This window comes from Gossypium hirsutum, chromosome D03 (genome assembly GCF_007990345.1).
Source record: "Gossypium hirsutum isolate 1008001.06 chromosome D03, Gossypium_hirsutum_v2.1, whole genome shotgun sequence".
Taxonomy (NCBI): Eukaryota; Viridiplantae; Streptophyta; class Magnoliopsida; order Malvales; family Malvaceae; genus Gossypium; species Gossypium hirsutum.
In genome coordinates this window covers 43282417-43354505 of record NC_053439.1, presented here as the reverse complement: position 1 = coordinate 43354505, position 72089 = coordinate 43282417, and the positions used below count along the sequence as shown (strand labels likewise).

The window sequence follows — 72089 nt, the reverse complement described above, 5'->3', positions numbered from 1 at the left end:
ATAGATAGCTTTAATTGCTAAAAGATTACGATTTGATCATCGACTATCATCCCAGAAAAACTAATGTTGTTGCTGATGCTTTAGCTAGAAAATCCTTGTTTGCTTTGTGAGCTTTGAACACACTATTAACATTGGTTGATGGTGGTTCTATTGTAGCTGAATTAAAAGCTAGACTGACATTTCTGCAACATATTTGCAAAGCTCAGAAAGATGACTCCGAGTTGAATGCCAAACAGAAACAAATTGAGTCGGCACCTGATTCAAAATTCCAAATTATTTCAGATGGTAGTTAGTGTTTTTGCAACAGAATTTGTGTTCCGAGAAATTCAAATGTCATTTAAAAGATTTTACAGGAAGCTCATAGCAGTAGCTTATCGGTACACCCTGATAGCAATAAAATGTACAATGATTTGAAACAGATATACTAGTGGCCAGGTAAGAAACGAGAGATTTCAGAGTTCGTATCGAAAGGTTTAATCTGTCAACAAATTAAAGCCGAGCATCAGGTACCATCTAGTTTATTACAGCCTATGATGATTCCTAGGGGTGAGCAAAACTCGATTTGACTCGAAAAAATTGAAAAAAAATTAGAATTTCGAGTTAAACGAATCAAGTTATTCGAGTTAATTGAGTTAATCGAATCAACTTGAATTTTTTTCGAATTTCGAGTTCAAATCGAGTTGAGTTTTCGAATTCGAATAACTCGAATAATTCAAATAATTTGAATATCAAACTATAATATTTTACATTTTTACCCCCAACTCCCAAACCATTTTACTTTTCCCTCAAAATTTTTACTCTTCACTTTCCCCCCAAAACTTTTATTCCCCTCCCCTCCCAACCCCCCAATCTACCTAAAATCCATTTCCCACCAAAATTTTACTCTCCCATTTATTTTTTCTCAAAATTTTACTCCCAAAAACCCTCACAACCTTTTATTTTCTCCCAAAATTTTTACTCCCTCCCACTTTTCCCTTAAAACTTTTATTCCCTTCCCATCCCACCTCTCATCTATCCCAAACCCTCCCCCTCCAATTTTTTTTAATATTTTCTCTCCAAAATTTTACTCCCCCTATTTACTTTCCCTCAAACTTTTATTCCCAAAAATTTTTATTTTTCCCCTAAACTTTTTCTTCTCACCCATTACTCTCAAATAAAAAATCAAAATTATCCAAAAAAAATCACTAAACATAAATAGTAATAATTTTATTTATATCTACTATTTATATTATTAAATTAAATTTTACATTTTATATTATTTATATTATTGAATTGTTTAGCCATATTGAATATTTATATTAAAATTGAATTATTAATTATGCCATAAAATATTCGTGTTAAAATTTTATATTGGTATCAATTTCACATTTTATTTTTAAAATAACTTTTATTAAAAATTTATATTTTTACATTTAATATATTTTTAATTCTAAAATAAATAGTGACAAGAATCTGAAGATAATTGAAACAACTAAGCAAGCAAAGAAGCTAATCAATATATAAAAAATTAATAAATAAATTATGAAGTGATGAAAGTTAATGAAAAATTTCATTAATGTGGACAAATTTTATTACAATGGGTGACAATGGTTACAAGCACCCAAAATTATTTTTTAAAATTTAACTCGAACAAATATATTCGATTCGATTCGAATTCCATTTCACTCGACTCGATTCGAGAAAACTTCAAATAAAGTTAGGATGATAAAATGAGATTCGAAAACTCGATTAACTCGAAAATTTTCAATTCGATTCGATCGAATGCTCACCCCTAATGATTCCAGAGTGGAAATGCGAATGATTTATGATGGATTTTGTATAAGGATTGTCTCTATCTCCATGAAAGAAAGATATTGTTTGGGTCATTGTGGAGCGGTTGACTAAATCCGCGCATTCATTCCAGTATGTACGGATTACTCACTTGAGAATTTGGTAGAATTGTACGTTTCTAAGATTGTTAGACTGCACGGTGTACCAATATCTATTATCTTTGATAGGGATCCACGGTTTACTTCTTGATTCTGGAGTAAATCACACGAAGCTCTAGGTACTTGACAGCATTTCAATATAGCGTTTCATCCACAGACCGATGGTCAGTCTGAGTGAGTGATTCAGGTACTCGAGGATATGCTCCGATGTTGTATTTTAGAGTTCTAAGGTAGCTGGGAGAAATTTCTACCGTTGGTTGAATTTGCTTACAATAACAGTTATCAGACGAGCAATTAAATGGCACCATACGAAGCTTTATATGGCCGGAAGTGTTGAACTCCGTTATATTTGACTTAGTTGAGCGAGAAAAAGATATTTGGTGTTGACTTGATTCGAGAAATCGAAGAAAAGGTCAAAGTAATACGTGACAGTTTGAAAGCTACTTCTGATCGTAAGAAATCTTATGCGGATTTGAAAAGAAAAGATATTGAATTTCAAGTCGGCGATAGAGTATTTTTGAAAGTATCACCTTGGAGAAAATTTATCCATTTTGGTCGAAAAAAGAAGCTTAGTCCACGATTTATTGGGCCATATAAGATCATCGAAAGAATTGGATCAGCGGCTTATCGTTTGGCTTTACTATCAAAGTTAGAGAAAATCCATGATGTGTTTCATGTATCGATGTTACAGCGATATTGATCAGACCATTCTCATGTGATTTCACTTGTAGATGTTGAGATTCAGCCAGATATGTCATATAGTGAAGAACCGATCAAAATTTTAGCTCGAGAAGTTAAAGAGTTAAGAAATAAACAAATAGCTCTAGTTAAAGTTCTCTGGAAATGCCACGGATTAGAAGAAGCTACCTGGGAACCGAAGAAGCTATGAAAGTGCAACAGCCGAATCTATTTTTTGGTAAGATTTTCGGGGACGAAAATTCCTTTGTGGGGGGAGAATTATAACAGTCCGTTTTTAGTGGTGTCAAAAATAGTGGTTTCAAGACCACAATTTTGATGAGTAAATTATTATTTTAATATTTATTTAATTTCTACGGGATTATATTAAGTTCGTATTGAAATTTCGTTAAGAAATTTTGATGTTTAAATGGTTAATTAGGTGAAAAGAACTAAATCATAAAAAGTGTAAAAGTTGAGTTCTATTAGTTAAAGAGGCCCAACGGCTATGAAATCATAAAATAAAGAAATTTAATGCTAAATATACCATTTAAAGAGATATCAGATGTCCATGGTTAAGGTTTTATTGAAATTTTGATAGATTTTAAAGGTTAAAATGGTAATTGAATAATTAAAACCTAAATCAAATAAAACGAAACTTGCTTCATCTTCTTCATTTGGACTCTCCCACCGAAAATCACCATTAGAGAAAAAGGTTAGATTCAGACAAGATCTTTTTGGTGCATATCAAGATAAACCACATTCGAACTTAAATCAAGGATAAGCCAAAGCTTCGAATTAGCTCGACTTTACTTCTATGACTTTAGTTATCGAGGTAAGTTCGTATGAATTGTAATCATTTTAATGTTATCTAAATTGAATGTTTACTAAGTTTTTTTAACGTAAATGAATCAATATATGAATGTATTCATGCTATGATGAATTGACAAATATTGAGTCCTGGTTGAATCTTTAGAATTCTTAGGATACAAATGACATGCCATTAGGGACTTCATGTTTTGGGTGCTTGTCTTGAATGTCCTACCGATGGCTGAGGTCCTGGATTTTTTACAGATTCTTCACAGCTCGAGTAAGAAACATCGTGTAGCTTACATTTTGACCCACAACTCGTGTAAGCAGACCCATTTCACAGCTCATGTGAGCATTGATGTAAAGGAAAGGTTACGGTTATACATAAATGAACACTATGTGTTAGCTTTCCTGAGTATCCGGTGTAATTCTAGATGGTCCAACGGGTAAGAAAAGGGAACTAAATGGTAAGTATGCAAATGGATTGAATCATGATATTATGAAAAAATTTGTGATGCACACAGCCTGGTGACACAGTCGTGTGTCATTTGAGAGTTTCTTAATGTTTCAAGTTAGTGAGTTACATGGCCTAGCACACGACATAGCACACGGGCATGTGTGGCAACTCAGAGAGTTACACGGCCTGACACACGGGCATGTGGGGCAACTCAGTGAGTTACATGGGTGAGGACACGGGCTGGGACACGGCCGTGTGTCCCTTGTTCGAATGTTACACGGCCTGGGGTGATGTCACACGACCGTGTAACCACCGTTTTCTAAATTTTGCAACTTTTTTTTAAAACTTCTATTTTTTTTTCAAATTAGTCCCGAATTGTTTCAAAGCTATTTTTAGGGCCTCAAGGGCTCTATTGGGGGACAAAATGCATGAGATTTAATGGATTAGAACATGTTTAACTTATTTAACTGTTAAGATGTCAAATTTTTTTGGTTGTACGGCAATGCTCCATAACCTTAATCCAACGATGAAGACGGGTTAGGGGTGTTACAACATACATCACTATATATTAAGCCCAATAAATCACTAGCTCATTCACTTTTACTATTAAAATGAGTTTTAGTCATTTTACCCAACAAGCAAGACTCAAATATATTAATTGTTTAAAAACAAAAGAATCCAAAATCTCATATTTATGGAACTTTGATATGCGTTTCTCACTTTTATGGCCCAAGCGACAATGCCAAAGATAAGTTTGATTAGAGTCATTTATTTTTTATCTTCTAGTATTTATTTTATAAATGGGTCTATCTTGATCTAAAATGTAGAGGTCATTTACTAATTGTGTCGAACCATAGAAAACATTATTAAGATAAAATGATCGACAATTATTCTTAATAATTATCTTTAAACCGATTTTTTCTAAACAAGAAATTAAAATAATGCTTCTAGTCAAACTGGGCACAAAATAACAATCCTCCAAAATTAACTCAAGTCCACTATGCAATGATAAAATATGTGTTCCTACAGCAAATGCAACAACTCTTTCTCCATTCCTGATAACTCTTAAAAAGAGTTATAATTCATACTTTTAGACTTAATTAATTGTTTGTACTTAAGTAAAATTAGCTCCAGTTTAAGTAATTTCTTCTATTCTAAATTGATATTTTGGAATATTGATAATATGAAAACAACTTGAATTTGTGTAGCCCAGCTATGAGCTAACTTAATATGGTTGGGAGTTGTTTTGGATGATGTTTTAACTTTGATTAATATTTATGGATTAATATGGTTCATATTACTGCTTTACCCAATGGTTGTTTTTATTAAAATTCTTAAAAGAGTGTTAATGAATGCTTAATAATTCTTAATGTAGCTTGACACCGACAAGATTAGGTTAACTGGACTGAAGTTGGGTAATATAAGAGAGTCTTGAATGAAATACTCGTGTAAACTCTAGACATAGAGCCTTATCTTATACGATTCAGAGGGTTGAGCTTTAGTAGTAGTTTCTAATCCTGAGCCTATAGACATATAGTGTCTTAGGGGTGAGTAACCCTAGGTCTTACTTTCAATAGAGGTAAACCACATTAGTACCCAATCAAATAGTAAGCCCACCATAGTTTTGCCAAAGCATTGTTCATGAGTTAGAACAGATCCATCAGTAATCCCAGCCTTCACGACCAATATTCCAACCTTGCTAAAGTCCTTAGTACTCTTGTTGATTTGTTACAATGGTAATCTCTACTAGTATACTTCATTACTCTCACTTCTAATATGTTAATCCCATTTTAATTTCATTAAACATCATTCGATACATTTGTCTTTTATGTTCAATTGTGATAAATTAGACAAAGAGCACTCATCCAATCCTCATGGGAACTATACTCACCCATCATTTTATTAATTGATTCAACGTGTACATTTGCACAATTCGCACATCATATTCACACCCGAAAATTCGCAACTCACAGGTTCACATCTCATTTAGCCAGATTCCTACTCCTTTGCAATCCCTGTACAGAGGCACAAATATGATAACTACATCTGGTATCTAATACCCAAGAAGTAGATGTTGATAAATTAATATCAATAACATAAATACCTGAAGTGGATGCTCCATTTTCCTTTGTCTTCTTGACCTCTTCAAGATAGGCAAGGTAGTTCCTCTTCTAGTGTCTGGTCTTACCACAATGGAAACATTTTCCTTCCTTAAAAATTCCCCTTTTAGGTTTTAATACAGCTTTTCCTTTGTTGGGCTTGGCCTTGCCATTGTCCTTAGGCTTTGCCTTACCCTTTCTTTGCCCTTGTCCTTGCAGACCATCAGAATGGGCTTAGGCCTAGCCTTTTTCATGTTACTTTCAGTAGTTCGTAACATGCTGAGCAATTGTAGCACAGTCTTATAAATTTCATTCATGTTGAAATTAAGGACAAATTGGCTAAAATTATTCAGCAATGATAGCAGGATAACATCAGTAGCCAATTCATCACCTATAGTGAATCCTACTTTTTCAAGGCTTTTAATATAGCCTATCATTTTGAGAATGTGAGTTCCCACAGGAGTTCCTCCACCATTTTGCATTGAAACAAACCTTTAAAGGTCTTGTACCTCTCTTGACATGCTTGCCCCTCATATAATTCCTTGAGGTGCTGAATTATATCATAGGCAACCATATCATCATGTTGCTTTTGAAGCTCAGAAGTCATGGTGGCAAGCATTAGACATCCTATGTATAACATATCATCAAGATGCTTCTTATAAGCATCCTTGTCAGCTCTAGAGGCATTAATTGTTGGTTCATTAGGAATAGGTTCTTCAATGACATATAATTTTCGTTCTTGTTTAAGGACAACCATCAAGTTACTGAACCAGTCAAGGAAGTTCAAGCCATTCAACTTGTCCTTCTCAAGGACCGATCGCAATGATAAAGAACTTGTGTTTTTGCCATAATTAATCTACAATAATAAAATATGCTCATGAGTACATTTAACAAGTTTATTATAATCATTAAAAGGACTTTAATAAATGATGCTCCCACTATTTTATTAAAAATTAACAACCTTCATATTTTAATTTCGGAAAAACTTTCTCTAAATTTTTCTAGTGGGTAAGGTTTCAAATTTCACCTCTTCTTAAGTCAGCTTTGGTTTTACTCTCAAGATTATGGTTGTTTAGGTAAGCAAAACTTGTTAATTACATCACATGTAACTCCTTTATTTGGAGAACAACTCTTGTTCCAATCAACTCATGGTTTATCTAATTCTCTTGCCTTTAGGTATCTAATGCTATTAGAGTAACCTAGTTAAGTTATTAACCAATATCATAACCGGTCAATATCACTTACTTATTCTTTGCGTTTAACCAAGATAGATACATGTACTTTAACTTTAGCAGAACCCACATTGTATCGATCGATTCTTTAACGAGCGTAAATATTGGAAGGCAACTTTAACTTCATATTTTATTGAGGGGTTTTTAAATTAAATTAATCTCACCATTACAGTCAACACTTTTCCATTTAATCATTTAATTGATCTTATCAATATCCTATAACATGCATGCTAACATATCATTAATTGTATCATATATAAGAAAAATATAAAGTAGTAAATAAATACAATGGTTGTAGCTTATAAAACTAAGGTGGTTCCTCCTAAGCTAATGGGAGAACCGTAAGGAATCCTAAGGGTTTATGCCGATTCTCAAGGTTCTTTTCCATTTTAGGTGGCCCAACCTTGTTTTCCTCTAATCCGTATCAACTTGTACAATTTACAATTATAGAAACTCGTTTCACATACGAAGGAGTAAGATGACAAGAGAAATATAGAAAGGCATGACACGCAAGTCGTATTTATAAATTACAACATTTGCAAATAATAAATTAAATGGACTATCGAGCTATAACTATGTATTTCCAAACACCGTGCATATAAAACATAGTATACAACATGTATCTCATAGAATCGAATCAACCAATAATTTTAATCGCAAATCTCTATAATACAAATGGCTTTGATACCACTATTGGATCATCAGTATGCCCCGTGGCGTAGTAGAAAAATTATTCTAACGATCATTAACCACGGATCCATATATGAGGAACGAATCGGGTTGAAAAAAGGTTGAAAATGTACCTTCTTTACTAAAAACGTTGAAAGGATGCTACCGATTCAATGTCGATTCCAAGCCACAAAAAAAATGTCTCGGGCTCTATATAGTCCACCCCGTCAAAAACGATCAACCACTTTCTCTTAAACTTTTCAGAGAAAATTAAAAATGGTTGCTAGACCTTTTAAATTATTAAGTTAGTAACCTTAAGACACTAAAAGATTATCATCATTTTATCCTCTTTGATATCACATATTAAAAGGGAAAATCAGGATTATTCCCTTATTAATAGAGAAGGCAAATGAAAAGTTAGAAAAAAAAAGAATTATATTTTTTCCAAAAGAATATAGGATTATTCCCTTATTAATAGAGAAGGCAAATGGAAAGTTAGAAAAAAATGAAATATATTCTTTCCAAAATAATATTAATTTCTATGTCTTTTATATTTTGACCAAAATTAATTAATATAACTATTTATAGAAATAAAATTAATATTTAGTATGAATCAAATTCATATATTAATTATATTAATTAATATAACTGTTTATATTAATAAATTTGGTAAAATATATACAATTAATATTTTGTATGAATCAAATTCATATATTAATTTTATCTATATTCTCTATTTGTGTACAATAAGTTTGTACATATAATGTGTTTAATATCTAACTATCAAATTAAATTAATTCAACAATTAATTTAATTCATGTGATAACTAAATACGATACAAAATGTATTTGGATTCTGTTTGTTTAAACTATAGGGTATGACTCTGTAGGCTCTTGTAATGTTGGTAGTAATACTAAAACATTTCTAATATTGCAAGTAATGAGTGACATCTAGCAATGCATCATTGCCACCCAAGTTAGAAGAAGTCGTGATTCGACATAAACTTTCAGTGATAATCTTTTCATGTATTATATCTTTTTATCCTTAATATCTAGATTGGCTACAAGTCATGGAATAGTCACACTTGTATAGTGCAATCTCATATTTCGTGAGTTTTTTAGCAGACTACAATAAACAAATAAGTGTGATATCTCATATCAACTTATTCGAGCATGACCATGCATTTCTAGTCTCACTCCATCAAGAGGCCTAAGATATTACTCCCATCATGTAGGAGGGATAAATCCTATCTTGATCAACCATATTCCACTACATGGATTGTGGTATATCCAACATCAATCTTTATAGTACAACCTATTATGGTAGACGTTTTGACTATATCAAAATATATGACTCGCGATGTTGGAACAATGATGACCTCAAGTCTGAGGATCATATACCTAGTTATCACTATGAGTAATATTGTGACTATTACATAATAATCCAAGAAACATACTCAAATCGGGTCAGTCCAATATGTTGGTCTCTAACACATACTCATGTATTGATTTTGGCATCCTTATGTCAATGACAACTCTTTGTCATTAATCAACTACACATTATTCTGAATGCATTATTGTTGTCCAAGCCCACAATAATACTTTACTAAGGACCTTTTAATAATATTCATATTTTCTTAGGACTTTATTACAATTCAGTTTATTTATATACACAGAAAAAGAAACTGAAATAATAATGGCAATATCTTATATTAATAAACAAGGTAAAATGAGTATGTGATTACAATCATCGTATGATTGGTCTTTAGGCATACTCTAATACCATCATCATCGGGAAACCCGGGATGATCATTTATTGACATGTGTTTTTGTGTGTCGAACGATACTCAAAGGCGGATAGGATGGACGGGTGGGAATTTAAAATTCATAATTGCAGTGCATCGTGAACATAATCTGTGCATACATTGATTTACTGAATGTTCCTTACATTATGTTTAATTATTATGTTGCTATAAATTGAATGTTTTACTGTTTGAACAATTATACATAAAATGGTTCAAAAATTAGACTCACATTGAGTTGTCATAAGCTCAAGGGTGTTACATCCGCTTTGGTCAGAAGAATCCGATTGTTATTGGCTAAAATGGTGCATTGGTCGATTCATCATGTTTCCAGAGAACTCAACAAAGATGTTGATAGGCTAGCGAAAATGATAGTTGGTTATAACAGTGACCTTCAATTTTTTGAAATGCCTCCAAAGAGGCTTGGGTATATATATCTAAATAGTTCTTTGTAATGTTTTTTCTTTCACCAAAAAGAAAAGCATACTTGTAATTATGATTAAATACGTTTCTTTTAGAATATTTATAATATATATAAAAGTATGCATTTGTAAAAAAAAATTCACTTATTGGGAATTATATTACTAAATTGACATTAGAATAATAATTTATTAATATTATTATATTGATAATGATAAAAATAATATTAATTAATATGACAGTATATTAATGTGAAATTAATTAATTTCGTCATATCTTTTAAAACATCCTCTTAAAAAAATAACATAATATATTATTAATTAATGAAATTAAAAATCTAAAAAATCGTTGAAATAATTGGATAAATTTAAAATAGAAAAAATCCAAGTTTTTTAATTAATTATATATATTTATATATAAATATGATAATAATTAATAATGTTAAAATTATTTTTATAATTAATAAAAAATAAATATGTAAGATTAACATTAAATATATAAAAAGGTAATATCAATATATTGGTAATCTAATATATAATGTGTAAATTTATTTATTTATTGATAATGTAATAGATTTTTTTTTTGAAATAATCAATGTAATAGTTATTATCACTTAATTAGACTTTGGATCCATATTAAAGTAAACTTATTATTTTAGATTAATTCTCACTTAATTGGTTTTACAGTTATATATCAATTAAAACTAAATATTTAACACTATAAATATATGTATTGGTAAGACATTTTCATTCAAAACAACATCTAAAAATATTACTGGAAAAATTATATTTTAGTGTTATTTAATAGTTTTGTTTTCATAACCGAAAAATGTATGATTTTTATTATTATTTGAGATGGTTGGTTATTATTTTATTTTTAATTGTTTTACTATTGTTTGATTTTAATAATATTTACATATTTGTTAATTGTTGTTAACCATTATGTTATGAAAAGGCAATGAAGTATTAAAGTAATAGTTCTTGAATTTTCTATTCATGTTCGAATGGCAAGTTATTTTATCTAATCATTTAATATTTTTCTATTTATTGTTTCTCACTTTTTTATTCTCATTACTTTTAAAATGGTATTTTATTCTCTCAATTATTTTTTAAAATTAATGGACTTTTATTATAAATTAAACCAATTCTTATTTAATTAAGAAATATATACTTTAAAAATTATGAAAATATATTATTTTAAAAAATAAATACGTAACGTATGTGACTTGAGACCTAGTATGATTAAATACGTTTTATATCAAATAACATAACAAATATTTTTTATGTCTTTTAAATTTTGCACTATGAAAGTACCATGGGGGCCTTTGTATTAAGAGGTGGATAACATTTTGTCCCCTCTACTAAAAATGGACAAATTAACTCCTGTACATTAGAAAAAAGAAGTGTAAATTGACTGTTCTGTTAGAAACTCCACCCTTATGTGTTGTTAAGAGATGATTTTGGATTTTTCAAAAAAACAATATGTAAGTGGCATGGAATTAAAGGATGACTAAGATTAGATAAAAGTACCATTGAGGGCCCTAAAGTAAGAGTTGGATTGCATCTATTTGCCCCTCTACTGAAAAATGGGCAAATTAATCATTATGTGTTAAATCAAAAATCAACTAGCCATTTTGTTAAAAGTTCCATCAATTTCTACTTTTAAGTGATGACGTGACTGACAGAGCAACTAAATAGCGATACTTAATGTACTATGTATACCTCATTCTGATATGATACATTTTGCCACATCAACAAATATTTAAAATTTTAAAAAAATCTAAAAAATAACTAATTTGTAATCATTTTTTTTAAAATGTCCATATGGTTTATCTTGGACGTAATTTTTTAAATAATTATAAAAAAATTTAAAATTTATAAGAAATTACAAAAGTTTTTGAAATCATTTAAAAATTATTAAAAACAGTGTCTAAAATAAACTTGGACAAATGGTTGTCCAAGTTCAAATGAATCATATAACCATTTGTCTAAGTTCATTTTAGAGTTATTTCTTAAATAATTATAAGAAATTAATAAAATAGGACTTCTTAACTTAATTAACTAAAAATATTAACTTAATTAATAAGATTCGTATGTGTATATAGGTAAATTTGAATTCTTCAAACATGATATATGTGTGTATATATATTTTTTGTAATTTTTAAAACTTTTAATCATTATTTGTAATTTCTTATAACTCTTAATAATTTTTAAATAATTTTATATAATTATTTAATAATTATTTAAGAAATTACTCTAGAATGAACCTAGACAAATGATTCTCCAAGTTCATTTGAGCTTAGACAACCATTTGTCTAGGATCATTTTCGAAGTTGCTTGTAATAATCTTTATTAATTTGTAGTATTTTCAAAACATTTTATAATTCTTAATATTTTTATATAACTCTCTATGCTTTTATAATTTTTTTAAAAACATGCCCAAGCTGAAATGAACTAGGACAATCATTTGTCCAAGTTCATCATTAGTAATTATATATTGTTTTATTTTTTAGAATTTTTAATTTTTAAAATATTATCACGTTAATATGAGGTACACGTGGCACACCATGTGCTAGTGTATGGTTCCTCTGTTACTCATATCAGCATTTAACAATACAAATTGATGGAATTTTTAATAAAAAGACCAGATTGCTCTTTTATTTAACGTACAATTATTAATTTTCCTATTTTTTGAGTAGAGGGGGTTAAAATGCAACCTGACTCCTAATACAAAGGCCTCCATGGTACGTTTAACTAATCCTACTCATCATTTATTTCCAAGTCACTTGTATAAAATAAGTTGAATAAGCCAAATCATCACTTAATAGCACATATGAATGGAATTTTTAACAGAAGGGTTAATTTGCACTTTTTCTAACATATAAGGGTTCCATGGTTAGTTTACAAATTTTGTACTCCTCCATCCCACTAAATTTATTACATTTTGGCTTTTAAGGTCTGTTTGGATAGCATAGAATAATTGAATAAAAGTGTAATTACTAAGGTAGTAATTACACTCTCTTGAAATTATAAAGAATTATAAATTACTAATGTGATTGGTTGACAGAGTGTAATTACATTGTAATTCCCTATGTCATGTTTGGTAGTATAAATTGTAATTATATAGTTACATAATTAATGTTTTTAAAAAATATTAATTACTATAAAAAATAATTAGTATGATAAAAATATTTTCTAAACGAGTAACAAAATTAAAATCAAATCATCATATGTATTATGTTAGTCTAAAAAAGTAGTTGATGATACATCATATGCAACTTTATCTAATTGTTCTAGTGCATATTAGGTTATTCCCTTCTTTATATTTAACATTTGAATTTGCATCGTTAAGATTATCGAGTTTTCCTTCTTCATCTACTCTTCGAAGTATGGATAATTCAATTCTACCTATGTTGAAGTTATGAAATATGCAATATGCTAGTATTATCCAACCTCGTTTTGTTATGCCATACTAAGGTGGTGCTATTAATATGAGAAATATCTTTTTAGAACAACATATTTTTCTCTAGTTAATACGGAAAATGGCAAATATCAATCGTAGTGAAGTATAATGGTAATTTTTAATTTTCACTTAAATTATAATGGCAAATTTGCATATTAGGCCATTATTTTTTATAATAATTTTTTGGTCATAACTTTATAATTTTTTTAGTATTTAAAATAATATATTTTTTATTATAACTTTATAAAATACACAAATTATTTTTATAATATATTTTTTTACGATTTATAGTATAAGAAATTTTTAGCTACAACCATCCCAAACACTCATATGTGTCCATACTTATCATATAATTTTATAACTTGTATAAAAATAATTTTTAAAATTAGATTTAGGTGTAATTACTCATGTAATTACTCAAATTCTCACTCTTCCCCTAATAATTGAAAAGTGTAATTGAGATACTCTAATTACACCCAATTCTTTGGGGTCTACCAATTACAACGGTTATGTCACATCTTAAAAATATGACTTGAAGAAATAGGGATAAAACATAGAAATTTTATTTTTAGTTAAAATATAGCGTAAGAGAATTAAAAGGCCTTAAAAATTATTTGTGTTAAGAAAATAATAAGAATGAGTCTATTGATTCAATGATAAAGCCTTAGTTTACCTTTAGGTCCTAAGTTCAAAACCCCTTATTAATGTGCATTAAGCTAATTTTTTTTTATTTTCCTATTTTTACCCCATGAAATTGTCAAATTTTTAAAATATCCCAGCCAAAACCATTTTTTTCTAATTTAGTCCTTATTTTAAAATAGTCCTAATTCTACTTAAATTTCTAAAACCTATTTCAATTAGGGAAAAATAATCTTATAAAAAGGAAATCTTTTCAAACCCTAGCATTTTTATCTAGCAAATTTTTCAAGAAAAACTCTCAAGTTCTTCTTTTTCTCCACCATTACCAAATCAATCTTCAAACATAAGAATTCAAAGTTTTCAAAAACGTCTCTCTCCTATTAAGTAGATCGTCAATCTCCTCATTCGATTAAGGTTTTTTGTGTTTTCAAAATCAGTTGTGGGATCTAAACTTAAATCATTATGTTTGATTCATTGAAGTATTAAGAAGAAAGTAGTGAGTAACGAACACCCCCATGTATGTGAACCCCAAGTGAACCCGTATATGCAAATCCCATTGCATGCAAACTCCCATATGTGAACCCTCTTGTAGCGAACCCCCTTGCAAGTGAACCCTCTTGCATGCGGACCCCCATATGTGAACCCTCTTACATGCGAACCCATGAATGCGAGCCTACATGCAAATCCTTATGGATTTAGTATGCGAACCCTGTATGTTTTAATATTCGAACCCTATATGTGATAACTCTATAAGTGTCAATATAACACCCTAAATAATTTATTTCTATTTTTGTAAATGTTTGACACAAATATGTATCTGCTTCAGTGGTTAAGTGTTCTAGGTGTGTATATGAGGTCTTAGGTTCAAGTCTTATATTTGCAAATTTTGTTATTTTTCTAATCCTGGCCTTATCCCTGGTAGATTTGGTTATATTTTGTCTTTGGTAAATTCACATTAGAATGAGCCTACTGGTTCGAGTGGTAAGGAGTTAGGGTATTGGAGGTTCTGTGTTTGAATCCCTTCGTGAGCGAATGTGTTAATTTTTGCTCTATTAACTGATAGAGTTTCGGTAGAGCTAAAATTCTGAGGTGGTTGTGAGTTATAGTGGGAGAAAAATAGGGGATGTGTTTCAAATATGTTGTATTTTTATTTTTATTTTTTAAAAAATTTTTCTCTCTTCCAGAAAGGAAATCCTAGCGTTCTTTTCTTCTCCTTTTGGGTTCTCTGCCAATTTTCTTTGTTCTCTTTCTTTCTGATTCTATCACATTCTCTTTTGTGCAATTCATCGTGTCTCGATATTTTAGTTTTTTTATGCATTTCTGGAGAAGATTAAGGGGCCAGGGGTTTCCAATCGGTGCTTTAGTTGTATGAAATCACTGTTGTTTATTTTGGGAGTATTTTTGCATCAAAACCGAACCAGGTGTGTTCCCAGAACACAGAAAATCAAGTTTCAGTGAAAGCCAAAAAAACCTTTCTATCGACGCCACACGAGCGTGTGCTTGGCCGTGTGCTTGGCCGTGCGCAAGACACGACCGTGTGGTGGTGTGAGTGTGGCGTGTGAGCCACACAGGCTAGGCCAAGTTGGGCGTTTGGGCCATATAGGCGTGTGGGCCCATAATTTTGAAATTTTCCCTAATGTAGCATGGGTCGTTCCGATCGACAATGGTCCTATCGTAGGGTCGATAAGGGCTAACAAAACCCAAGATTATGTGAACTGATATTCTGATAGTTTGCTCTGAGTAGGACAGTGTTATGCATGACTGATTATTCCGCTATATATATCTAATATATGTATGTGAGCATGTTAAGTATGATATTTCTGTATCTGTAATCTGTAATTATGTTTAGGGTGGGAATTGTGTATGTGGAGAAAGTATTCTATATGGTGATCCTCGCCTATATTTTGGCAACTTGACTGTATGTTATCTAACATGTGTCGTAATGACACAATATAATGTGTAAGAATGGGTGGGTGTTTTTAACCCCACATGGTGCGACGGGATGGTCGGAGTTGGTGTGTAGAGGATGGGGGTAGGATATGAATCTGAATCTGACTGTGTATGTGATTTCTATATGAATATCATGTCTATTTCTATTGGGTTACACACTGAGTTTATGAAAACTCATTTCTGTCTATCTATTCTATTCAGGTAATCCACGGACTTAGGCAGATTGGTGTGACGGAGTCTCATGGTGACCACGAGTTAGTAAACTGTTTAAGATTGTGGTTTTTATTTTAATTTAAGGTTTATTCTGGGAGTTTTGTAATAATTGGACTCTCCAAACTGTTTGGTTTAATTTTGGGATTTGGATTTTTGTTTTAACACTTTATTTGCGACGGATATCTAAACGTGGTTTTACTAAAACAAAACTTTTCCAAAAATACAAACGGGATTTTTCAAATATAACGTTTTCTATGACTTCCGCTATAAATTATGTTTTGGAAAATAAATAAATTAAATAACGCTTTTGATAATAGATATAAACAAATATGAGTTACAAAACAGGAAGGATTTATCGTAACGACTCAGTTTTCAAAACCCTTCTTTGTGGCATCTCTGAATTCGGCCATAACGTCTAGGCCGGGTCTGAGTGTTACAGTGAACCCTACATGTGAGAACCCATATGTGAGAACCCTGTATGTGTGAAGCCTTCGTGTGAACCTATTTTATATGTGTTAACCGAACTAGGTATATTAATTAGTATAAATATAATGTATATGTGAAACTGTTTTTAGTTCGCATAAAGTAATTGTATATGTGAAATTGATAAGAATGAATGCATGAATACATGTCATTAAATGTTAGTATGAAATATTGAATATAGCACCAACTAATGATAAATAGCATAATATGCTAAGCATATGCGCATAATTACATGAAATTGGGTATGGAGGACAAAGGAGTTCTGTAGGAGATAGTAGCAATTTAAATCCACACCGAAAGTCAATACTGCATGAAGTAGGCGGCAATAAAAGCCATCAAAATCGGACAACTGGGATGGTAAGTTATTGTATTAAAAGTCATCATCACATATGACAAGTGAACGGCCATCTTCACTAAGTAATCCGAGATGGTTAGTGTAACACCCCATACCCAGACCGGTCGTCGGACTCGAGTTATAAGATACTAAAAAATTATATAAAATTAATACTAAATTGTATAAAATTACAAACTTCAACCAAATTATGTCTAATGTCTCAATATTAATTAAAATGACTCAATTGGCTACCCACATGCTCAAAATTTGCATAAATTATGAGTAAAAAGTTGCTAATAAAACCTATATAATTTAAATGTATCAAGCGCCACATTTCATAAACCAACCAATTCACATTCAAAGACTACAAGTTCCTACCTATTACACAAGCCAAGCATATCATTTCATTCATACCCCTAACAATCATTTCTACCATGTTTTCACCACATTCATGAGGCATCAAGTAAAATGGCTAAATCAATAACAAGCATTTACATATCCTCAAACACATTCATAAATAAGATAACTTCTATTACAAGACAAATTCATTACCACATTTAGATTTTCACTTCAAGCTATAAACAGCCACAATAATAACCATAAACATATACCCATCACAGTAGCATAAACATACCACTTAAGTAAATACTTATAATATATACAAGAAACTTCTATTACATGCCACATATCCCAAAAGAAAACATTTTTAAAATCTACTGAAAGATAGTTGGATAGTGTGATCTTCAAGTTGATCCAATCTTCCAATTCCATAAAATGATATCTACAAGGAAACAAAGAAAAACGACACGAGTAAGCTTCAATAGAGCTTAGTAAGTTCACAAGTTGAAACTTTAAAACTTACCGAACAAACTTAGCAAATTGTATAATAATGTTAATAAACATTACTCTTGTCAATCACAATCATTCAACAAGTGAGTTTTACAAATATACGAGTTACAAAATCTATTTAGTCGTTCAAGATTATTCCATACCAAGTCACGATATAATATCGAAAAATCATGCCAACATTTGTATAATTCAATAATAAATAATTTAACCATTGAAAAATTGCTTGTTGAACGATATAACAGATGTGGATACGCGGTTATCCACCCAAGACACGCTAGAAAGCTCAAACGAGCCAAACCAACCAAGAACATGCCTGGGCACTAAGTGCAAAGCTCGTAGGCTTTACATCTACCTCCAGTAACACACCAGAATCACTATAAATATAACACGATAGTCCGCAACAAATGTTGGACTCTAGTATATTCAATGGATAAATAACAAGTCAGGAATCAGCATCTCATCACAATTCAATCCCGTATAGCGCGCAATATAACCTATTGGCATGCTAATTGTATCCTGTCATATGTTCATCCGAGCTCGATACACATAACAATATAACAGTTTACATTTCAATCCATTTTCTCATCATTTCAATTGTAACATTTCAATTTAAAACCAATGTCAAAAAATTATAGAATTTTAATAATAACATTACTAAAATACACAAAATAATACCGTACGAACTTACTAGGGTAAATTGCAGAAGTAGCAATATCAAGGATTAGTCCGAAATTTTCTCTTTTCCACGATTTTCTACCGATTCTTGATCTATACGATAATTTATTTAAATTATTAGCTTCAACTTCATTGTAGTGTTCAATTTAATGCATTTGACTTCCTCTTCACACTTTTTTCATAATTTCTCTAAACTTTTACACTTTATTTGATTTGGTCCCTAAGACCAAAATAAGATTATTTTCACAATTAGTCCTTCAACCCATGTGCCAAATTTGTTAACACCCAAAAACAATCCTCACATGCTGAAATTTACTAGAAAAACATGTCAACTTTAACTTATTTTCAATTTAACCCCTAAACCTAAAAACTAAACAAAATCACTTTACAAACTAGTCCAAACTCATTATCAAGCTTCCAACTAAACCATTAACAACAAAAAAGCTTCAAGAATATCAATGACAAGTTTTCAATAATTTGATAGTTTTACAAAATAATCATTGGACTAGCATTAAATTACAACGATTTTAAAAACATAAAATTTATAAGAAACGGGTTAAAAACAGAATTACATGCAAGGAAGAATAGTGACTGAAACTTCAACTCTATCCATAGTGTTTTTAAGGTTACTATTTCGGTGTAAGAACAAAATAAAGATGATGACTATTCTTTTAACTTTTATTTTATTATTTTCATTATCATGTTTTATTAAATTACAACATATATTTAATAATAAAGCTTTATGACTAACCGGCCATTAACAAATCTGTGACTAAATTGCTATATAAAACCATTATATTATGTTTTGCACTCAATTAACCCTTATTAACCTATAGCAATTAACTTTTTACATTTTTTAAATTTTAATCTTTTTTCTTTAATTAACTAATCAAACATTAAATTTCTCGAACCGAACCTTCACATAACAATATAATAACTCTGTAAATATTTTTATTCGGTTTAAAGAAATGAGGTTCCCATACCTTTTTTTTTAAAATCACTTGACTTTAGGGGCAACCCACTTGTATTTAAATTAGTCGTCCAAATAACAAAATTTATCAAATCAAAATTTACTATATTACTATATTTGACTTGTAAATAATAAATAATAATATTTACGGGCTCACTCGTCAAAATTGTGATTTTAAAACCACTATTTCTGATACAATTGAAAAATGGGTTGTTAGAGTTAGTTATTGACATGTGTTTTGGTGTAATGCTCGAGGGCGAATAGAATAGATGCGTGGGAACTTAAAATTAAAATTGCATTGCATCATGAACATAACATGTACATGCATTGATTTACTATATGTTCCTTATATTATGTTTAATTTGTTATTATGTTATAAATTAAATGTTATAATGTTTGAATGATTATATATACTGGTTTAAAAATTAGACTTACATTGAGTCGTCATAAGCTCACTCCCCCTTTCTATACCTTTCAAGTAGCACATAGAATTAGGTCTTGGAATGACATCGGAGGAACCTCGAATTAGCAGCTTGTTTTTCTTCATTTTTAAAAGTTTTCATTAAATTTTTTTCCGTAATCTTTTTGTTTTGGGTTGTAATTATTAATTATTCTTGCTTTTATATCTTAAGTTTAGGATTGTTTAGCTTATTTATATTAAGCATGTTACTTAATTATTACTTTGATATTGCATGTTATTCGGTTTAGAGAATTATTATTTTAAATGTTTTTCGCTACTTTACAAAGTACTTAAAGTTTTGATAATTCTTTTCTTGAAAACCTTAACCATTTTCAAAATGCCACAATCATAATTAAATTTCTAAGAAAAGTCGGCTTAATGAATGAATGTTTTACTAAAAACAAAAGAGTGTTTTCCTTACATATCAATGCAAGTAAAAAAAAAAAAAGTGGCTTTACAAGATCACTTCAGTGGTCGAATGTAACACCTTAGACTTAGCTGAAATTCCTAAGTTGGGTCGAGAGTGTTACTAGTTACGCAAACATGCCACCATTGTGTAATTACAAATAATTATACTCAAATTCAATTACTAGGTGACTTTTCAAATACTATCTTAATAATTGGATTTTTAAATTTTAATGTACTGATTTTCTTCTAAAAAGTAAAAATTATTGCTACTTCCAAAAATGTTACCATATATGCAAACTATTCTTGAGTTAGCTTTTTTTTTTTAATGTGATATTAGATAGTATCACACTATGAACTAGTTAAAGAGACATATATAAGGTGAAAATAACATGTAAAAATATATTGATAAATATTTATTTTAAACTATAAGACTTCCGTTATAATGGTTAAGTTAAAATTATAACGAGTAGCCTTAAAAACAAAGTTATAAAGAGTAAAATGTTTTACGTTCAAATTTGACTGTTATAATACTATAAAAAGATAAAATATCTTTGTATTAAAAAATTATTAAAATTTATTTATAAAATATAGTGTTTTTTATAGATCTATTTTTTTAAAGTATTTATTAGAGTGAGTTTAGTGATTAATCATATGCATTTTGTCAATTCATTCAAGGGATAAACGCTGACCACGAATTCTAAAATTGCTCCGTATACAAGACAATGATCAAATACTAAACTATTGGTTAAGGTAAAAGATATTTTTGTCATCTCACTTAACTCATGATTTTTATAGAGCTATTTATTTTAAATAATGATTCAAAAAATTTTTAAATGTATAAAATATTAAATGTAAAGATATTTCTATTTTTATTTTTTTAAATAACTTTTAAATCTTTTCTCGCACAAGGCAGTCAATGTATTATGGGTAAGTTTGTATTTTAGAAAAGGACAATTTTTTTTAATTCGTTCTTTGAATGTAATAATGGATATTGGATTTAGAGGCTGAATACGTTGCATTGTTGTTTTTTTAGCCTAAAAAGTAACACTATATATCATTCCTAACGTTAAATTGCTAGAAATATCCAAATTTCATTTTCCCTTGTGAAAACGGCTTAATATAAAAATTGCACCCTAAAATATACTCATTTTCTTAAATAGGTACTTAAACTTTTTTTTGATCAATTTAAGTATCTAAACTAATTTTTTTTCTCCCATTGGCACCTCGTTAGTTCTCCTTAGTTAGTCATCAGTCAATCTTGGTCAATGATGATGTGGCCCAATCACCAATCGACATATGAAAAAATAAAAAATTAGAAACGTTGAAATTATTTCTTTGATTTTATAATTTAATATTAATACTGATTAAAACTAATATTAAAAAAATTATAAAAAAAACCCTCCACATCCCCTACCCTTGTCCCTTTCCCCTCCCTCTCCCCCATTGTCCTTCCCTCCTTCACCCCGACCCTCTCACTCTCAATTGACAATTGGCATCTCAATTTCCTTTGATCTTCGAATGGAGACTTTGCCATCTTCCATCTGCCCGGGCAACATTAAGCCAAGAATTAGAAAATCAAAATCCCATTTTTCTCAACACTTTCCCTGTTCCTTAACTTTACTGTAGAAAACATAAACAATTGGTACACTAAAGGTAATTAATTTAGTTATTGGCACTTTAGAGTTTCAGAGTACAAACACAACCCCTAGATTGGAAGAAGACCATAAATAAAATTTAGAGTCCACTAAACCAAACTAACAAACACAAAACCTTTACCCACAAAAATCAACATTCAAATGTTCCTTTTCTTGTTTGGATATAAACTTATGATCCTATTATAAAGAAACAAATCCGATACATGAAAAGGAAAACACCAATTTTAGGCTTAAAAATTATTTTTTTAAGGGTCATTTTCCCAAACATGTAGTGGACGAATTTGAAGGCAGTTGTGGGACAAAGTGTAACCTCCCCAATCTGGCCTAGACGATGGACTCAAATTCGGGAGATTACATTAACCACCAAAGCGACTTGATCTTTATCAAAATCAATTTTCATTTAAAACTCAAGTTTATATCGATGATTTACAATTTATATTCTAGTTTAACTTATTAGAAATAGGAGTTAAAATGAAACTTAAGCCATTTTAATAAAACAAATTAGTTTAATCCAATACTAACACACAATAACCTAACTTTATAACCTAAACTGAATGAGATGCACTTAATAATGAATTAAAAACAATAGCATTAACGGAAATAAAAGAAAAGGAACAAAAGTCAAGACCCTCGAAGTGGCGTGTCTGCGTCCTAGTCGGAAGGATTATCTGCAAAGATGGAAATTAGGGGGAGTGAGCTATGAAGCTCAATGTGAGTCCCTTTACAAAAAAAAAACCAAATCATACAATTATAATTTTAAACATTAAATAACATTGTAAATCATACCAATAAGAACAATCGGTTATAAGTATCTCTTAATTTTTAAATACAGTAATTCGGTGTTGCTACTTTAGTCAAGCAATAGTAATAATATACTCAGCCATAGACCATCAATTGAAGCAATTTCAAAGTTATTCATATCATTCAAAAAAGACATATGCACATAAATTAGTTCAATCATTTCACCAAGTAAATTTAGTCATGTATGCATAAGTGATCAAATATGTCATACTAAAGTCGAATGTACAAATGTGTAGAACCAGCATCAACCAAAGTGAATAATGGAATAGATTGCAAATTAAAAGTATCTGCGATAACATCGATTGAATCCAGATCCTCCATCTCCCTAATAGTATAAACCCGATTTGGACCTCCAGACTCAACCTGAGTAGCAACAGTATGAGTAATAACTCACTGCCTAACCGAACCGGTTACCACAAAACAAGGTAGCTCAGCCAAACTCTCCTCAACAGCTTTGGCTTTCTCAACCAACTCATCAAACCACTCCAAGTTCTAAGCTACCAAGTAAACCCGAAGCTCATGACTAAGCCCAAAATGAAACCTCTTACAACAATCCCTCTCAAAAAGAACCATCTCAAGAGCATAATGACTAAGTCATACAAACTCTGACTCATACTCAGCCACTGTGAAATTATCTTGAACTAATTCTAAGAACTCACATTTACGAGCTTCCATGTACTGCTCGCCCATAAACTTCCTCTTAAAAACCTCAAGAAAGTATTCCCAAGTCAACTTGTTAGAAGTTGTACCTCTCTTAACAGTATTCCACCAATGATGAGCCTCATCATCAAGTGGGGACATAGTATAACCAAACTTCTCCTCATCAAAACAGGATATCTGCTTGAGGATCCTTTTAACTTCTTCTAACCAGTAATTAGCTACGGTCAGATTGGTTCTTTTCACTCTAGAAAACTCTTTCCCACCCAATGCCCACAAACGTTCAAGCGGCAACCCTCGACTAACAGGTGCAAGATTTGTAAGGTGCAGAAGCAGGGTTAGCACTAGAAATCCTCTAAAACGCTCCAATCATAGCTTCCATCAGAAGGTCAACACCCTTATTAGGTATATTCACTCTACGCAGCGGCACAGGATGTGTAGAGGATGTACCATCCTTTTGAGCATTCGTATTCACATGTCTACGAGGCATATCGAATCTAATAATCTAACATACACAAACAAATAAGATGTGTGAGTGGCGGGGAAATTATCCAAGTCACGTTCCTACAAGAAAGCTTTAGAATAAAGGTAATGTGTTCTCATTCATACCCCAATTTCAAACAAATTCATGCAATTCAAACAGAGATATCTCAAACAATTCAAAAAATTAGAGAAATTTAGACACATGGGTTTTGTAATCCCAATCTACACACCAATAACTTAGGTTCAAATGTTAAATAATCTAAGCTCTAATACCACCAAATGTAGCACCCTATACCCGGCTCGATCCTCGAACCCAAGTAATAGGACACTACACCACCGTCTCATCATCAACAAGCATAAAGCATCTCATTGACATGCGATTAACATCATAATAAGTAACTATATGAGGTTTAAGTCTAATCTCCCCTAAGCAAAGTTAAAATTTCACTTAAACATACAATAATCGACCTTACAACAAGTTAACAGCATGCTTAAAGACCATTTAACATAAAATCTTAAAAATTTATGTATGTATCGATACTCATTCGATGGAATCGATATTTTCATAAGGAGTATCAATACCGTTTAGAAAATCAGTACCATTTTAGCATTCTGTTTCCCTACAAAAAATAAAACCAGCAAACTATTAATACCAGTAAAAAAGTATCGGTATTTTTACCACGAGTATCAATACTCGAGAAATGGTATCGATACCAAAATGAGCTACTAACTTCCTACACATTCGAAATATCATGGAGGTATCGATACTAAATACCCGATTATTGATACCTCTGTACAAAACATCATGGCAATATTCATGCAACAAATCTACCACATTACCTTATTTCCACAGTTCAATGTAATAGCTATAAATCACCTACTCAAATGCTAAATCTACTTGGATCGCTCCTTTGGAAATTTTTGCATCACTCTCACCGCATGCTAACTGGCTGCAAATATTTTAAAATAGTGGGTGAGCTTAAACAAGCTCAGTGAATGATCAGAATAACCACCAAATAGACATGCGTTCACAAGTTAAATGAAAATTATCAAAGCTCTCAACAACATACGCAATTTATTATGAGAACATACTAACATATTCATGTAATATAATCAACTCATTTAGCTTATTATTCACATGTGTACGCATACATCCCATATTGTAATATCACATTTACATGATAATATGGCACATGGGGCTATGAAACATAAAAGTGAGCTCTAATCACCACACATCAAATACATGGATCTCCAACACACCAATGACTCAATGAGTCAAACATATCCCAAAAGTGTAGCATTTAGTTCACACTCTCCAAATACACCAACATATCCCATTGAATGAAGCCAAGCTCACATTCCCTTATCTCTCTAAATTTCTCATGGGCCTTAACACCCCAAAAACACAACACAAGGGTGAGTACTCACAAATCCTATAGCATGCCAACTTTATCCAATGGTCTCAAAGATCACAAGGCAAAAATATCCATAATTAAACTCACATTTTACTTAGCATTTTCTGCACTTGTTCACTGCAAATTCACTTTATAAGGACAACGTTATCACAGTCGATTGGCATGTACAGCATGCCCACGATTAACACTTTCACAATAGCCGTCACAAGCATATTTCACATGCCACAGTTCACATCTCAATTCACAGTTCTAAAACACATAATCACATATTTAACAAACTAAACAATGGTATGAGAAAGCTTACACTCAAAACTTAGACTAGGGGTTTAGGCTACTCCTAAATTCTCAATTAATACTATGAATCGTGTCTACAAGCAGGGATTCCGAACACTCACCATTCACGCTTTCACTTAAATGCTGAAAGCTTACACTAGCTTTTCTTTTCCTTTTACTTTACTCGTAGAAGGTTCTAACGATTCTAAATCTTCACCAAAGTAAACCACAAAATTAACATTCAGCCATAGACCCACCTAAATCAACCAAAAACACAAGCCTAAGCTAGATCCTTATGAAACTAAAATTCTGACTAGCTTAGTTGAAACGTAAAAATCTCAACACCTACTTGCTCCTATCACATAAAACTGATTCCAATAGACTAATACACATCCAAGAACAATTCTCAACCTTCAAACTACATAAAACTACATAAATTCATGGTTCCACAATTTCGACATATAATGGTAATTTTTACAAATGCTCAATAAAACCTTAAAATTCTTTAACAAAACTTTAGGGAAATGTTAGAAACCTTCTAATCACTTTAAAACAATTTGAAAAACACTTTGCAAAATCTTTTTCCTTCAAAATCCTGAAATCCATCATTAACGACCCGATTTTTTATATTTATTCAAAGCTATCGATTCAATAGGTAAAAACACTATTTAAAAGACTAGATATCATCAAAAACTAATAGAAAAACGATTCATTATCTTTGATGGGAGAAAAATGAATATTTGGTAGAAAATCAAGAAAACCTACAAATTTGAGATATGACAAAATTGATGGTGTTTTTAATGTTTCTCTCGAAATTATAGGGAGGTTTAACACTTGAATGGCGATAGAAATCAAAGGATTTGAAGTTTGGGAAATAAAATTGAATGAATAGAGCTTGGGAATGCAAGGGATAGCAAAACAAAAATAAGGGGAAAGGGTTTCGTGAGTTTTGTTATAGGTTGGGAAAAAGAAATAGGTTAATTTTGAACTTTGGTATATCTACCTTTTTGGTACTCCTAACTTTATCCCTTTTTTTTCAAAAAAAAAGTCCTCTATTAAAAATTAAAGGTCTTTAGAACATCCTTTTCAAAAATTGATTTAATTTTCTAAAAGCCATAGACGAAGACATTTTCTATTTACCATGCTTCAAATTTTTAAACACATTTGAGCTAAAATCCCTAAATTACCCTCAAAACTACTAGGCCCAATTTTGGGGTTTGACACTATTCATTATGTTCATATTTATTCAAATACACAATTCATTTCTAGTTTCAAAAAGCTAGCGATGGGACCAATTGGACATATGTAGTTGAGGCTAAAATGATTTATAATTAAGTTACAACTTTTCGCCTATTAATTATACTCATTTAGTCACGAACTCATTCCGCTATAGTATCGTGACTCACCTCCCCCCACTAATATACCATTACGAAAGCAACTACTTAGTGCTCGTCTAATGACCTTGTCATTAATGTGTTACCCTCATAGGATATCCTTGATATCTTTGGGATAATATTCGTTCTCCCAATATGATCCTATTTTATATCATGGTAAACATTACATCTTTCTTTATGAAAAGTCAATCACTATCAAATAGTGATCAAGTCATCCATCACAAAGACGGACGACTCGTGGTCATGTTTACTTTTCATCAACCATGTAATGCCAATAAGAAGATATCATTTACACATGTTTTGGGCTATGAATTCCACAATTGTCAATGACGCTACATACTACAGAAGTCGTACACCCAACACACTAGCTTTCAGTTCCTTATCTATTTGAACTCAGGGTTTTACTTACATCAAAGTGTACGTGTCACGCATACATAGTCTATCATCAACTTAGGACTTAGGTATGCCACACCATAAATGCAAAAGTGTAATAGCCCGTTTTTTAGTCAAATCAGAACAATGGTTTCGGGACCACAAAACTGAGTTAAAATATTTATTTTATTATTTTAATAAGGTTTATAGTAAAAGCTTCGTAAAGAAATTTTACTGTTTGATTGCTTAATTTGTCAAAAAGGACTAAATCGCGTAAAGCAAAAAACTTGTGTTCTATTAATTAAATGTATTAAATAGCTATAGAACCTTAAAGTAAAGGTCCTTAAGTGGTAAATAAAAAATTGGAGAGTTAGTGGAAGATGATAGCATGGAAATTGGTGTAGTTTTAAATGTTTTTAAAGGTTAATTATGTAATTTGATAAATAATGACAAAATAAAATAAAACAACAATTAGGTTATCATCTTTAACCATTATTTCAACTAAAAATCAAAGAAGAAGAAAGCCATGGAAGCTTAGCATTCGACCATTCTTGTTTTCCTTAATTGGTAAGATATTTTGTCCCGTTTTTAATTATTTCTACGTTTTCGGGATCGTTATAGCTTAATCTAGCTATCTCGTACCTTCATTTTTGAAATTGTTATAGATTTCAAATGATGAAATTTTTGAATGCTTGGTTGCTTAAGTGTTTAATGATAGATTATGAAGGTTTAATGTTAGATATACAAGTTTTGTTAAGTGATTTTTGACAAAGATGTCAAAAAGGGTTTAAATTGATAAAATGTGAAATGTGGTGGTTAAAAGTGTGAATAAATTGAAAATATGGGCCGCTGGTAACATGTATTAAATTCGGTTAAGCATGGGTTTGTACTAAATTGCATGAATTTGCGATTTTATGTGATAAGGACTAAACTATAAAAATGTGAAAGTTTAGGAGAAAATGTGTAAAATAGCCCTAATGTGTGTTTTGGACTAAATTACATAAATAGTTGATTAAATAAGCTGATTTTGATAATATATAGATCAAGATAAGTCGAGATTAGGATTAGATCGGGGAAAGGAAAAAGTGGACGAATAGTCGATAACTTTCATCCGAGCAACTCGAGGTAAGTTCGTATAATTAGAATCAAACTTTCATTTAATTGAAATTGTATTAATTGAATATGTACATATATATGTGAATTGAATGGTTGAAATAAATGATATTGAATTGCTTAACATTACACTTTTGGTTGTATGAATGTTAATCGATCAAAGCTGGACAATTTTTTATGTTGTTCAGTTGAATTAATTGCTTGTTTAATTGAAGTATTAAAGATGTCCAAAACAAGACATGTTACCTATGTTTTGCCATATTTAAATGCTTGTCCAAATTGAAGAATTAATGTTTGTCAAATTTTATATATTAATGTTGTCTGATTTCTAACGTTTAAATTGGTTGAGCATTTGACGTATACATGCTACTTATTTTTAATGGTTAAGCTGTCCAAAACTCGTATATTAATATTGTATACTTTACATATATATGGCTTTATACATTATTTATAAATAGAGTTATCCGAGTAAGTCCTTGAGGTAATGTTTCCCTTAACTTTTTATGTTATTTTTTTAATTGTTAAATTAATAGGAAATTGGATTGGAATAGTGTTTCAAGTTATGTTATTTTTGTAATCGTTAAATGTGTTATATAATTAATTTATGGTTGATCAGAAATGATAGTATTTGGTTGAAAAATTTCTATTTAAAATGTTGTCCGAATGGATATTAATGTATTGAGTAATATCGAGCCCCGTTTAAACTATAGAAAATCGTAGGATACGAGTGACATGTCACAAGGGTTGCCGTTTTGGTCGAGCTCCTGCATTTGTTGCGGACTCACCATAGCTCGTATGAGCTTACCGATATATTAGCTCTTATGAGCGTACCATTTCAGCTCGATAGAGCTTACCGTTCTTCAGGTCAAAATGAGTTTACCGATCATGGCTCAAAAGAGTGGAGATGATAATGAATTGACGGATTACCAATTAATGCACATAGTGTGTATCACCCGAGTATCCTTCGATGTTTCGATAGGTTCAACGGGCATCATACTGCTACCGATTATATAATGGAGAATGAAATGGAATTTGAGCAATGTGAATTGCGTAGATGAAATGTGATATGTGTTACATGGACATATGGAAATGGAAATGAGATACTATGAAATGTATTAATGAAATGCTATGTGATTTGAATAGTAAATTGAAACATTCATAGACGAAATGTTAATTATATACATTGTCTAAGACTCTAACCTATTGAGGTGTATGTGTGATAGAGGTGCTCATGGGCCAAGCCGGGTTAGGTTCGGGCCGGGCTTAGGGAAAAATTTAGGCCCGCTTTCTAGGCCCGGACCCAGCCCTGCTTGAAATATGGGCTGGAAATTTGTCCAAGCTCGACCTAAGAAAAAATTCCTAGGCCCGAGCCCAGCCCGGCCCATCCCATTTTTGACATGATTTAAAATTTAAAACTTAATTCAAGTAATCCTTTGCGTTTAAACAATTGAGATTAAACAATTTAAAACTTAAAAATTCCTAATAAACCTAAACTTAAAATTTAAGTTTAAACAATTTAAAACAATTCAGTTTAAACAATTTAAAACTTAAAATTCCTAATAAATTAGAGTGTGAAAACGCAAACAAAAAAGGAATTCATATCCGAAGTTATATAATATTATCATATTTTTTGACATACAGATATACATGGGCATTAACCATCAAACTAAAAGTAGCTGCAATAGTTTCGCTTAGTCTTAAAACCTAAGATGAATGTGGAGTTGATAGCCTTGAATTATGTTTCTATGACTCAAATGTCAGATCCAAATACAGGTATGTTCAAATTTTCCAAGTTGTTTTCATGTAGTTAGAGGTCATATCCCCATCCTTGTATCAAGATGTGTTTTGGACACTGATACTTAAAGAAAATATAAAGAGTTGGTGTAACAAAGCACTAGAATACAAAAACCTAAGATACTAGTATGACAGGAAATAACCTAGTGTTATCAGTTACTTTTGACAAATGTAAGAACTCCAGTGTTTACCTGTGATAATTGCTCTTTGTCCTTGTAGAGAGCTTTATTCTGTACAAGAAGATCAGCTTCTTTTGTCTAAGATATAAGAGACCATATCAGATTCTACATTAATCCCCCATCTTAAACAAACAACAGAAGAAATAAATAAATAAAAAGGTAAGCAAGAGACCTTTAGCAGCCTTTCACCTAATGGAGCAAGGCCATCCAGAATGGTATGAACAAGATAATCCTAGGAGCGTGCATGTTTAAAAAAATGGTGCTTCAAAAGCTTCTCGGATGCTAGATGTTTCTTCGGGTCCTTCACCAAGCAAGTGGCTACCATCTCCTTGAAAGAATACCAAAAGTATAACATTATCATAATGATATTAAAAAATGACATGGGTCAGTAGGACACAATCAAATAGCACAAACCTTTGAGAACCTCTTGTCCCTTTCGTAGTCAAGACCAGGAGGAGCATTTTGCAAGGTCATCAACAAAACCTGCCAACAAAAAAGGAGTAAACAATCAAACTAAGAAGTAAAAAAAGAATGAAACCACAAAATACATGCAATAAGAAACTCATTTAACAATCAGAAAACTGAGATGTTTACTTTCATCGGTGGATGCTTGGAAAATAGGGCATGGCCATGAGCAAGTTCAAAAGCTGCTATTTCCAAAGACTAGATGTCTGCTCTGTTTACAGGAAAGAAGAAAATGAAACAGAATGATTAAAAAGGTATAACAAAGCAAAATAATGGAAGGAAATGAAAAGAAAAGAAGTATAGATAAGAAAAGTGACTGACTCACTTAAATTCATAACCATGCAGTTGCTGCATAACTTCTGGAGCCATCCTGATATAAAAGCAATTATAAGGAGACACATTGAAGTCATTGTCAACTCTCAAAATCCAAATTTCGTAACAAAAGTATCAATATAACTAAAATCCTAGACAGTTGATGGCCAAGGCAAAACAAATACCAACAAGGAGTTCCAACAAAAGTATTTCTTGAACGCTGTCTGTCTCTACTATCAAACATGCATGCTGATACCCCAAAGTCTGCCAACTTGACAGCACCATTAGAGAAAATTAAAATATTCCCAGCCTGCAAATAGAAGTTACGAATGTAGATAAGAATAATAGAGAAAAAAACCCTGAAAGAGGAATAAAACATACAAAGGCAGATAACAGGTTGTATACAGTTCACATACTTAACACAAATATTATCCTTGTCAGAGAAACAACAATAATAAGTAAAATCAAATAATAGACTAATACATTCAATTGCATTCTACTATTATCATAAGGTTTTGGATATTTAGAACAGAAGCAAATTTTCCTGCATTTCTAACACATTGTTAATTACATTATAAGAAAGACCATAGCTTTTCATATTACTTGTCATATAATATACCTCAATGTGTATATTAATCAAACACGGTCAATAAATTAACCGAGGAAGTAGACAATAAAACAAATAGTATAAAAATAAAACAAGAAGGGGCAATTAGAAACCTTTGAAACTCAAAGGTAGAAGACGTTTGTAGCTTCGCTCTAACCTCTAATTCTGGAAATGGGTGGAGCCGTGGAGGACCGGAGGTGGATCGATGGAGGTGGATCGATGGAGGTGGGTTGGTGCCGAAGGTGAAGGTGAAGGTTGAGAAAAAAAAGGGAGGAGGGCAGTCGGGCACGGGGTTAGGGATTTGTGGAAGAGGGGAAACGAGAAAGAGGGGAAATGGGAAATGGGGAAATGGGTGTTAAAGTAAAAATGTTAATGGGAATTGGGAAATGTTTAAAAAAATAAAAACTATATTATATTCGGGCCGACCCGGGCCCAAAAATATTTGCCCGAGGGCCGGCCCGTTTTCTAAACGAGCCTCGTTTTTTGCCCAAGCCCATAATTGGGCCTATATTTTTACCCGAACCCTCCCATATTTCAGACGAGCTGTCTGGCTGGGCCAGGTTGCCCGACCCATGGTCACCTCTAATGTGTGATAGGCATTTGAATATTCGAGTTGGACATATTGATTTAATTGCTTAAATTATGCAATGTGGTAAGTTTAATTCTATTATATGGGATTACTAAGCTTCAATGCTTACTCTGTTTATCTTCCGTGTTTTATAGAGGTTCATTAGCTAGCTCGATTCGGACAAAGTCGGAGATTGGCATCACACTATCTAGGTGACTTTTCAGTACTTTTTAACTCAAGGAAATTGTGTAAATATGGCATGTATAGGCTAAATGAAGGGATGATGTTTTGATCACTTAGTTTATAAAGTATATGTATATAGTATGTGATGTGATGTGATGTGATGTGTATGATGTTTTATATTTTGGAAATGCTTGATTTAGGAATGTTATGAATATGAATGATTGATAATTACTGAAATGATATGATATTAGTTAAATGTTGATGAATTACTATTCTGAAATGAGTTGCAAGTCCGGTGATGCCTCTTAACCTATTCCAACAACGGTTACGGTTTAGGGGTGTTACAAAAAGTGAATAAACCCATAAACGAATTCAAGATCTTTTCTGCTTGGGTCTTGTCCAATGTACTATCAGTCCAGTCAGTTACATCTATGTATTTATCTTTTGGGATTCATCCACTCCGATGCTCAAGACAAGGTATCTCCCCAATTGGACTTGATAGACAAGATATTAGCCTTTCAATTGGTTTGCTCATTTCTGATTAAATTAATGATATTTTTAGGTTCATCTACTAATACAAGTTATCTTTCCGTACTACGATTTGACGACGTAATATCACTTAGTAACAGTTTAAACAATAGAAAACCAATAGGAAACATTTACTTCTATTTTGTTTTACGTGCAAAAACCATTTGAAGGTAATAATTCAAAGTATATTAATTTAATTCATTAATAATTTTAATAGTCAATCTGTTTGAAAAATTTACAAGTGTACTTAGACGAAAATACTACACTTAAGGCACCAGATTCAACATGAATCATATACACTACGCCAAATATGCAACATGATATATTAAACTTTCCTGTTCAATTTTTCCATCTATCTTTTAAGGGTACGGATTCAAAATTTAACAACAATTCTCCTATTACCTCTATTCTATAATTTACCAATTTCACTCATTGCATAATCTACCATACCCGATGAAACATTGTAAAAGAACTCGAAATACATATTTTCTTTACATCAGAGTATCTTCTAAGCTAGTCACATACAGAGGTGTCAAGTTACTCATCCAAGCTAAACCTTTATTGACACAAAGAAAGCCTTGCCAGAGCTATATATACATGTAAAGTTACCAATCTAGGCTAAACCTTTAAAATGACATCAGATTACCAGTCTAAGCTAATTTTGTGTCACATGTATCTTTGAGTCCGCAACAAATGCTAAATCTCAGAATCATCAGGAAATAACATGTATCTATGTGTACAATTCTTTTACTAAGTTCACCGGGACACTTTCATTTCATAATTCATTATCTCATTGCTATATTTAACAAACTGAATCTAACTTACCAAATTCAATTTATACAATTTAAATATTAAAATTAAAGAAGAATTAAACAATGTTTATATTGTATGAACTTACTTGGCGGAATAGTAACACACCACGATAAATCTTACTCAACAACCTTTCCTTTTCCGCAGTCTTCTCTTTACGGATTCAACTCTTGATCTATAACATAATTTAATTCATTTCTTATCAACCAAATATCATTCATCATCTAACTATCTATATATATATAAGTCAATTCAATTCTATCACTTGAAATTCTAAGTACTATTCATCATGTTACAATACATTTAAACCCGTTTCAAACATTCATACTTGAATCTTTATAATTAAGAATAACAATTCTTCACTTTACCAGGTAAATCTTTTTCATATCTAAATTTCTAATCTAATTAATTAACACCAACACCTCAAGCACGTAACAATGGAAACAATTTGAAACTTTAATACTTTTGAAAACAGACACACAAGTTAGCTAAATTGAGTTATCACTTTCACAAAAACATAAAATTTATGAGAATTAGACTACAATTTACTTACCATGCAAGACCTAAAGCTAACAATATTTTTAAAGCTTTTCTTTCTGCCTACTATGGTGAGATTTTAGAGAAGAAGATGAGAATGAAAATCATTCTATTTTGATACATGCACGAAGGGGGTGAAATTTATTAAATTTCATTCACCGAAGCTGCCAATTTTTAAGTTTAGGAATCATTAGACTTGCATGGGATCTAGACATTTTTAGGTTTATATGTCTCATGGCATTTGAATATCTATCTCTTAGCTTCAGAACACATCTTGAATCACTCGATTTCGAGCTTGGGAACTCTAGTATTGACTGTTTTAGTGAAGACTGCACGAGCAGAATTTCTAAACGGGATTATGACGAGAATTATGAGTTTCGAGCTTTTACTTCAAGTTTAAGTCATATTGGGTTCTTTTTTTAAGCTTAATTTTTATTATATATGAGTCCAATATTATATTTATTATGTTTTATTATTTTATTATTTATTTATTCCAAATTTCAGATATTGTTTAAATATTTTAAGTTTTTTAGGAGTTTTTGTTTCTTAGTCAAATAAGAAAAATTTAGTTTAAAACTACTTCTTATTTAGATTAATTAAAGTTTCAGTATACTTTAGAGTTTTATTTGGAAGCACTTAGCTAGCCTATATAAAGGCTTCTTCATTGTGTAATGGGGAGACAATTGTTTTCATTAATAAAGTTTTCAACTCTAGGAGTTTGTTTCTTTGTGCAAGATTTCTTTCTTGTGATTTTTTAGAATAATTTTCTTCTCGATTTTCTTCAATGAGTCGTGGGAGTTCTTTCTTCACCCTTCAATTTACCAATGATTATTTTTTAGAGGATTGATTAGAATCATTAATTGGGATTTATATCTCAAAGGGTTTAATTGGACATTTATCCTTCTATCCATCATATCCATCAGTTTATCGTTCCATCTTCCACTTTCCTTTTTAATCTATATTTTCACTATTTAGTTATTATTTTGAATATTTATCCTTTGTTTTATCATTTTTCTTATTTTTATTATTTCCTTTGTTATTTTCTAAATTTATTTGGTTTCTTCCTTTCAGGTCATATCCAAATCTTTTCTTCTTGGGTCAAACAACTTGAATTTGGTCCTTCTTCCGCTTCCTCCGCTCCAATTCCTTATTATATTTCCTTCCTCTTAGATAATTATTCTCACAATTATCAAAGTGTTATTTTACTAACATTCTAACAGGTGTTCATCTAAATCCACACATCAACCGTCCATTAACTTTGAAAGTGGACAATTGCTATATAAAACCTTTTAACTCTTAAAGGTCAAGGATGGTTAACTATTACCTTCATTACAATTTAGTCATTAAATGAAATTCAATTATCAAATCAACTGAATTATCTAATTATAATTTCTTATAACAATATAATAGACTAGTAATCATGAAACATGAAAACTTGCGGACTCAACCATTGGTAAATGGGGTTCCAAAACCACCAGTTTCAGTACCACTAAAATCGAGCTGTTACAATTCTCCCTCTTAGGAAATTTTCATTCTCGAAAATTTTTACCTGAAAAGAGGTTCAAGTATTGTGACTTCATAATTTTCTCGGGTTCCCAAGTAACTTCTTCCATACCATGGCATTGATACAAAACCTTTACTAGAGTTATCTGCTTATTTATCAATTCTTTTGCTTCTCAAGCTAGAATCTTCACTAGTTCCTCACTATAAGACAAATCAGGTTGTAGCTCTATTTCAATCGAAATTATCACATAAGATGGATCAGAATGGTATTCATAACATTGATACATGAAACACATTGTGGATTTTCTCAAGCTTTGAAGGTAAAGCTAATCTATATGTCACTGGACCAATTCGCTGAAGAATCTCGTACAGTCCTGTAAATCTTGGATTAAGCTTTCCTTTTCTACCAAACCAAATTTTTTTTCCAAGTTGAGACCTTCAAAAATACCTTTTTGCCAATCTGAAACTCAATACCTTTCCTTTTTAAATTTGTATATGATTTTTTTCAATCGAAGGAAACTTTTAAACAATCATTGATAACTCTAACCTTATCCTTAGTTTCACGTACAATATCAGTTTCGACTAACTTCATTTCACTTAACTCAAACCAATACAACGAGGTTCTTCTTTTTCTTCCATACAAAGCTTCATATAGTGTCATTTTGATACTTGACTGATAATTGTTATTGTATGCAAACTCTACTAGTGGTAAGAATTTCTCCCAACTTCCCTCAAATTACAAAACACAATAATGAAGCATATCTTCAAGTATTTGTATCACTTGCTCAGATTGTTCATCTGTTTGTGGATGAAATGTTGTACTAAAATTTAGTTTGGTACCCAAAGCTTCATATAACTTACTTCAGAACCATGAGGTAAACCTCGAATCACGATAAAAAATAATAAATAACGGTACGTCGTGCAATCATATAATCTCAGCACCATATAACTCATCTAGCTTTTCAAGCAGGTAATCGGTCCTGACCGAAATAAAATAGGCTGAATTTGTTAATCGATCAACAATAACCCAAACAACATATTTGTTCTTCGGTGACAAAGGCAAACCAGTTACAAAATTCATTATTACTTGTTCCCATTTCCACACGAGAATCATCACTGGTTGAAGTAAACCTAAGGGAACTTGATGTTCAACCTTAACTTGCTAACATACCAAACATTTCGAGACAAACTCTTAAATTTCGCATTTTATTCTCGACCAGTAGTAACTCTATTTTAAATCATTATAAATTTTGTTGCTACCTTGATGAATTGAGCAAAAGTTGCTATAGGCCTCCTATAGAATATTTCTTTTAACCTCAACATCATTCGCCACACAAAACCGATTTTAAAAATACAAACTATCCTCTTTATCAATGCTGAAATCAAAGGTCTGACCATTCTGAATATGCTCCTATTTAGCAAATAAACTTGGATCGTTTCTTTGCAACTCTCGAATAATCAATTACCAAATCATAATCTTTTAATAGTTCAAGTCATATTCGTTGCCGCAAATTTAGCTCCTTTTGAGTCATCAAATACTTCAAGCTTTTGTGATCAGAGAAAACGTGACATTTCTCACCATAAAGAAAATGTCGCCAAAATTTTAAAGCAAAAACAACAACTACCAACTCAAGATCATACGTCGGATAGTTCTTCTTGTGCGATTTCAACTGTCAGGAGGCATAAAACTATTACTTTACCTTCTTACATTAAAACACAACCTACTCCACTGAGCGAAACCTCACTATATAAAACGAATTCCTTTTCAGATTTTGGCCACGCCAACATAAGAGTTTCTATTAACGTTTCTTTCAACTGATCAAAACTTTCCTGATACTTTTTAGACCAAACAAATTTAATCTCCTTCTGTAACAACTTTGTCAATGGTAACACAATCATTGAAAATCTTTTGACAAACCGTCTATAATATCCTGTCAAACCTAGAAAATTACGCATTTCAGAAATGTTTCTTGGAGGTTTCCAATTTATTATTGTAGAAATTTTGCTTGGATCAACGTGAATACCATCCGCAGAGATTATATGACCAAGGATTTCAACTTCTCGTAGCCAAAATTCGCATTTACTGAATTTGGCATATAATCATTTTTCTCGCAATATTTGTAACACAGTCCGTAGGTGTTGGGCATGTTCAACTTAATTCTTCGAATAAATCAAAATATCATCAATGAACACAACTACAAACTGATCCAAAATGGTTGAAATACTCGATTCATAATATCATAAATGCAGCAAGGGCAGTGGTCAAACCGAACGACGTTACTAGGAATTTATAATGCCCATATCGAGTTTAAAAAGTAGTTTTTGGTACATCTAATTCCTTACCTCGTAGCTGATAATATCCTGACCGAAGATCAATTTTCGAGAATACAGTGGCTCCTTTCAACTAATCAAATAGGTCATTAATGCGAGGCAATGGGTACTTATTATTTATGGTAACTTTATTCAATTGTCGGTAATCAATACATAGTTTCATTGTTCCATCCTTCTTTTTGACAAAAAAACTGGCGTACCCCACAATGATATGCTTAGTCTGATGAATCCACAATCAATCAATTCTTGCAATTGAACTTTTAATTCCTTCAATTCTATTGGAGCCATTTCGCAAGGAGCAATTGAGATCGAAGCAAATTCATATGCTAATTCAATTACAAATTCCACTTCTCTTTCTGGCGGTAGTCATAGTAATTCTTTCGAAAACACATCTACAAACTCTCGTACAACCGGGACTTGCTCAACTTTCATTCATACCATTCTCGTATCTAGTATGTAAGCTAGATATGTTTTACCTCTTTTTTTGACCAACCTTTGAGTTTTCATAGTTGTTATAATATTAGCAACAAAATTCGCTCAGTTTCAACATTTACTAATTCGCCATTTTGACATCTCAATACTATATGCTTCTTTCTACAATTAACAATGGTGTCATGTTCAGTCAACGAATCACCAAGTATGACGTCAAACTCATCAAATGGTAATAACATCAAATCCGCAGGAAACTCATAACCTCGTATTTTCAGTGAATACTTCCTACATATCTTATTAACTACAACGCATTGTCCTAGAGGGTTTGATACTTTAACATCAAACTCAGTCAACTCTACTGGCATATTTTTCTTAGTTACTAAGGTAGTGCATATATACGAATGTGTTAATCCAGGGTCGGTTAAAGCACAAACAGTAACATCAAATAGAGAAAATGTACCAGTAATTACATTAGGAGAAATAGTATTTTCTCTAGCCCGGATCATATATGCTCTAGCGGATGCTCAACCTTCAGACATTGCAGTCACTTTACGTTTTGTATTGCGACTAGCTTTTGAAATATTTCCAGGTCCCTGTTTTTTACCTCTTTGCGATGTGGTCGCTAGTTTAGCAACTTGTTCTACGTTAGTATCAATCTTATGGGGACAATCCCTCAAACAATGCTCTGCCAACCCATACTAGAAATAGGACCTGTTTTTCAAACGACATTCACCAAAATGGTTTTTACCACAATGCTCACATACCGGCTTATCCCCTTGGCGGACACTACCCGCACTAGCGAGGAATGTAGCCTAAGGTCTGAAATTAATATGTCGTAATCGATCTCTCCCTGTATAACTAGAATGAGGCATGAACCTATTTGAAACAACTCTAGATCTTTTTGGCAAAGGAATGAGAAAACATTTAAACACACTATGCTTGGCTGAATCCTGATGTTTCATTTCAACTTGCCTCTTAGCGATACATATATCTTCCATTTTCTGAGTTCTATCTGCTAAAATAACAAACTCTCTGATTTTGAGGGATCCTACCAACATTTGAATTTCCTCATTCAAACCCCACTCAAAGCGAGTGCACAATTCAGCTTTTGTGGGAACTATCTCTCTAGCATACTTACTAAGTCTAATAAACTCTCTCTTGTACTCATCCACGTACATTTTTCCTTGTTTTAACTTCAGAAATTCTTTTTTCTTCTTTTCCAGATACCGATCACTAATTTATTTCTTTTTAAATTTAGTTTGGAAGAACTCCCACTCATCCAAAATGAATATGGACAAATAGTTGTCCGAATTTATTGTCCAGATTTAAATAAATCCAGACAACCATTTGTCTGGATTCATTCTATATGCATATTTTAATTATTTTTTAAAAAATATTTTTTTTGTAAAAAATATTTTTTTTGTTTTTTTGTTGACGTGTATGTGATAGTGATTGGTGGCTTTCGTTTGCCATGTCGTCGAGATTAATAGTCAAGCCAATCAACTAATGAAGGGCTAATATTTTTTTTTTGAATAATGAGAGCTCAATTGGAAGCATTTTTTCCATAAGGGTCCAATTATTTTCTTTTACTTTTTATTAAAAGCTTTTTTTTCACATAATAAAATATTTAGAAATGATTTAATGTTAAAAAAATAACAACAACATATAAATAATATTCAATGGAATCGACTCACAATATAAATTAATCTAAAATTTGAAAGATAAATTTTAATAGATTAAATAATTTTAAAAGTTACGATAATCCATTTTTTCTATTTAAATATGTAAATAATTTAAAAATTGAAAAAATGTAAAAAAAATAAAAATAAATTGCAGACTAAAGTACAAATCATATGTTCATGACTTGAAAGATATCAATAGCTCAACTATTTGGAACCAGTTTAGTGTTCAATGTGTCTTATTTTTAATATTGACCTTCTCCTTAACTTCTACCATCAATTTATTTTCTTCACGCAAAGAGGTGGAAACACTCCCTAAAAAACAACTGAAAATAAATATATGACTAAATAATATTTTTTTCTTTTCTTCGTGCTGAAGAGATGGAAACTCTCCCTAAAAAGATATATATATATAACTAAATAATAAAACTTTTCGAAACATCAAATTATAACATCTACATAATCCAACTGTATATTGTTGAATTGAAATAAATTCAATATATATATGATTATTTAAGTTTAGATAATACATTTTGGTTTTAATTTTTAATTTTTGAACTATTTAATTATTAAATAAAAAATATTTATAATGACCCATATATTCAATCTTATTCTTCTGGATAATATTTATTTAAGATAATATCTATACCTATAATTAAAAACAACCCCCAAATAGATTACGTTTAAATGTCTATCTAAACTTTATATAGGCTCGTTCTTCATTGTTGTTGCCATTGAAAAGTGTGGTAGAAAAATGCTTTGAAAAAGTATGAGTTGTTAATTTTTAATTGTGGTTGAAGGTTAAAATGTTTTTTTTTTGGACATGATAGTGAAAAACTAAAAATTAATTAATTAATTAATTTGTAAATACCTTTAAATAATAAAGATCAATTATTTGTAAAACAAATGATACATAAAATATAAATTAATATATTTTTTATATACTTTTTAAATAATTAATATAAATAAAAATATTTTGATAATTTTCACCCTAAACACAAAACCAAAAGCACCTATATCACAGTTTTTATGTTTAGGTGGAAAAACACTTTTCTACTGCAATTTGATCTCAAAAACTTAGTATTCTTAATACTTCTGCAGTGAAAAAATATTTTTGAAACCCTAAATATAATGAAGAAGAGGGCATACTGACATTTGTTTTTATTTTTTTGAAAGCTCATGAAAGATTAAAAAATAAGTTTCAAGAAAATGTTTATAATTTAAATATTTATAATTTAATTTAAGATCATAATTAATTAGAAATATTGGATTTTTAGCATTTGTATTGAAAAGATTGGGAGAATAATAAATTATTAATAAATACATATAGAAATATTCAAATTAAAAAATTCATGTAAAAATGTATTTTTTTTATGAATCATATAAAAATATAAATAAATAATTGTAATTTAAATTATTGCTTTTATATAAAAATATAAAAATAATTTATATTATTTGAGGATATTTTAATCATTTTATTTTAACAATAACCAATAAAAATAAAAAATATATATGGTGAAATTTTAACCTATATCAATTAAATTGATAAAACATTAAACTTACCACTGAACCAAAGTTTAATTTAATGTATCTGATACAATTTTATTTTAACATACACAATTTATTATCTCACAGTTTAATCTAATTTTTTTATTTATTTTAATAATGTGTATATTTCATATATTATTATGATTAATTAGTTTTAAACCATATGTTTCATTATGTATTGGAAGCTATTTCTAAACACATATTTATATTCTAAATTTGTGATTTTCACACACATATATATGTGATAGGATTTCTAGTATATATTATACTTTTTAAATCCTCGGTGAATAGACCTGTTTATGGGTCAGGCTACTTGACCAAACCTGAAGGCCCGACCTAAATTTTGTTTAGGTAAAAATATTAGGCTCAAAAAATGGGTTAGGTAAAAAAACTAAGCCCGTTTAAAATATGGGCTGGGCTCGTGCTTGAGCCCGACCTATTTTTAAGTTTATAATATTTTATATTATGTTATTTATATATATTATGTAATCTAGAACACATTAAAAATATAAACCTATACTAAATATCTAATACTACTCTAACGTAAACATTAAAATAATGTTAAGATGACTATATAAAAAATTTCAATAAATAGAAATGTATAAAATTATTAAATAGTAAAATAAAATAAAATAATTTAAAAATAATATGACCGGGCTTAAAATAAGCTTGAATTAGTGTTTTGTAAATATGGACAGATTTGGGTAAAATTTTAAGTCCATATTTAAGGCTGGGCCGAGCTTGAGTAAAGCCCGATCTAATCCGACCCATGAATATCTCTACGGGTGCAGTAGGGAAAAGTTCTAGCAAACATATAATAATGATTTTAAAGCAATTTTTGAAAATAATCATAAAATATGATTAATAAATAAATTATGTAATTTAAAAAAAATACTCTTTTAAAAATGTGATAATTAATTTTTAAAAAAGTTAAGTTAGAACCAAAATTTAAAATAAACAATAATATATATAATATACATACAAAGTATTTAAATTAAATCAAATGTATAAAGTATCTAATTAAATATTTATCTAATTTTCAAAATTTCTGGTTATCTACTTAAACATTTATCTAGTTTATTTTAAACAAAAAATTATCTATCTTATTTAATTTAATTATGTTAAATATTTTAATTTATCTAATTAACAATTTTTTAAATATATATTTTTTTAAATTTTTAAAAATATCAATGATGTGGTAATAGATTAAAAGTGCCATTTGTGGTAATATTTATTAGATTTGAGTAGGTATTATCATATGTATACATATCTGAAATACTAAATAAAAAGAAAATGTTACTATAAATATAAACCACATCTATCTTCTTCATTTTATCTTTCGGCCGACCACTCCCAGAAGATAAAAGGAAAAAACAGAAAGGGTCTCTTCTCCTCTGCTGCTTCTGAAAGAGAATACCCTTTATTATTATTATTTGTTTTCTATTTTAGTTTCTCTGCTTTTTAAGTTCTTCACCGACTCTTTCTTTTTATTTAGGTGGGTTTTTTTTTATCTTTTTTGCTGGGTTTTTCTTTAGCTTTAATTTAATGTTTTCTTATGCCTTTATGAGCTTTTTGAATGTTCGGATTTTCATCTTCGTCTCTCTTTGTTCGTTTTTTTTCAAAAGATCTGATTTAGGGTTTTGGTATGGTGTTTGGTTGGGTTTTAATTTGTTTATTTTTTTTTGAATTTTTTTTTTGTTTTCTGTGGTGATTGCTTATGAATAAGGTGAGTAACCATGCTTAAATAAATTAAGCCCATTGAAAGTGCGAAGTTTTTTTGTAAGTCGTTTTATTTCATTTTTTAGATTCAAAAGGATTTATTTTTTATTTAATTATTGCACCTTAGCTTTATATCAATTATTAATACATGTGCTGGTAACTTTGTTTATCTGAAGGTACATATATTAGGGTAAGATGAGTATATTTGGTTAATGTTTCTTGACGAAATGCTATGAATTTATGTTTTGCTCGATGAAGTGCTATAACTATGGTAATTAAGATGATCCATAGACAAGCACCTGGTTTTTTATTTCTCTTTTGGTTGACTTTGAGACTATATGCTGTCTTGTTTTTTTGTTCAACTATGTTCTTTTGAAGCGATTGTTGGTGAATGATTTATACGTTTATTCATGCTTAGTGGAGTCTTGTAATTTGCGAATGATGCAAGTTTTTAGATTGTGTCTTTGAAGTATTAGTTTCAATTGACTTGTTTTATTACCAAATGTAGATTGCATAGGAGTGATGGCCAAGATTCTAGCTCAGTCTGCTATTGTTCCTACTCTACTTACTAGTCGTAGCCATGGTGCATCTAAAGAATCTGGAAAACCAAAGAGGTCTGCTAAAATGATGTGCAGTTTACAAACTCCTGGATTGAGGATAAGGAGTTTCTCTGGGTTGCGAGGCTCAAATTCTTTAGATAATATTGTCAGATTTGGCCAAGATTTCCATTCTAAGGTTGGAATTTCAATATCTTCTCGACGAGGAAGGGGTAGCAGATGTGTACCTAAGGCCATGTTTGAGCGTTTCACTGAGAAAGCGATTAAAGTAATTATGCTTGCACAAGAGGAAGCCAGACGGCTTGGCCATAATTTTGTTGGTACTGAGCAAATTTTATTGGGCCTTATTGGTGAAGGTACTGGCATTGCTGCAAAAGTTCTTAAATCCATGGGAATCAATCTTAAAGATGCACGTGTAGAAGTGGAGAAGATAATTGGAAGGGGAAGTGGATTTGTTGCTGTGGAGATCCCTTTTACTCCTCGCGCAAAACGTGTTCTGGAACTCTCGTTGGAAGAAGCTCGCCAGCTTGGTATTATCTTTTAGTTTCTCCTTTTTTATTTTAATTATTTATGCTATCTTTTAAACTGGGAATTTAGCTAGCATCAAGAGTTACTCAAACCATTTTATCAAATTTCATTTTATTTGAGTTGGTTACTTATATGACAATTCATACTGTCATATGCATCTGTGTTAGAGTTTATTTATTTGGGGCAAGTTGATGGAACCAAATTTTCCATTTGCCTTAACCTATAGGAAAACCTTGAAGCTGGGAAAAAATACTGAAGGATTGTTGTAGTCAGGAGGCTTTTCCTTATTTAAACAACCATGATATGTAGGTGTAAGCTCTTAGCTTGCCTCATGAAATCCCTGATTGTCATTTAGGACTTTCTCCTTAATTCATTTTGATTATAAAACAAGTATTATGGACTTGACTTGGAAAAGTTACTTTGATTAATTGGTAAATCTTATTTTATGAAAATTTCAGGCCATAATTATATTGGATCAGAGCATCTTCTTCTTGGGTTGCTTCGTGAAGGTGAAGGTGTAGCAGCCCGTGTTCTTGAGAATTTAGGTGCTGACCCAAGTAATATCCGCACCCAGGTAAGAATGCCTTTAGATTTGATCTTGTTTCAAATTTTTTGTTCATTTTTTTTCAATATAAAAATCAATGGGGATAATTATTCATTTGATTATCTAGGTTATTCGTATGGTTGGTGAGGGCAATGAAGTTAGTGTTGTTACTGGAGGATCCGGTGGAAACACAAAGATGCCAACACTTGAGGAATATGGGACCAATCTGACTAAGCTAGCTGAGGAGGCAAGGAATTTGTTTATCTGTTTTATATCCTAGTATTTATATTTGCTCCTTTCTAAGCAGGTCTTTTCCACTTTCAGGGTAAATTGGATCCTGTTGTTGGGAGGCAGGATCAAATAGAGCGTGTTGTCCAAATATTGGGTAGACGAACCAAAAACAATCCATGTCTTATTGGAGAACCTGGTGTTGGTAAAACTGCAATTGCAGAAGGTCTTGCTCAACGTATTGCCAGTGGTGATGTTCCTGATACAATTGAGGGAAAGAAGGTGTGTAAAATGTCTCTTTTTTTTATACACACTTTATCTTATCACAGGAGTTAAAGAATTGAGGGTATTTCTTTTTTCATTTTCACAGAATTGTGCCTTAGTCCTGACTTGCAGATCTGGTATTTCTTTTGCATGTTCCCATTAGAACTGACTTAAACTTCCTTCCATTGCACAAGTTGCATACTAAAATCCGTGCATAACATTTATCCGCATTGAGTAATTCTCCCTGGATTTTACTGCATTAATGTACATGACATGAAAAAATTATTCATGGAGATTTTAGTGCCTTATAGTCTGAACTTGTATGTTATTACTTTCAAGAAATTTGAGATATTCAAACTGCAAGGGTCTTGTGCAAAGCTAGTTAAAAATGATAAGTGAGGTGCTCATTTCTCTCAGCACTAAGGTTTCCTTTTTTACCTAGTTCCCCATGTTTTCCCGAGCTCCCAAAGATACATTCAGTTTTTTGTAAATGTTTTTTCTATTATTTTTTCAATGACTAATGCTCATTGACCCTCTTTTCTTGTTAGGTTATTACACTTGATATGGGTCTCCTTGTTGCTGGAACTAAATATCGTGGAGAATTTGAGGAAAGATTGAAGAAGCTAATGGAGGAAATCAAGCAAAGTGATGAAATTATATTGTTTATTGATGAGGTGCACACCTTAATTGGAGCAGGAGCTGCAGAAGGTGCCATTGATGCTGCCAATATCTTGAAGCCAGCTCTTGCAAGAGGTGAATTGCAGGTAAATCTTGTTCTTGCAATGGATATTGTAGTCTGTATATTAATTTTAAGTCAGCAAATAGAGTAAGGAAATAGAAATATGAATTTTCTCAGGCTTTTTTAGGCTTGGGTTGAGCTGGCGCTGCATATCAATATACTAGGCCAATTTTCTGTTTATAGTTTCACTAAATATTACAATTGTAAGAATCTAAAGTTGATTGTCATGATCTCACTTCTGTCTGAATTATTTGGGGCCTGTCTATTGCTGCCTGCTTATGTCAGGATTTTCTGTTTAGCAAGGTGAAGTGAGGCATGTTGTTATATCTGGTATTTGTGCTACTGTTGAAAACAGTATTGGGTTAATGCAAACTATTGGCTCTGTTCTGATAAAATCTGACTTTTTTCTTAAGTATTCTATTTGAATTCATGCAGTGTATTGGAGCTACAACACTGGACGAATACAGAAAGCATATTGAGAAAGACCCAGCGTTGGAAAGAAGATTCCAACCAGTCAAAGTGCCTGAACCATCTGTTGATGAAACTATACAGATTTTGAAAGGTTTGCGAGAACGTTATGAGATTCACCATAAGCTTCGGTACACAGATGAGGCCTTAGTTTCTGCTGCACAGCTGTCATACCAGTACATCAGGCATGTGATCATCTTATTTCATAAAGTATTTGCAATTTCTTAGTCACTAAATTTCTCACTTTGGTTTCTGTATATTTCAGTGACCGTTTTCTACCTGACAAAGCAATTGACTTGATTGATGAAGCCGGTTCTCGTGTTCGCCTTCGTCATGCACAGGTGTGCTTCTCTTAAATCTAGCCGTGAGTGACTCTTGTTTGCCTTTCTGTCTCAAGTTTATTTGATGGTATTCTTGTTGGTGCAGCTCCCTGAGGAAGCTAAAGAGCTTGAAAAAGAGCTGAGGCAGATCACAAAGTCAAAGAATGAAGCAGTCCGCAGCCAGGACTTTGAGAAGGTACAAAAGTTTTTCTAGTTTTATGGGCCCATTTTATGGTGATTTCTTTTAGAGGGTGGATCAAAATATATTAATGGTCCTCCTTTGGGTCATAACATTTTTGTATTTGATTGTTTGATGGTCTCAAAATTTTGATTTCTTATAATGCTGTTAACTAGTCACCATTTGTTTTACCTTTTTGGTTTTTACAAAATTTGGTTTAGCTCAATGCATACTACTTTATTTAAACAGGCCGGGGAATTACGTGATCGAGAAATTGAGCTTAGGGCTCAGATCACTGCAATTCAGGAGAAAGACAAGGAGATGAACAAGGCTGAAGCTGAGGCAGGAGATGGAGGTCCTGTTGTGACAGAAGTGGACATCCAGCATATAGTCTCTTCGTGGACTGGTATTCCTGTTGAGAAAGTATCAACTGATGAATCTGATCGTCTCCTTAAGATGGAAGAGACACTTCATAAGCGAGTCATTGGTCAGGATGAAGCTGTAATAGCCATTAGCCGTGCTATCCGACGTGCCCGTGTAGGTCTCAAGAACCCCAACCGGCCAATTGCTAGCTTCATCTTTTCTGGACCAACTGGTGTAGGAAAGTCAGAACTAGCAAAGGCTCTAGCTGCTTACTATTTCGGCTCTGAAGAAGCTATGATCCGACTTGATATGAGTGAGTTCATGGAAAGGCACACAGTGTCCAAGCTCATTGGTTCACCTCCTGGGTATGTTGGTTACACTGAGGGTGGTCAGCTAACTGAGGCTGTTAGAAGACGTCCGTACACTGTAGTACTTTTTGATGAAATTGAGAAGGCCCATCCTGATGTCTTCAACATGATGCTTCAGATACTCGAGGATGGAAGGTTGACAGACAGTAAAGGACGAACTGTGGATTTCAAGAATACCCTTCTGATAATGACATCTAATGTTGGAAGCAGTGTAATTGAGAAGGGTGGCCGACGGATAGGCTTTGATCTTGATTATGATGAGAAAGACAGCAGTTACAATAGAATAAAGAGCCTGGTGACAGAAGAGCTGAAACAATATTTCCGGCCTGAGTTCTTGAATAGATTGGACGAAATGATTGTTTTCAGGCAGCTCACCAAGTTGGAGGTGAAGGAGATCGCAGATATAATGCTTAAGGAGGTGTTTGACAGGCTTAAAGACAAAGAGATAGAGCTTCAAGTGACTGAAAGGTTTAGGGAAAGGGTGGTGGAAGAAGGATACAATCCAAGCTATGGTGCAAGGCCTTTGAGAAGAGCCATTATGAGACTTCTCGAGGACAGCATGGCTGAGAAAATGCTTGCCAGGGACATCAAGGAGGGTGATTCAGTAATCGTTGATGTTGACTCCGATGGAAATGTTACGGTTCTCAATGGTAGCAGCGGTACTCCTGAGTCATTGGGCGATCCAATTTCAGTCGTGTAACCAAATAGTCTTTTTTGGATATATGCTATTTTTACCTTTCCGTTTTCATTGAAAGGACTACTTGGCCGTTGATTTGAAAGTCATCGCTAGCTTGCCGGTTGGCATTGAAGGTGTATTTCTGACACTTAAAATCGCCTGCTTAATTGGAAGGGGCAAAGAAGATGCTGGTAGTGTTGGTTTAGAATTTAACTTAACAATAAACTGTTCGGATATATTGTTTTGAATTATATTGAAATACGTTCTAATGTGATTATGTTCCACTTCTACCACCCTTTTATCTGGAAAATATTTGTTCATAGTTAAAGCTCTTTGGTTATTCGTAGTTCGTGTATCTATGTTATTTGGATTCTTCCTTTTCTTGGGTCCGGTAGATGCAAGAATACGCAGAAAAATCATTAGATTTTAACACACTTTTCTCCAGCTCTCTACTGTAGTCTTCTTCTCGGTTCCCTCGACTGCAATTGGAAGTAGTCTACAGTTCTGCAAAAGAAAGTTCAAAATTGAGTACTGGTCAACTAATACAAGAATCAACTAATTTAGCAGCATATGGCTTAAGTAAGATCCAACCAACTTTTCTTATATTACGAAGTATTTTTTAGCTCAAGCAAGAAGTAGTACTTACTGCAGACAGTCCCTTTCTTAACCCCAACAAGCTGAGCATGAAGAGCTTTCCGGACAGCTTTCCAATTTAGATAATTCACAATTTTGTCTTCACACAGACGTCGATCCTCTTGAATACTTGCTGCGAGGTAAACCAGAATATGTTAGTTGAAATCAATGGAGACATTGGAAAAATATGCAATGGAAGAGTTGCCTGGAGACTTATGATCATTGATTATGATATCACTGATGATATGCAAACATCAAGTGTAATCCACAAATTTACTGGCTTCTCTACTTACATGGCTCATCCATTGAAGAAGGTGAAACTGAGTCTCTATTGTGCTTACCAACATATCTAGAATAGTCGTAGGAGGTGAATATTTTGTAGGTTGCTTTTGATATCAATCCATAGCCCATTCTTAGGCCCATGAAACCATCAAGCGTGAAAGTCCATCAATGGGCTTTCATGAGCTCAACATTTAGGCTTATAAAGCTCCGGTGAAGTCAGAAAACCCATTTGGCTTCTCATAGGGATAAGGGATTACTCGCACCCTTGGACAATAACCGAGGTGTATGAACTTAAGCAGACGGCTCTCCCACTATTAAGTGAGAGGTACATGACCGGTAACTTTGTGCAAATCAGCAAGTTACTTGGCCACTGGATATAAATGGGAGAATCTACATATCTCATACATAATTCATTTTACAAATATCGTTCTTAAGATCTTCACTCATTTTCACATTCTTCTCTATTTTAAGAGTACCTCTCTTTAGTGCTCTCTATCTTTCTAGAGTTCTAGGCCCTTACAAACAAAATCCATTACTTTAAGCTTTAAGTATCGTTCGAGGGTATCACCATGCTTGTCACACAAGCACATCAAATTTGATTCTCATACTTAAATTATTTTTTATTTGATTTACTTATTCTAGTTTGATAAGTTGATTTAATCGTTGAAGTATGCCATAAAAGCAACCTCTTATGCCTACTCACAATTGTTTCCTCTTTCAAGGTGTCTTGTGGAATGTTCACCACAAAACAAATACGAAAAAAGGACGAGCCTTTCATCCTTGATGTCATTCCTTGTCTAAGACCCTACCATAGTAGTTGCTCACTCCCTTGTAACACTTTTAGCATCAATTTATGTCTGAAAGCTTCATCACGGTCGTTGCTCACTCCCTTGAAGCACTCTTGGTGCCTACATCCGTCAGAGGTCCTACCACAATTGTTGTTCACTCCCTTACAACACTTTGGGAATCCACTTTTTCCTGAAGGCCTCACCACGATTGTTGCTCACTCTCTTGAAGTACTCTAAGCGACTATGCTTGTCCAAGGTCCCACCATGATCATTGCTCACTACCTTCTAGTATTCTTGAAATCTACATTTGTTTGAGATTCTATTACCATCGTCACTCACTTTTTTAATACTATCAAAGGCTCAAGACATCACCATGATGAACAAAGGTTGTTCTCCCTATTTACATTGGACGTCTTCATAAGTTTTTGTTTACTCCATCCTTATATCTAGCACACCTTGTTCATGAACCTTCACCGCTATGAACAGTGGAACTTTCTCATCCACAACATTTTGTTCGAGGAAAAATCAAGAAGTATGCCTCTAAGGAGGTGATGGGCAAAAACACTTCCCAAGGCACGAATGAAGCAAGACAAGGACAACTTCCATGTCCACACTAAGGACGGCCGGCCCAAGAAGCAAAGGACCAAGAGCCTCGCCACTCTCATGGATGAAGGACGTGACAACCAAGACCTTGAGCAACTTAGGAATAAAGTACGAAATCTAACAGAAATGGTAAAAGAACTTGCCTAAAAGTTAGCAATTGATGAACACATCTAAAGGAGATGATTCGTTCGATGAAACATAGGAAGAGGCCAACGCCACCTTCACGGAAGACGAATCCAAACAGTAATTCTTCGCAGATAATCTTGACTTGTGGAAAACAACCACCATGGAGGAATCGTCAAATATTGTATATATGTTCAGTCAGAGCTTTAATGTAGTCTTTTTCTTCCTTAAGTTTCACCAAATAGTAATCATTCTCAAAATCCATCAATTGAATTGTCAACTTTGATTTCTAGAGAGAATACACCTTAATAAGGCGTTGGAATCAACTTTCCTTCCCATTTTGATAACCATTGAAAGACGCATACTTTTCTCAACCAACAAGTGAATTCTCTCAGAGAAACATATAGACGGTATACCATTTATGACTCTCGTGATTACATCCCCTTCCTGTAACTTCAAGTTATCCACTTCGCGAGCCTCCAACTTGGGAATACCACCTCCCAGGAGCATATCCTTGAAAGAAGAGGAGTTCCCTCAACAGACTCATTCGTCGGATCACCGGTGTCAACAGTATCATCCTCTCTACGGCGACCTTCTTAGTCGCTCTACCAATACCCAAGTTGAGAGCGTTCTAGTGAAATCTTTTTCAATTATTATATAATTAATATTAAAATTAATAATCTTTTATTTATTTATAATGTAATTATTAATATTTATGTTCTATTATTTTATATAAAAAAATGCATTTATTTGTTCATACGTTTATTTATTGTTCACAATAAAATTCAATTAATTTAAACAAACAAATACAAGAACAAACATAATTTAAAATTCTTAACAAACACAATGGGCACACAAACTAACATAAAAGTAAACAAACTATTAGTCGTTCAAACTCAAATCATTTCCAACCCTACCTACTACCACACTCCAAACAAGTGGCATAAGCATGCTATGCTTATCAAAGTCATTTTCACAAAGAAAAATATAGATTTTTGTGTTTTGTTGAAGAAAAAAAAAAAGTATTCTTTTACGATAATAATTCACACATCCTAGTACACAAACCCTTAAAAAGCAGACAAATTTATATGAAATTCTACAGCAGTGATGGTGATTGATAGTACCATGTTTTTATTGCACACAAATGCAATGCCTCCACGGCCCAATATATGCTCAAAGTTTTGACATCAGACCATTCTGAATAGACTTGGGTACCACATTTTCTTTGATATCATTGTCTTTCGTATCCAATTCGCACGCATTAGGAGGGACATCCACAGCAGGAGAGCAGTTAAAGAATCCATGCGGCTGCATATAAAGACAACACAACAGACAACTAATTAATTAACACCTGCTCATCACATCAAATAATTTCCACTAACAAGAAACAGAAAAGCCAACATCTGTTACTATTTTTAGTTCTAGGTTAATCCATTTTTTGGGGCCTGAATTAAGTAATTGTTCTCACATTGAAACCTAAACTTTATTTTTGTCTAAGTTAGTCCCCTATGCGAGAATAATTGCCGAAGTTCAGAGAAAGTTTAGGTCCTTATGCGCGAACATTTGCCAAAGTTCAGCCCCAAATAATGCATTAACCTTATCGTTAAATAAATGTTCAACAATAAAAACACGTAAATTTTACTAGTTTTTCAAGGTGGCAACAACATTCCCTAATTGCTTGTGAGAAAGGAAGCCCCATCAAAGGCCTTTATAAGCTAACAGAACAAGTGATCATAAGCATGAACAAAGCATATGAGAGTACTAAAGCAACTCTAATAAATGGCTGGAGTCTGAACTCAATTAGATGGTTACCATCAGCATGAAACCAATGCGCTCCACTGGCATCACAGGCCAGTCTTCCAGTCGAGGGACATGGGTAATTCCGAAAACATACCTGCAGTAGTAATAACTCGTTATGGTCAGTCCAAACAAAATGGATCAAAGAAAATGCATTTTTATTTAGAAAGAATTCAAGACCACAACCACTCTCCCCTATTATGCTACAGGGACAAAACCACAAGTATCCATAGCCCAATCATAAAGAAGCTTTTAAAGGAAAAGGACAATGCTTTCTTCTTCATCAGCAATTTGACATGTATAATTATCAAAACAAAAAAGGTTGCTTGAGATGACACCAGTGCTTTATTGGCAAACAGCTGTGAAGCATAAAGTGTTAAAAAGTAAATGCTTTAATAAGAAAGACCAATTCAACAACCAGAGAACTATATCAGTTTCCTCCAGAGATCGATCCTGCTTGACCCATGTAGCCAATCCTTCACCAGCACGTGGATTTTGATTAGGAAACTCTCCTCCAGGAAACATCTCATTAGGAGCACACTGAGTAACCCAAAGGTTATGCTTCAAGAAAGCAGCTCTTCTTAAAAACTTGGCCTCAGAACCAGCTAGTGGTAGACAGTTGGAGCCAGGTACAAGTTTGTAACCAGTCAGTTGACCACTCCTGTTTACTGTCCTTGTATTCCTCACCTGCCATATTGCAATTATGCATTCATTGAGCACATAAATATGTATCACACTATCACTTATTTATAAGATAAAATAAAAGGATAGGCACGATTAAGATTACACCATCACAATACTAGTATCCAGAAATTGAAGTCCCATGCCACACATCTTACTTTTATCAACATACTGAAACACAACTGAGAAATAATTAACAAAAATACTTACTCTTAAGACAAATCAATGAATGTAAAAAACTTTTTTGTTTTTTTTTAACTTTTATTTCTGGTAAAATATTACTTTGCCTCAATTAACTTATTGAATATGTTCCCCAGGTGCAATTGACTCTTAGATCAACCTGCTGGATACACCACTCCTGAAGCTATAAGCATATGATGAAACCAATAAAACCAACATTTATATGTTAAAATGACCACTGACAGCTGTAAGCTAGAATATAATCTTTGAGGTTGACTGAGGACTAAAAAACATCACAACCAACCCAGAAACAGGAACAACGATCATTTCAAGAAAAGTTCATCAAATATTTTTAAACTTGCAATGGATTAAAACTTGATCAAGAGTTTGAAAACTAAATGATAAGGACAACCATGGTTATCAGTGGTACAAGCTAGGACAGATAAGTTTCGAGGAAAACTGGTACAGTAACAGTCGGATCAATTTTTTTTTTTTTTGGTTTCTTTCAATCAATTCCTAATTTTTTTCACTCATGATCAATTTTACTTTTTCATAATTTCATTCAAATAAAAGATGTTCATCAAAGTTAGGCTATTTAACCAATATTTCAGTATATTTTATTAATTTTTTTAAAAAAAAATTATACTTTCATATAAGCATATCGATGCACAAAATGAAGATGTGTTCTTATGTACATATTTTGTTAAGGAACTTGGAAATGGGTTGTGTGTGTGTGTGTGTGTGTGTGATAGAGAGAGAGAGAGAGAATACTAAAACATCTAAACAAAATGGTACATTCATTGGTGAGATGGTAATACTAACTACTTCGGTAGTAAGAGAAGGACAAAAATCATGTGATTACTAGAAAGCAGCATGTGACCAAAAGAAAACTACACACTCTGTAAGAAAGGAGAAACAGAAGTAAGTCACTACAATTTTCTAGAGAACATAAAATCTAAGTACTTCTACACAGTAAAAGCACTTACATACAAAATTAAAGGCAGTAGAAATTTTTTGCTGATTATATGGAACACCCAAGGCATACTAGGAATAGAACCAAGGCCAAACAAGCAACACATAGAGGCAATTCAACACCAAAGACACAGAAACTTACAATCCAGTGGCGAGCTGTTAAGGGATTACAATCACGCATTGCTTGGAGTTCTGTTTTAAGCAGGGTTTCTTCCGCATAGAATGCATTATTATGAATGTTATTTTCCCCAGGTTCCTCAACTTTAGCATTAACCTCAACAACCTAGGAATATAGTAGAAATTATATCATATAGTAGAGAATCGTTTTAAGGAAATAACAATATCAAAATACAAAGCAACATACCTGATTGAAAGCTTCGCCTGGTTTGCAATCGATAGCCATGTCCATACGAGCAACAAAGAAGTGTTGATGAACAGGTGCATATAAACCCGGGGCAATCATTGTACCATATTTTCGAGATTCCCCAGGCTGTAATGCTCCTAAGCTAAGAATTCCAGTAAGCTTAACTTCAGCTTCAATCTTTCCATCCTGTAGTAACCAATAACAAAGGTCAAGAAAATCTTCAAAAAGCATACGAAGGTATAACAACATTGAAGTTTGCAGCAAAGCTAAAATTCATTATGAAAATTCCCTGAATGCACCTTGAGAAATTCTAAACATTTTCAACAGTGATCTGTTTATAAACATAAATTATATTTCATTGTTGGCATCACAATTTAGCATATGTGGAGATGGAAATAGACTTGCCTGATAAAAGTGCCAGTAAAATCCATACTCATAGTTAGCAACAGTGCATATGAATGACACTGTTAGCCTTCTAGACCTTCGAACTTCTGCCAAACCTGTTCTCCAATCTTGATGCTTCCATAAAATCCCATGATCCTCTTCATGCAAACAGACACAATTTTCAATCGTTTCAACACCTCCAGTGAAATTAGTAAAGTGAGCATCAAAGTATTTGATATAGCCGAGACAATCACATCCCTGTAACAGCATTTTTGTGTAGAACAAATTTAACTTCAGTTGAAAAACAGCACTATATAAACTAAAAATTATAATATAAAGAGTAGGCAGGATAATGGGAAAACCTTCTTGAGAGAATGTGCATTTTTACCAAGGCCATCTTCCCCAGCATCAAAAGCATTCTTTCGGTAATGTGGATCATTTGGATCCCCATATGGCACAACCATCTCCACAAAACTCAACCTATGAGCAACAGGCCTTCGACCTCGACTACCATCAACATAAGCAACTGAGTATATAACCAAACCCTCCTTTGGGGTGAAACCAATACGGAAATTCCACTATCAACAATAGGCAAGAAAGGAGAACATTCATATGAGCTTCTGAATTTAGCAAAAAGTATAATCAATTGAAAATGCAGACCTACCTTCTGCCACTCAACGAAACACCCATTAACACGAAAGCTTGGACCTTCAGGCTGAACAATCTGCAAGGGTTTCACATCACTACGATCAACACCACCCCTTGTTTCTCCAGAAGTATAGTTCCTCAAAGGATCAGCCGGAGGTAAAGGAACAAATTTACGGTCCTCAAACTCAATCACCTTCATCTTTTGCATATCAACAAGTACATAAATCCCCTCAACTGGGCGAGCATAGCCATTTTCCATGGGGCAGTCACTTTCAGTTCTACAGAATATAAGTGGTTTAGCAAGTCTTCTGCTTGGAGAATCAGCATCACTATGATAACCAACACACCTGTTGAAAATGGATTTAAAACCCAAATGTATAAGCACCAGAACATGACACAGATAAAAAAGGCAAACATTTTATATACAATCAAGATGTGGATTTAACTAACCAGGGATCAACCATCACAAGGTCCATGTCCTCAATACCCCTCTTCTTCATTGCTTCTCGGAATGGAGGAAAGTCTTTTACAACAGCTTCACATTCAGCATATTCCATAGCATCCTGAAAGGAATTCAAAACTGAGAAATAAAATATGAATTGGTAGTTCAACTTAACCAAACCTTTGCACTTGGACTGGCGAGGGAGGGGTCAGATTATGAGCATTTGTCCCAAACAGGTACGTTCAATTTAAGGTAAAGTTTTTAAATATTTTTGAAAGGCCAAACATCCATACACATGTAAGTAGGAAAATTCAAGGGATATAAAGAGTCTTAAACAACATAACACTTGACTGCAAAAAGTCTAGAATTCTAAAATCTAGCAAATGGGAAAAACATAAAGTACAACTGTCCATGCAATGAGATAGATTTACCATAGGAGGCTGAACATCTGGTACAACTTGAGATGATATTACTTTTCCCCTGTGATGCCCTCCTCGAGTTACTGCATGTACTTCAGATAACTCAACAATCCATATACTTGTTTCATTGGACTTCTTGTTATAGACAACCAATCTAGCTCGCCTGAGAGGGAGCTTGGTAGGTATCACTGGGCCATTTTTGGTCCTGGGAAGTAATGAGGGTTGGAAAGGTGGGAAGAAATAAGCATCTGCCAGAGCAACAACATGCTTGTCTGGCTCCAAAAGAACCACTTCAACGAAGCGCATGCTGTCTCTTACCTTGAAAAAGAAAAATAAGAATATTACTTATCTCAACATTTTAAACAACATAGAAACATCAACAAATCTTAAGCACATTGGTTTAGAAATGATAGAATGGAGGACAACAAAATAAAGGCATTATATAGAAATTAGCAACCTCAGGAGTGGCACCAGCAGCTCTGACAGTAGCAACTGCAACAGAGATCTCAGCAGCAGATAAAGGGTCCAAAGGATGACTGGTTTGAGGCCTTGTAAAGATTTGGATGCCTGCACAATCAAACAAGCAATCTTATTGAACACTATAGAGAGAAAAATCCTTGTCGACATCAGAGTGCTAAATAACTAAATACCAGCATAACTCTCAAACACGTTCGATTAAACACAAAATTCTTGAAGTTATTCACTTGAAATTTTTTTAGGAAAAAGAAATCGGTCAACAAGCAGCAGAGCAAATAAAAATAAAAGGTCAAAGTGAAGCATTAAGTAATGAATTGATAGTCCTTTCTCGAAATAAATCTTACACTTTCAAGATTCTTCCAATATAACTATAAAAGATAGATAAATAAAAGAAAGAAATATACATGCATTTGGTACAAACTAAACCGTAGTTAATTCCTTTTTTTTTTCAAAAAGAATATATATATCGAAGTCTGAAACTTTAGTTCATGATATTCGTGGATGATTAATGCACGAGGAACGATGCAGAAAATAAAAAAGTCCGAAAAACATGAGATGATAGAAAAAGAAATACATAACAACATGTAAAACGGCTAGGATCTAAATTGAGGATCATCTGAAACGCCGACACATTTCTTACAACAATGAAAGAGACAGGGGGAGAGAGAGAGATGCCTTTGGTGGAAGTATCGGGAAGAGAATCAACGGGGCGAATCAAGGACGCCATGGCAGCTTTGGTGACGCTGCTATCGTCGCGGCGATCCGTAGAACCGAGGGTCCACTCGTGCAGCAGATTGGAGGCGGTGGCGGAGGCAGATGAAGAAGCAGGAGGCGCGGCGGAAACAACGGAGTGCGATGCGCAACATGAAGAAGGGGAAGAAGATGAAGAAGAATGAAGCGTCGTCTTTTTCTTAGCTGAGGCCATTGTAAAGGGTTTGCAAGCTCGCCAAATCCACCGCAGTAAGTCTCAATACAATCTACTGACATACAGCAAAACTTTCTCAGTCGACTCTCTCTGGCTCTCCCTCTCTCTTCTATCTATTTCTCCGTTGGAAAGAAGCTTCAAGAAAATACAAGAAAATTTAAAAGAGAAAAAAATGAAGCAGAAATAACCAAGGTCAGATCAAATAGTGGTGAGTTGAGTGGCAATAAACTCTAATTCTAACGACAAAGGAGCGTTTGTTCATCGGGAGAAAGAAATGTGAAGAGAAAAAGGAAACCAGAACCAGAAACAAAACAAAAGGAAAAAGGAAAAAAATAATCAATGGTAGAGTTGGATAGACGGAGAAAAAGTAAGGGAATGGAAGGGCTTTATATACTATTCTACTCCTATTCCTATATAAGAGAAAGTACAGAAACCACGTGCATCCATCTCACTCTCAACCCACACCCTCTATTGATTTATTGGACGGGAGATCATAGGTGACCTGTTTAACTCTTTTTTGTTAACGCCAGATAATAACAAAACTAAAACTGATGGTGGTGGTGGTGGATATGGGCCATAAGGCGATGGCCCTACTTTTGTTTTATGTTTTTGTAGGATTTTGGGTGGGGAGCTTATAATAATGATTTATAAGAGGGATCATTTTCAGTGGATAAGGGGTGATACATACACTGATAGGAGGATCCTAATGTTAGCCCTGATAAGGCCGTACAACTTCCTCTTATTTATTTATAAGGACTTAATTTCTCTATATTCACTTTTACTTGTGGGCTACGGCCCACGCCACTGCATTCTTTACTTACTCTTATTTTACTTTTAGGATAAACTACCCTCATTCTTCTTTTCATCACTCTAAATTTTTTTTATCACTCTGATTAAGATAATTGTTCGAACTGCTCACAGTTATTAAAAATTTTATTGATCTACTAATGGATTGCTAACGTGGTATTTTTTTACTTTTAACTAAAATTAGGTACCTCTACATAATTATTCCAAATTTTTTTTTTTTAGTTTATTTACAACGTGAAGATTTTAATAGTGGCATTGTCCTTTGAATCCTCTCTAAGAAGAGGGAATCCAATTACGGCGACAATGAATCATGACCATAACCCCACTCTTTCTGATGAACCCATTTTTCAGTATAACACCATCGATCACCCTATCGCCATCAATGGCCATGACAATATTGTCTCTATTGTTACTTCAAGTAAAATTTATCTCTTTTTACTTCTATTTTTTTGTTTGTTTGATTTTTTTTTACAATTTTATATTTGAAAAATTAGATTCTTTTTACAATTTTTTACAATTCAACTGTTTCATTTTTTTTTCTTTTGGAGGATTTAACTTTAATAACTAGATGATGCTTTTTGAAGTTTGTTTCAAAATTTATGAAATCAAATTCAAACATAAAATAACCAATATGTTATAGTGCTCTGGATAACTGTAGGAAGCGAAATACGAAAAAAGGTTGAAAGGAATTATCGCACAACTTGTTTTAGGAGATTAGTTCTTCAATCCTCTGTAACATTTGTAATAGGTTTTTTTTTTCTAAATTGCAAAAAAAATATAATTATCAAACCAACCAAAAAAAAAGTAATCAAGAGTAGTTTTACTTGAAGTAACAGTAGAGACAACATTGCCATGATCGTCGGTGGCGGTAGGGTGGCTAAGTGGTGTTATTGTTAGAATTGTGTGACCCAAATTCTAAGAGATTGCTTGCAAGTCAAGTTAAACAAAAATATATTTTCTTTCTAGAAGATTTAGTATTTATTAGTATAATATATTTAGCATTTATTAGTATAGTTTATTTGACTTACTAATTTAGCCTATAAATAGGCTCCTTTACAATCTTAGAAAAAGAGACACCCATTAGATTAGAACTCATAACACATTCAGAGAATTTTGTGTTTACGTTTTTCGGGTTCTTTGTTTTTCGGGTTTTCGGGGTTTAGTTTTTATCTCCATCTTTTTTACTCTTCATTCTTTTGCCATTATAGTAAAATTATCTTTGCCCGTGGTTTTTTATCCTCTTTTGAGGGGTTTTTCCACGTTAAATTTGTGTGTTCATCTTCTCAATTTCTTCTACTATTTTTACTTGTTCGTTGCTTATTCGGGACGATCCTAACAGTTATACTGGCAAATGGACTCATCGGAAAGGGTGGGTCCATAGTTATGGTTTGCCGTCACCGTCGTTGGATTCCCTCTTTTTATAGAGGATTCAAATATTGATAATGCTACCATTAACATCTTCATGTTGCAAATAAATAAATAAAAATGTTTTGGACTGATTATAAAAAGGTCCCTAGTTATAGTCAAAAGTAAAAAAAAAAGTCACGTCAACAATCTGTTAATGGATTAACAGAATTTTAACGACAGTGATCAATTCGAGCAATTATCTTAATTAGAGTGACTAATTGACAAAAGAAATTAGAATGACCAAAATAGAAATGACACTATTTTAGAGTAACATGTGGTGCAGTTTACCCCTGTTTCTATAATGGTGGTAATCAAATAATATCACTCTTAATTATTTTTATTGTTTGGAATATCCCTACAAAAAATTAATTAATTGAGAATTAAATATAGTATTATTATTTGATGCATCAATGGTGGAGTTTTTAAACTATACAAGAGGGATTAAGATGTCACCATATGTCCAATTTAGCTTAAAGACATTTGGCAGTATTTTAACACCACTTGTGGAGTTACAAAGACATTGCTAGTGTATCAAATAATTATCCTTAGACATAATAATATAATAATTAAATTGAAGCTGTATTTTGTATTGGATGGTATGAGAGGAAGATATTTTTATTTTTTTCTTATACAATGCCTACTTCTACCCAAAACCTTTAAATCAAAGGAAAGGAAAAGAGTGCGTAAATCTAACTACAATGTAGAATCCAACCAATACAATTCACAACAGACGAAGAACTAAGCAAAAACTGGATTAATCTAAAAAGAGTCAAACAAAACCCACCTAAGGCACATGGTGGAAAGGAAACCCACACATTGCAATTGCAAACAAAAATATTTGAATCCGAACCTTTAAGATTTGAGACCTCAACTTTTGTCAACAGTGTCAATGCATCATTGACTCAATCAACTGTATTTTTATTCGTAATATTAGTGAAAAAGTTTTCAACAACATGAAATTTAAATTGAAGATATTACTGATTTGTAATTATTTTGTTTTTAATTTGTTATTGGATTATATTGAATGATCATTTTTGTTCTTATGTATCAACACTGAATAATCTTGAGCTTTCCTGTAACAAAATCTTGCTTTATATAAGATGAATATTATGTTAAAAAAATGAAATTGATCTATTTTTACTTGTCTTCATGATTTTATGGCAATGTTGAAGATTTGTTGATGCAATAGCCGAGTAGTAATCTGAATTTTGATATAGAAATTTCTTTTATTTTTAAATTTTAAATATAATCGATTTAAACTTTATAAATTCTTCTCAAAATTAACTTGTTTAATTGGGTTGAGTTTATGATAATATATTTTTTAATTTTATAATAGTTTATTTTCATAACTGAAATAAATAAGATTAAATCATCTAATTGTATTATAAAAATAATATGAAATAAATAAAATAAAAATATTTAAAAATTCAAGTTCTTAAAAGTAATAAAAATAAAATAATATTCAAATAAATTTAAAATGAATCCAACTTTTTAATCATTATTTTAATACTCAATTATTTTTTAAATACTTTTATATACAAAAAGCTAATAATTTTGTTAAGGGGAGGGAGATGGGGCTGCTATGGAAATAGCTAATAATAATTTGATTCCATGAAATCACAATGCATGTTAAGTGTATAGTGCAAAGTATAAAATCAAAATTACAAATAAATGTTATCATTATAAGCTTGCATTTATATGGATATAAAAACAGAGTTGAGAAAACATAACCTATCATCCATCTTAAAAATGATTTTGGTATTGCCAATGAAATGTTTTATATTCAACCTTTAAACTTTGTGTTATACTTATGGAGCTGCATAAATAATGCATATATTTTTTAGATGTTATTGTTTGAAAATGATTAAATGTTGGAGGTTATTTATAATAGTAAATCTTAATTTTAATTGATATATAATTGTAACACTAATTAAAAGAAAAAATTTAAAATAATATCTATTAATTAATTAATATAATCAATTGTGTAGTTCAAGCTAATAAAAACTCTATTATAAAAATAAAAATAAAAGATATTATTGATATGATATTGTTGAATGCTATTTATAATAGTAAATATTAATTTTAATTTTTATATAATTGTAACACTAATTAAATGATAACTAATCTAAAATAATATCTAATAATACTCAATTTATAATGGTAAATCTTAATAATATATAATTTTAACACAAATGAAATAATAATTAATTCAAAATGATATCTAATAATTAATTAATTAACTAAAATACTCCATTGTATAGTTCAAATGAATAAAAATTCTATTATTAATTTTTTTTAAAAAAATTAATGCCAATTCAGTAATATAATGAACAATAAAAGATATTATTGTCTATTTAAATTTTTTTTCAAACTCATGTTTTATATAAATTATACAGAACTACTTAGCTATTTTAAACTCATGCAAAGCACGAAACAATTTTATTTTAAATTTTAACATCATATATATTATTATATTATATTATATTACAAGATTTTTAAATTTCAAATGTGTTCACACTATAAAATTTGACATATAATAATAAAAGAAATAAGCATTTGCGAAAGGGAAAATTGCTATATAAATACCTTCGCTTTTTTATTATATAATTTAATGGTCACAATAATTAACAATCTACCTTCACTAATTAATAATTGAATTTAAGTTAGAAATGATAAATAAAAATAGAATTTCATGCAATCTACAATTATAATATTATTATAATATTTATAATTTAAAAATAAAAATAAAAATAAAATTGAAATTTTGTTTATTTAAATTTAGTCTAATATCATTAAAATTAAACTTATATATTTTTGATACATAGTATCAATAAGGGTGGAAAAAGAGGAGAAAAGGTGGTGCTAAGGAAAGTTGGTTCACTCACGTCATGACCAAGGGCAGAAAAAGTCAAAGAATAGAGAGGAGAATGGAAAGCTAGGGCTATTAGGATTTGTAGAGAAGGACGGAGAGAGTCCTTTTTATGTTGAGTTTTGGGAGTATTTATACGTAGGCCATGGTTCTTAGGTGGTCTCCTCTTAAGGTGACCTAACGGAGGGTCCAATCGAGTGGTTAAGGATGGATGGTTCCTCTCGTGGATGGTACGAAGCACACGGGTGGTTGGTCACTGAGTAACCATCTAAATAGTATAAAGTGGAGAGTTATCTGCGTGTCTCTCCGATTAAAAATGATATCAACAATGCTAGCTCGAACATGGTTAAAAACAATAATATATATTTAAGTAATATTTACAATATAAATTTTACAATATTGGATACGATCATTAAGGGTGATATCAACATATTGACTGTAATAGGCCATTTTTGCCCTAGCTCGAACCAAAAAATAACCCAATTTTCAAAATAATTAAATAGCCAAAAAAAAAAAACTACTAGCCCAACTAAACCTAAACCCAATTTTACAATTACCAAACCCAAAAACTAAAAACCCCAGTTTCAATAAAAACTGAAACCCTAATCCCATGTGAGCCTCTAGTGCCGTCTGACACCCCTCTGCCTCCCTTGCACCAAAACCGCAAAAAGCCGGAATTTTCGCCGTTGACCTTCACGCCACCTGCAAACAAAGAGAAAAAACTTGAAGCAAACACGCATCAAACAGTAGGAAAATAGTAAAAATAATATGTAGAAATCGGCTATAAAGGTCGAATCTAAATGTATTGTAAAAGGGGGGTTCTTCTTTTTCGAAAATATTGAATACACAAAAAATCTGAACTTTTATTTTTAAGGTGATATTCGTTTGATTTCCGCTTATTTTTATGTCTAAGTTTTGTTGTATTTATTTTTTATTTATTATCTAAGAAAATAAAGTAAAAAGGGAAGGAAAAGACTCACCTGAGTCGGCCGATCTACTTGCCGTCGAAGGCCACGCCGAAAAGAAGAAGAAACGAAACGTTTCTTCATTGCTCCGCCGGGTTTGGCCGAGTTTTCGGGAGTTTTGGCCTAGGATCCTTGCTCCATGTGTGACGGGCTTCGAAAAGGGTACTTTTGTTTTTTTTCGGCCACCGCGGACGGCGGTGCCATCGCCGGTGATCGGCATGCTGGCTGATGGCCGGAACCAAGGCCGGCCTTGAGGGAAGTTGAGAGAGAGTTGAGAGTTTTTTTTAGAACAAGGGATAAATGATTTTTTTTTGTTAAAAAAAACTTATATAAGCCTCCAAAACGACGTCGTTTTGAGGCTGGCCTTAGGCGCCCTAAACGACATTGTTTTGACACGACCCGCGTCCGACCCGACCCGCAAGGCTAGGATCCGCGTGTTTTCTAGCACATGGGTTATTTTCGCACGCTGTCCTTTCGCTTTTGCAACATGTTGCAATTTAGCCCTTTTTCTTTTAATTTCGCCGCATAATTTTATCTCTGTTTCATTTTAGTCCATACCTGAACGACGCCGTTTTGGAGGAGAAGGGAAAATTTCCCTTTAGTCCCTCCTTGTTATTCGCGTGTTCAGATTAGTCCTCCCTTTTTTTACTTATTTTTGATTTGCCCCCAAATTTTGTTTTAAAGTTCAATTTAATCCTTTGTGTTATTTTTGCTATGTTATTATTAAATTATTTATTTATTTATTTATTGTTATCATTAGTATTATCATTTTTCCTTTTATTTATTTACTTATTATTATATTATTATATTAATTAGTTTTGTATTATTTTTTTATTTATTTATTTTTCTAAATATATTAAATATATTTATTTTATTATGTCATTTTATTTATTTATATTCTTTCATATAATCTTTAAACCTTAGATTATTATTATTATTATTATTAATGTTATTCTTAGATTGTTCCATACAATATTTATTTATTTACTTTTATAACATTAAGTTTTTAACTTTAAATTTTTAGTTTGTTATTCTTATTATTTGTTTTGTTTATTATTTTTAGCTCGTTTATTTTATTTTATTTTTTATATTGTCATTCATATAAACGCATTCATTATTATTCCGTTATGCATATTAACACCGTGCTTTATTTCTACCAATTCATGTCACATTAATTTTATTCCATACATAAATTATGACTTTAAAATAAGTAAAACTTCGTATTTTGAGATTCGAAAGGTCGTACCCTAACTTACTGGGTTTCGATTTTCTCGACAAATTCAAATAAACGAATGTTTTAAAGCAAAATTTTTTAATAATCTCGGGAATTAAGAAAAGATCGTGTTTTAACTTACGGAATATGATTATTTTTCTAAAATCGAGATAATCAAATATCTTTTAAAACAATAAAAATTTTGGTGTTTATTCTCGTTTTGGGGATTTAAGATATTGTGTCTTAACTTACGGGATATAATTTTTTTTCTCGATTAACGTGAAATACGCTCATTTCTAATTTTTTTCAATTAAGCGATATTTTAACAAAGGATCGTATTTTCAATCTCTTCAAAGTTCTCAATTTTCGACACAAAGAAAGACATTAATTAGTCAGCTAGGTACCAATTTTGGGCGTTACGAGGGTGCTAATCCTTCCTCGTATGTAACCGACTCCCGAACCCGTCTTCCTGAATTTCGTGGACCAAAATTATTATTTTAATAGATCAAATCATTTATTAAAATAACTACTTTTTCGAGGTGACCTGATCACACCTCATCAAAAAGGATTGGTGGCGACTCCCGTATTCGTTTTCATTTTCAAAATTCAAGTCGACGACTCCTTTTATCAAAAAAAAAGGGTTTCAACATTGACAAAAATTGTTAATAAAAAAATTTAATTAATGCAATTTTAATTGAAAATATTTTGTGTAGAAAAACTTTGATTGATTTTTTTTGAAATAGTAAAAGACTTAAACCAAATAAGAATAAATAAAAATAAAAAACTTGTAATGAGTCAGACCAACATGGATAGATATTATTCTATTTGAATTTGATAATGGTCTTCGAATTAAAAATGAGGGTCCGTCGGGAGAAGCATGTCTTGAATTAATTACGTATTGTTTAACAAATAATTAATGAATAGATACATATACTTGATCAGTGGACTCGTCCTTATCTATTCTCCATTCAGAATCTTTAATTAATATTAAAAAAAAGTGAATGTTGGAGTCGTTGTCCTGGTGTATGTCCAGAATCTTGCATTATGTAAATACAATTAATAAACAATCTTCTCTTTTGGGGTAAATATTAAACAAACCTTTTTTTTATTGAAGTTCATATTATTATGAAAGTGATTGAAAAAAGGGATTGATGTAAAAATGCAAAATAAATAAATGTTTAATTATGTAAATTAATTTATTAATATTAAAGAAATTTTAAACCGATCTTACTTTTTACAAGAATTTTTATTTATTTATTTTTAAATTTAAATTTAAATTAATTATTTTTTATTTTGCGTCTAATTTTTTTTTATATTATTACTCTAATAATCAAACGAGAAATTACTATAATAAATTAAGATAATATATAATTAATCCCTCCAAATTAATCCTATATTTCAGTAAAAAATTACATGGGACTGAATGGGAAGTGAAGTTGCCCTTTTCTTTGATGGTGGAAGTACATCCTGGAAACTAATTAACGGGCAATGAACAATCGATGCCAAGTGAGCATCCACTAAATGGATAAATGGTCCATGTTTATTTTTTTTATTCATATTCACACTATTTTGCTTTAATCCCAGCTCACTCACCTCACCTACCTCCACTAGCTAATATCTTCCTATATCTTATCTTATATTAAAACCCAATTGGCTACAAAATAAAATTGAAACAACCTTACATGCGAGTCTAATTTTTTAACATGTAGGTGGCTTTAAAATTCATCATGTGTCATGTCAATTATTAAATTTTATACCATTCTTTCTTTTTTAAAAAACCAATTATAATTACAACTCATTATTATTTATATCATTTATGTATTATTTAAAGTAAAGTTTTCATGCATAATAAAAAAACCTTTAAAGAAATAACGGACCTCATTTATTGACATCTAAACATTCTAGAATATTAAAATAATAAATTAAAACCATAATAAATTATTTTTCATTTAATTTTGGAATCAATTTCTTTTAAATGTAAGAATTTAATTTGAAAACAGTTAATTTTATTTATTTCAAAATTTAATATATACTATTACTTTTACTTGGAAATAATTTTAACCTAAAAATAACTTAATTTCAAATGTTGACCATTAATATTGTTAGAGTGTTTTTTTCTATCTTCTTTAGATGGTAAGGTTGTATATTTATATGATATAGTTATTGTTTATTAATGTGATATCCTAAGTAGGTTCCATACATGCCAACACGTACTCCACTTTAGACTTAACATGTGTTTATACGATGTGGGTTCGCCTATGTAGTGACGTGCGAATCCACATCGCACAGTCACATGTGCGATCTTACGTGTGGTCTCGTGGGAGGGTGTAAGTTCCCCTCTTACGAGCACTTAGTGCTATGCGAGCTCGATACATGAGCTCGATATGCAAACCATGTAGAATCTAATTTGGACCCATTCCGGTTATGGGTCGATAATAGTAAGTATCATAACAATTTGTCCCCCGCCTGGGTCGAAGAATAGTTATAAAGTGACTCTTCTTGAATCTTGGTTCTATGAAGCAAGAAATAACATAAGGAAAAACTTATTGAGTATGTTTTATATTTTAATTTGCAACGTACACTTTGTCACGTGTGAAGAAAGAGTACCCTTGGTGCAGCTAATTATGCCTTCCTTCTTGGTCATATGAATCGTTAAAGTGCGAAGAAAAACCCTTTTAAAAGGAGGTTACCAAAGCCCTAAACATCACATTGTTTGAATATGAGACTTTGAAGAAAATCTATTGTTGAAGAGAGCAATTTCAGAGGTAATCTTCTTAAAATTTCCATCGTTCTTTCAATTTTTCTTTGTAGCTTTTGTTAGCACACTGTCGAAACCATTTTTAAGATTTGAAAAAATGGGGATCGATTTTGAAAATGGAAATGGAGTCGCCACCGATCTTTTATTAAGGTGTGACTAGTTCACCATTAAAAATAATTTTTGGTCTGCGAATTTTGAGAAAAACAGGTTCAGGAGTCGATTACGCACGATGAAGGGTTAGCACCCTTGTAACGCCCAAAATTGGTACCGAATCGATTGTTTAATGTCTTAATGTCGAAATTTTGAAAAGATTTTAAAATACAATCCTTTTATTTTGAATAAAATGAATTAGACGATGAGATTCACTTATTTCAAAGAAATAAATCGTCACACTCAGTAAGTTAGAGTGCAACACTTTAAATCCTCAAAATTAAATTTATCTCTTGACTTTTGAAACCTATGCATTTTGAGAAGGATATCCGATTATTTGGGTTAAATGAGAAAATCAAAACTCAGTAAGTTAGGGATCGATTTCACCAAACTCTTAAATATCGAACATTGCCTTTATTATTATTTTTTTTAAATCCTCGTCTCGAGAAAAAAACATGTCATATCCAATGCGTTAGGACACAACGTGTCGAATTCTCGAGAATGGGTTTTTATTTGAAACTTGTATGTTAAAAAAGATATTCAATTTTTAGATTCGACGAGGAAAATTGAAACCCAATACGTTAGGGCTCAATTTTCTAGAGGATTCCAAACTTCGAGTATTTTTGAAAATTTTTTTTTGAATGAAATAACTTTGTAATTTGTAATCTTTTGAATGAATAAAAACGATTGTATAATAAGGTAGAGCGCGAAATGGTATTCGTGAATTAAGATGCACGCTAATGAACGACAAAGAATCAACAGATATGAGCAAATACTTTATTTTAAAATGTATGTGTATATGCGTTTACAAAATGTATAAATACAGGTACAAAATACCAGTAAATTTGAAAATATGTGTTTGCATGTATTTAACACACATATACAAGTATACATATATAAAAAAAACATGTATAGCAAAAAAACTTATAATAATCTCCAAAATATGCATGTATATTTCATAAAAAATGTATATGAACAAAAATAAGGAAAATGCATATGTATTGTAAAATATAAGTGTACATACATATATATTTATTTATGAAAACTATGAGAGCATAAAAAATACATACAAATATATGAGTTATGCATATATTAAAATATGTGTATATATATGTACATATATGAATGCAAAAACTACAGAAATGAAATACTACATAAAAAAAAACAGATGTAAAAATATGTGGATATGTATATAATTACAAAATAAAAGAAATGTATAAGTATGTATACATAATATAAAGCACATAAAAGTTAAAAAGATAAAATGATAAAAATAATAAAAAAACATAAAAAAGGTATGTAAGATGCATGCATTTATAAAGGTTTAAGAATATATGTATATTATATAAAGAAATATGTCTATATACTATATAGAAAAATACGCATAAGTATAGGAATAATAATAAATGATAATAAATAATATAGTAGTAATTTTAAAATAATAAAAAATTAAAAGACCGAATAAAAAAACGAAATAACCAAAAAATGGAATTAAAATAGAACGGGGACCAAATTGCAACGCACTCATATATGAGGGGGCCCAAATGGAAATAATCCGCTCCCCCCACACGGTGCGCAGCGACGTGGGCTAGAATGAACAAGGGTTGAAACATTTGGGCCAAATTAAGAAAGAAATAACTGGCTTAATAAAACATGGCGCAAAAGAGGGAGGGCTGAATGCGCAATTTTCCCACCTAAAGCCAGAATGCGCGGATCCTCCCCTCCGGGTCGGGCCACCGCACGGGTCATGGCCACCCAAATGGCGCCGTTTTGTCTGGGCACTTAAACAATATTTAAAAAAAAACATTTCAGCCCCATTCCCTTTTTTAAAGAAAAACTGAAAACTTTTCAGCTCTCTCTCACCCTTTTCCTCCTTCCGACCGTCGGGCTTCCAGGCCTTCGCCGCGCCGCCCCCACGCCAAAAGACAGTGGCCTCCCGAACCCCATGCACAACTCTGATTGCGACGGAGAGAGCACACGGCCGGTCACTAGGTGCATTCTGACTCTTCTTTTTCTTTTATTTGCTTTTCTTATGTATAAAAAACAAATCAAAATGAAAAATGAAAAGAGAAAAAAAAACAAACTTTTCGATTTTTACCTTTTGAATCCTCTTTTTCTGAATCTTTTTTTATTTCTTAAAAAAACCCCCCTTTTTACATTTTTTGTATTGGCTTTTTATAGCCAAAGCGAAAAAGAAGAGAAAATACATAAAATCCAAAAATCTCTTCTCTCTGCCCTTTTTCTCTTTTTTGTTTCTATTGCTATCTGTTATTTTTTCTTTTCTTTTTCTGTTTTTGCTGCTGGTTTTGTGCGTGGTTGCTGCAGGTTGTTGCAGGTGCGAGGGTTGGCATGTATGGAGTTGTGGCAGAGTGCAGGCAGAGGCGCAGGAGGCATGCAGCGCAAAAAGGGTTAGGGAACCCTAGCTTTTTTTCTGACTTTGTTTAATTTTTGGGCTTGGTTTGGGTTAAGGGTTTTGGGCCATATTGGGCCATTGTAATGGACTATTTAATTGTTTTTCATTTGGTTTGGGCTCCGGGCAAAATTTGGGCCCTACACACACCATGGCTAGGACTAGAGGAAGTGGTCGTGTTGCCCAGAACATGCCTTTACGGGTCAGATTCGACACAATTCGCGTATTGAGATCACATGACACTGAGTGTTCGTAGGAGGGGAGCTTACACCCTCCCACAATCACACATGGGACTGTGTGATGTGGGTCTGTACGTCACTATATAGGCGAACCCACATCGTATAAACACGTGTTAAGTCTAGAGTAGAGTACATGTTGACATGCATGGATCCTACCTAGGATATCACATCAATAAACAATAACCATATCATATGAATATACAACCTTACCATCTAAAGAAGATAGAGAAAAATAGTACTCAACAAATATATTTGAAAATAATTTCCAAATGCTTATTTTCGGTACATATTACTAATTGTAGGAGAAGGATGACAACAAGAGGTTTGAGCCCTAATCTTTCAAGTGCCAAAAGGGTGTCAAACATTTAATTAATACTAGATTTATATAATAAAATAACAATGTGGATGAAAAAATTATGTAAGAAATT

The 72089-nt window shown here is 31.9% G+C and overlaps 2 protein-coding genes and 1 long non-coding RNA gene across 3 annotated transcripts; 1 reads left to right on the top strand and 2 right to left on the bottom strand.

The window, feature by feature from the left end:
* The first annotated feature begins 43512 nt into the window (after positions 1 to 43512).
* Positions 43513 to 49409, top strand: LOC107949637 (chaperone protein ClpC1, chloroplastic). Its single transcript, XM_016884371.2, has 10 exons — positions 43513 to 43555; positions 44401 to 44979; positions 45436 to 45551; positions 45649 to 45768; positions 45846 to 46031; positions 46562 to 46777; positions 47188 to 47405; positions 47486 to 47561; positions 47647 to 47736; positions 47968 to 49409. Exons 2-10 carry the CDS (start codon positions 44415 to 44417, stop codon positions 49147 to 49149), a joined length of 2769 nt encoding a protein of 922 aa, XP_016739860.2. The 5' UTR covers positions 43513 to 43555; positions 44401 to 44414; the 3' UTR covers positions 49150 to 49409.
* Positions 49295 to 49907, bottom strand: LOC121215500 (uncharacterized). Its single transcript, XR_005911378.1, has 2 exons — positions 49772 to 49907; positions 49295 to 49629 (listed from the first exon to the last, which is right to left on the bottom strand). It is a non-coding gene; the product is annotated as an uncharacterized lncRNA (long non-coding RNA).
* A 2507-nt stretch (positions 49908 to 52414) lies between these two features.
* Positions 52415 to 59288, bottom strand: LOC107949638 (copper methylamine oxidase). The gene is made up of 12 exons (XM_016884372.2): positions 58594 to 59288; positions 57899 to 58008; positions 57454 to 57759; positions 57031 to 57143; positions 56597 to 56927; positions 56295 to 56510; positions 55954 to 56190; positions 55549 to 55734; positions 55327 to 55467; positions 53770 to 54038; positions 53367 to 53448; positions 52415 to 52862 (listed from the first exon to the last, which is right to left on the bottom strand). The coding sequence occupies exons 1-12, from the start codon at positions 58841 to 58843 to the stop codon at positions 52728 to 52730; spliced, it is 2376 nt and encodes a 791-aa protein (XP_016739861.1). The 5' UTR covers positions 58844 to 59288; the 3' UTR covers positions 52415 to 52727.
* Between the last annotated feature and the right edge of the window lie 12801 nt (positions 59289 to 72089).

Coding starts and splice junctions, on each gene's coding strand:
- LOC107949637 (XM_016884371.2), top strand. CDS start 44,415: ATGGCCAAGATTCTAGCTCAGTCTGCTATTGTTCCTACTCTACTTACT. Junction 46,032..46,561: donor ATACAATTGAGGGAAAGAAG/GTGTGTAAAATG, acceptor TTTTCTTGTTAG/GTTATTACACTTGATATGGG. Junction 47,562..47,646: donor TTCGCCTTCGTCATGCACAG/GTGTGCTTCTCT, acceptor TTGTTGGTGCAG/CTCCCTGAGGAAGCTAAAGA.
- LOC107949638 (XM_016884372.2), bottom strand. CDS start 58,843: ATGGCCTCAGCTAAGAAAAAGACGACGCTTCATTCTTCTTCATCTTCT. Junction 57,760..57,898: donor CTGCTGGTGCCACTCCTGAG/GTTGCTAATTTC, acceptor TTCTTTTTCAAG/GTAAGAGACAGCATGCGCTT. Junction 55,468..55,548: donor CAGGCGAAGCTTTCAATCAG/GTATGTTGCTTT, acceptor CTATATTCCTAG/GTTGTTGAGGTTAATGCTAA.